We start from the raw sequence: 72,089 nt of genomic DNA, 5'->3' as shown, positions 1-72,089 counted from the left end.
TTTTTGTGAACTTTAAAGTGGTATCCTTTCCTGCCCTATATTTATCATCTTCTTCCAAACCCAGAAAAGCAGCTGATTACAACACCAAAGCAAAATTGCAGACTGATGGGGTAGCTTCATAGCTTCCCTGTTCTTTTATCCTAAAGGGTCAGTACTTCATCTCTTTAATATGTGACACTCTGCTATTCATTGTGAATAGAGCTTCTAATTGTGGTTCACCATAAGTTTGCATGAGAAGGAAACCAAGAAGTAGGGGTGATAGAGGAGAGGGTTTGTAAGAAGGGGTATGTGAGTACATCTTGCCACTTGTGAAAGCTTTATGACCCATCCCTTTAAACAAAAAGTAGCATAGGCAAACCTTTGATGCACATCATTAATTAAATTTCTAGTTTTCATGAGAACATCCTTCTCTCTACAATTTTCTTCAGGGCAACCTTAACATCTTTATTTCTGAGGCTGTAAATCAAGGGGTTCAGCATGGGGATCACTATGGTATAAAACACGGAAGACACTTTCCCCTGGTCCATGGAGTTGGTAGAAGGCTGAAGATACATGAATGCAGTTGAGCCAAAGAATAGGGAAACAGCCATGACATGGGAGCTGCAAGTTCTGAAGGCTTTAGACCTGCCTGCAGTGGACTGTATGTGAAGGATGCTTATGAGGATGAAAATATAAGAGCTAAGAATAGTTAGGGTTGGGACAAAAAGATTAAATGAACTAAAAACCAGAAGCACTATTTCATTGATATAAGTACTGGAGCAGGAGAGCTTCAGAAGGGGAAGAAGATCACAAAAGAAATTATTGACAATATTGTCCTTGCAAAAATATACTCTAAGCATGCAGCCCGTGTGAACTGTGGCACCAACTACAGCCAATGTACCCACCCCACCCACCAACCAGGAGCACAACTGATAAGACATGATGACATTATATAATAGAGGGCTACAGATGGCAACATAGCGGTCATATGCCATCACTGCCAACATATGACATTCCGCAATTATAAAAATGAGGAAGAAATAGAGCTGAGTCATGCACTCAGGGTAAGAGATGATATTCTTCTCTGACACAAAGTTCACAAGCATTTTGGGGGTGATGACCGTGGAATGACAGAGGTCAATGACAGATAGACAACTGAGGAAATAGTACATGGGGGTGTGAAGGTGGGAACTGAGCCCAATTAAGGTGATCATTCCCAGGTTCCCTACCATGGTGACTACATAGATCCCTAGGAACAGGAAGAAAAGTGGAACCTGGAGCTCTGGTTGGTCTGTTAAGCCTACAATGATAAACTCAGTCACTGCAGAGTGATTTTCCTTCTCTGGGTGATGGATCTGTGGGATTGAAAAGAAGAAAACATTAGAGAGGCTTTCTTCCCTCCCTCCCTCCCTCCACACACAAAGGATGTTTGCATGGACAATTCTAAATCCTGAAATCCTGGACTGTTTTGGTCTTGGGGGCATATGGTCCCTGTCCCTGGTCACCGTGTGAGAGTAGCATTTATTTTAGGTTTGCAAAATGGGACACGTGAACAATACTGTTGGAAAAGAGTCATACCCCACTTTTCCTTACTCTACGCAAGGGATGACTATATTCTTGATACAGCCATTTGAATCTGCTGACAACAAGGAGAGCTCAGGGATGAAAGAAAGTGATGACTTCCAGCTGTCTATTTGTCCAGTCATTGGGGTACTCATCTCTTTCGATTTTGTTTATATTTCTGAAATTCTTCACAAAAGCAAATTTTGTTGGATGTTAAAGATGACTGGTCTCCATCAGAATGGGAACCATGGCTTCAGTCATTTTTTCAGAGAAAAAACAGATTCTTGTGGAGAGTCAATTACCATCATTAGTCATTTAGTGAAAACACAAGAGCCTTCTCTGTTGAAGCAATTATCCAAGGGGGTATTGAAGCCTCTATGATTCCCAGCATCTCTGAATATTTCTCTCTTCCCCATAGATGCATTTCCAGCTCTATGCTTCTCAAGGTTGGCAATGGACCAGTAAATATAAAGAAGTGAGATTTCACCAAGAAATGAGCTCCCATAGTGATGAATTTGGTAGAAAGGATCAGGGCAGTTGAATTAAGGCACTCACCTTCCACTGCTGGATCGTCATTGAAAGAATCTCTGGAAAATGTAGCAATGAAGTCCGGAATGATAATCTTCATAGACCCTTTTGCTTCATTTAGTTCTGTTGCAATGGGAGCATGGTCTTTGATTTCTTAGCTGCCCTAAGAGTTCCAAGAGATGAAATTTTAATTATTTCTTTAGCTCAATGGTTCTCTCTTACTTTAGAATAGAAAATATCATCTCTGAATCTGACTGTTAGTACTATGAGTTTTATTACCAATGGAGAGTTTCCAGGGACCTTGTTAGAAACTCACAGAATTTGCCCAAGGTCTTATCTCATCAGGGATCCAGGCTCTTCTGGGAATAAATCATTGTTGTTTTCCACCATGTTGCATAGTCACCCTTCCTCTCACCACCCAACAGCTTACCCCTAACCAGGGAACTCTATTCGCTCTTTGGTTATTTAGTAGGTTTCCTTATGGAATAGTCTTTTTCTCATACTCTCTTAAGTTTTGGGGTGAGAATCAAACAGAACAGATACTCAACTACCAGACTGAGTTTATAAGTAGATGGTTCCAGAAATATTACATTTCTGTAGAGTTTGAAACAATGAGAATTTTTTAAAAAACCCAGTTTTCTTTTTTGAGGAAAATGAAAACATTTTCTATACTATTTTGTTTAAGCTCTTACAAATTTAAACAATATTAATTTCAATAAATAAATGATTCATTTATACTTTAGTTGCTCACAGTATTTACAATTTTCTTTACTATATCTTTGATTTCATTGGTATAAAAAGCTCTAACTAGGATAACAACCTTTATCTTAGAGCAAAGAAATTTTTCTACAGCCTTTCCAACCAGACCTCCAGTTCCTGACCCTATAGCTCATTAAATGGAGACAGCTCACTATACAGAACCAGCTTTATGCACTCAACCTCCCGTTTTCTTGCTATGCTGCAGAACAGAAGTGTCAAACATAAAGTTGCAACACTCCTTAGTGCACAGGAACTGTATGAAAATGTAATTGGGAAATATTTCTTGAAAAAAGTAAAAATATTTACAACAGAACATCAAAATATTAGCACATAGTTTTCTAAGTCAATATACGGCCCAACAGAGGTCCTTTTGTATGGTTTAGTGAGTTTTATTTCTATTTGAATATGATGCCACTGCTACAGAGGGCTACCACTCTTGACATGGCTCCTACCAAATGGACTTCCAGCTCTCACTTTGGGTTCATGCTGATTGATGATGTTTCATTGCATGTAGCTGACTCCCAATATCAGATAATACCATTTTCCTACCATGCTACTTGCCCATGAACACTCCCCCAAACCCTGCTTTCTAAATCCTATTCTGGGAACAGAAATCAAATCAATGTTACCATTGCTCCTCAAATGGGAGGATCATTTGAGCCCTCTGACTCCACTCACCATCCCTCTTATTTCCCAAGATGAAATTTCCTGCCCTGGGCACTACTCCCCTATATATATTGTATCACTGATTTGAATGTAGCTTCAGACCAGCTCTCCTTCCTTTATACCATGCTGTCAATTGTTCTTTGTACATTGATTTTTGAAGTAGTAATATCAAATGATGATTAAAAGTTGAAATGCAATAATTTAATGATAGAGCCATATATGGTTCATCTTCAAATGTTTTTTAAACAAATGGCACTGGAACTTTAAAGAATCTGGCTCTGTCAAGTGCTCACTGAAGCCTTCAGAAGACCTGGGTTACAATTACAAACAATTAAAATATTTGTAACTTTGGTCAAGTCTTCTAACCCTTCTGGGTCTCCTCAGAAAGACCTTTGTCTACCTCTATAGCCATGATCCTAAAATCCTCTGATCTTGGAATCTTTATTCTTATTTACTTGGGAGAAGCAAATGCACACTTGAGAAAAGATGATATTGCTAAGAACATGAAAGAAGAAAACAATAATGGATTTTTGTCTGCCCTTTACATTATCAAGTATGTATAGAAAAAAAAGCTGAGGGCAAAAAACCCCAAAAATATTTTAACGCATTTTTTTTGCAATCTACAAAGAAGGTACCCTTTCTAAGCATGTGAATAGGAAGTAGCTAACCTCATTGTGGGCAGGGACACAGAGAGAAAGAGGAGGAAAAGGTTAAGCATTTTACATACATAGCAGAGCAGGGAGCATGCTGCATACTGAAATTGATCATTTCTAGTGGATTGTGTAGAACATGTGCAGATTGCAACTGCTTGCTTCCAGTCTACATTGAAGATGAGAGGTTTAGTTCTGGTCATTCACATGGCCTTCCCATGAGAGGTGACAAAGAGAGATAACTACTGAACTGGAAGGGCTGATGACCTTCAAAAAGAAAACTTTGGTCTGAGGTTTCTTGATTGCATCTTTCTAGGTAATGGGATTCCAATGAAGAATGGAGAAGGTTGGTCCTTCTCTACCCTAAAATCATGATGACCTTGCTGTTGCTCACCATGTGAGGTGTGAACTCAATTAGACTGTCTTGTACACAAGATCCATGGTGGCCTTTGAATTTTTATGTTTGTTTTCTCCTGATCTTAGGCCAATGAGTACCCTAAGATGCACTTGTCTTGAAGTCTTGAGAGTTCAACAGATCTGGAGGTGCCATTAAATATTCCATTGACAGATCCAAATGGCTGTTATAATGGTGCCCACCATAGAAACTGTGGCTAATTGCAAGGGAGGCATATGCTTTGGAAAGAGAAGCCAATAACTTAGCTATTTGATCAAAGAGTGCCTAATGCAGAGGCAAAATCAACATACCTAGTAAGCAGTATTTTATAATTGTTGTATGATCCTATGGCTCCTTAAATAATGTCATCCTAACTGTAGCCAGAGTTATAAATTATTACTAATTTATGTTGTTACTATTAAGAATACTAATTAACAATGTGATTTTTCCATGGTTAGCATCTTTTCTCTCTGCATAGAATAAACAACCTTCCTATACCTGATTTATTTCATACATTGACTATCTTTTTTCCTTATGCTTTTTGAGTAATCCCTTAATCTCCTGAGTCATAGCCATTACTACAATTATCGTTTTTCTCCTGTGCTGTGGCTTAATGTCAGTGAATAATGTGTTAAAAGGGAAATTAATTATTTTACTTAGAGTTTTGAACTTAATTCCTTTACAGAGTTCCTATATTAATTAAGTCAGTGCAGAACTATATGACTTGGCTCATGACAGTGAAGGGCAAATATTTTAGTCCTATATTCACAGCAGTAATGCTCCCATGTTAAACATGGCCATATGGAAAGTGTAGCATTTATTAATGAACTTGCTAAGTAATAATTAAAATGACTTTTCCATATGGTTGCATCTACTCCAATATTCCCCCCATTTGTCTTTTTTATGATCATTAAGTAATAAATAAAGGAATATTTATTCATATTGAATTATGTGCTCAACAAAGAACTAAAAGAGACTGTACAAAAATATGCAATCTGGTCTCTGTCTAAGAGAAGAATAAAATCTATTAAAGAGATAAGGTGAATACATATCCAAGAAATAGCTGAGATGTATCAAAATACCACAATCCTATTTAAATGTTAAAAAGTTTAAGAACCCTACTGTAGGTAGGAGAATCCAAGGAAGACTTCATGGAGAAGGTAGAATTTGATCTGTGCCTTGAAGAGTAGGTAAAATGTGGACACTCAGAATGCAGAAATTAAGATAATCCTGATGATAGCAACAGAGTAAGCACTGGCAAGTAGTTATAAGCCACTGCTCATTCTGGAAGCTCAGAAATTAGTAATGTCCATTGCATGCACTAAAATGAGGTATACTGCTCAAGAGGAAGACCATTCCAGAGTAAGTGTTTACATTTGAAAGGAGTTTAAGGTTTGTGGTGAAAGAAACCACCTTATTGTCAGGACAGATGGGGTAGGTCATTCAAGTCAAAAGATCATTACAGTATGTCAATGTAATAGAATATCATTGTGTAAGATGATGAAATGCAGGATTTCAGAAAAACCTGAGAAATATGTAAAATGGTGCAATATCAAAAGAGAAGAATCATTACATATGTATACTATAATTTGTTCAGTCATTCCCCAATTGATAAGACTCCCTTGATTAACCTATTTTTTAATCAGTAGCACATTGTTTTGAGGATAACTGTGTAGAATAGTTTAAGATTAGGTATTGTTAAGTCTCCTTCTTTCCCACCTTTTAAATTATTGCCCTTGAAATTGTTTTATATCCTATACTAGTACAGAATGGGCCCCAACAAACCAGGTGCTGGCCTTAGGAATGACTGAATCAACAGCTTCCACAGCTTCTAGAGTTCCTAGCCCACAGGTGGTGAGGGGGTTAGACAACTGGTCAGAAAAAGATTATGGGGATTCATTTGTTGGCACTGGAGGCAGTGCCTATATTCTGATCTGGGCAGATTGGACAAATTCAGCTTGTGCAGCTAGGTAGCACAGAAGATAGAGTGCTGGGATTGGAGTCAAGAAGACTCATTTTGTGAGTTCAAATCTAGCCTCAGACACTTAGTAGTTGTGTGTGACCCTGGGTAAGTCAGTTAGTCCTATTTGCCTCTGTTTCCTCATTTGTAAAATGAGTTGAAGAAGAAAATGACAAACCCTTCCAGTATCATTGCCAAGAAAACCCAAAATGGGTTCATGAAGAGTGATACTCGATCAAAAAGTTTTTTATTTTGTTTTATTCATGTAAGCAATTAGTAATATAAAATTTCCCCTTAGAACTGCTTTGGATGCATCCCATACATTTTGGTATGTTGTTTCATTATTGTTCCTCTCTTAGATGAAATAGTTGATTGTTTCTATATGTTATTTGACCCACTCATTCTTTAGGATTAAATTATTTAGTCTCTAATTAGTTTTTAGTGTATTTTTCCATGACCTTTTACTACATTTAATTTTTATTATGTCATGATCTGAAAAGGATGCCTTTAATATTTCTGACTTTCTGAATTGGATTCTGAGGTTTTTATGCCCTGACACATGGTCAGTTTTTGTGTAGGTGCCATGTACTGCTGAGGAAAAGGTATGTTCCTTTCTATTCCAATTAAATTTTCTCCAGAGGTCTATCATAACTAACTTTTCTAAAATTCTATTCACCTCCTTAACTTCTTTCTTGTTTGTTTTGTGGTTAGATTTATCTAGTTCTGAGAGGAGGGTGGTTGTTGTTCCCCACCAGTATAATTTTACTGTCTATTTCTTACTGTAATTCACTTAATTTCTCCTCTAAGAATTTAGATGCTATACCACTTGGTGCATGTATGTTTAGTATTGATATTACTTCATGGTACTTTTAGCAAGATGTAGTTTCCTTCCTTATGTCTTTTAATTAGATCTATTTTTGTGTTTGCTTTGTGAGAGATCAGGATTGCTACCTCTGCTTTTTTTTAGCTTCAACTGAAGCATAATATATTCTGCTCCAGCCTTTTACCTTTACTCTGTGTGTATGTCTTTGCTTCAAAGGTGTTACTTATGTACAAAACCTTGTAGGATTCTGGTTTTTCATCCACTCTGCTATCAGCTTCTGTTTTATGGGAGAGTTCATCCCATTCACATTCATAGGTGTGTATAAATTACTGTGTATTTCCCATCATCCTATTTTCCCCCTTTTAATACTTTTCTCTCTTTTCATCCTGTTCTTCCTCACCAGTGTTTTGCTTCTGACCATTTTCCCCCAATATGCCCTCCATTCTTATCAACATCCCTCCCTTTTCTTTTTCTTTTCCCCTCTTACACAATACCCTGCCCTTTATCAGCCCCTCCTCTCCCGCTTTCACTTTCCCATCCTACTTTTCTATAGGGTAAGATAAATTTCTGTATTCAACTTAGTGTGTACATTATTCCCTCTTTTACACAAATATGATGAGAGTAAGGTTCAAACAATGCTCAGCCTCTCCCTTTTCCCCTCTACTGTAATGGGTCTTTTGCACCTCTTCATGTATTATATTTTGCCTACTCTGCCTCCCCCTTTCTTCTTCTCCCACTACTTTCCTTTTTCACCACTTAATTTTTTTATGTCATCACTTCAAATTAACTTATACCCACACCATCTCTCTGTGTAAATTCCTTCTAACTGCCCTATAGAGATACTGTTCTCAAGAGTTACAAGTATCATCTTCCCATGTAGATACATAAACAAGTTTAATCTTATTGAATAGCATGTTTTTTTCCTTTTCTTTTTACCTTCTTAAGTTTCTTTTGAGTCTTGTATTTGAAGATTGAATTTTCTGTTCAGCTCTGATCTTTTCATCAGGAAAGTTTAAAAATCTCTTATTTCATTGAATATCCATCTTTTCTCCTGATAAATTAAGCCCAATTTTGCTGGGTAGTTGATTCTTGATTGTAATCCAAGTTTTTTTGACTTCTGGAATATCATATTCCAAGTTCTCCAATCCTTTAATGTAGAAGCCACTAGATCCTATATAATCCTGACTGTGGCTCCTTGATATTTGAATTGTTTCTTTCTAGTTTCTTGCACTATTTTTTCTTTCACCTGATAATTATGGAATTTGACTACAATATTCCCTGGAGATTTCACAATCTCTTTCAGCATGTGATTGATGTATTCTTTTTTTTTAAATCATCTGATTCTAGTATTTCAGGGTAGCTTTCTTTGATAATTTCTTGAAAGATGCTGTCCAGACTCTTTTTTTTTAATCGTGGCTTTCAGATAATCCAATAATTTTAAAATTATCTTTCCTGGATCTGTTTTCCATAACAGTTGTTTTTCCAAAAATTCTACATTTCCTTCTATTTTTTCATTCTTTGATTTTGTTTGATTGATTTTTGACATCTCATAGAGGCATTAGCTTCCATTTGCCCAATTCTAAATTTTAAAGAATTATTTTCTTCATTTAGCTTTTGTACCTTCTTTTCCATTTGGCCAATCCTACTTTTCAAGGAGTTGTTTTCTTCAGTGGATTCCCTTTTGGTCAGTTGTGTTTTTAAGGAATTATTTTCTTCAATCAATTTTTGTTCTTCCTTTCCAGGCTGTTGACTCTCTCTTGCATAGCTCTTATTTTTTTTTTCCACAATTTTTCTTCTACCTCTCTTATTTGATTTTTAAAATCCTTTTTGAACTCTTTTAAGAAGGCTTTCTGGGCTTGAGGCCAATTCATCTCCTTTGAGGCTTTATGTGTAGGCATTTTGACGTTGTTGTCCTCTTCTGAATTTGTGTGCTCATTTTTCGTCTATTTTGTGACTTAAAGTTTAGCTATGTTCCTGTTGCACAGAGGGTACTCTCCCAAGGTTCTTGTGCTGGGGGCTTGTGACACAATCAACACAGCACACTTGAGGGTTGCTCCTGTGAATATTTATATATTTATATCTATCTATTTAAGGTCAAATAGCACAATATAATAAACACTCTATTTACTCAAAACTAAACTTTGAGCCATGAAACTAAAGCTTTCACAATTCATAACATAACTTATTACCAAGGTGGCCACATGGCCTTAAATAGACACAAAACTGTATAACATAACATAGCATAACCCCCACCTTATGCATTCTTTGTGGGTCAAAGTCTTTGGGGAGTGAGCAGCCATCTCCTCCTCATTCAGGTACTGTTTCAAAATACTTGTTTATACAAGTCCCAGGGTAGGGTCTTCCCTCAATACAGAACACCCTTAGAGGTACCAGAGAGCACAACACATTCCTCCCCTAGGTCACAGTAGGTTACAGACCTGTTAATTCCAACAGAATGTCCAAATAAAGTCCTTTTGGGGGTGTGTCCTTCTCCCCATGCTGTTGTTGTAGGCTTCCACCTGACACTCTCAGGTGCACATATACTCCAATGAGTCAAAGACTCCAAGTCCTAACACTGCTCCATTTCCTACTTCCAAGTCCTGAGGGGTGGCTGGGTGACAAAGGCAAAAGTGTGGGTTCCTGAGAATTAGGGCACTCCCCTCATCCTACCATAGACAACTTCACCCATTGGGTCCCAACTAATCCTAGGGGGATATAGCAGGAAAGCATCCTCACTGCTCCTGCTGTGCTGTAAAGTTTTCGTCTTGACCCAGGTCTGAGTCCTGAACTCCAGGGTTCCTCCTTCTTCAGGTACAGGGGCCAAACACTCTCTGTTCTGCCAGAGTCTGCACACAGGCAGCGCTCCTCTCCTGCTCAGTGTCTCCCCTCACAGGGGAAGGACTGCTCCATTCCAAGCTCTCCCTACTCCTGCCTGGGTCCAGGCACAACAGGCTCCAGGGGCTTCTGCCTCCGGCTTCTGTCTCTAGCCTCTCCCACCCCATCTCTGGGGCCACCTTGTCCTCCCCTACCTTCACATGGGGAGTGGCCATTCTGACCTGGGCTCTGGGCCCAGCAAAATAACACAATAACTGGAAAGTAACAGATAACTATCCCAGTCTCACTAAACCTCATACTTTCCTTTAGTACTTTATTCTAGTCCAGTGTTCCAGTGTTCTCACAAGGGTTGGTATCAGAAGTCTCCTCTTCTTATCATAGGTCTCCTCTCTCTACTGACATCATCCACTTATTCAGGGGAAAGTCCAGCACCCTGAAAGTGGAGAAAATACATCACCAGACTGAGAGAGCACCAACATCTGGGTTCATATTTGTAGCCTGTGGGGCCCTTTAACAATGGTTAAATGTTCTTTAATGAGTAAGCCCCAGGGCAGTATCTTACCTCAGAATATATGTGCACTTTTGACTAATAGGTTCAGAGTCATAAGGCACTAAAGCCTTACAAGAATTAGTACTTGATTGGCTCGAAAACCTATGTGACTTAGCACCTGATGTGTTAAAGCTATGAATTATTAGGGTTCAGAGGAGATTGATCTTTGAGATGTTTACCATTTAGTATGAACCTTGGAAACTGAGATTGTTATTGCCATGGATCCTGGAAACTAAAGTCTAAAAAAAAAAAAAAATTAAAAATCCCACTTTGCTTGCATTTACAGGTCTCAAGACCTGATTGCTGCCTTTTTGTGCTGGGATCTCAGGTACTGGTGGCATGCCCACTGCACTGGGGTTGAGTAACCTAGTTGCACCTGTTCTGCTGGGTTCTGTGTCTGGCAGTCTGCTTTCTGTGCTGGGGCTGGAGGACTCACACACAGCCTACTGAGTCAGGATGGAGAGGCCTTGCTTGCCTATTTGTAGCCTCCTACTGTGGCTTGCTCAAATGGCATCTATGCTGGGCTGCATTCCCCTTTTTACCAAAGTGAGACAGACCTTTCCTGAAGTCCTTCTAAGTTATATTAAGCTGGAAAGTAGTTTCACTCCACCTTTTTGTGGGTTTGGTTTGCTCCAGATCCCATTTAGTGTCTTGATTTAATATTGTTTCTGAGGGAAACTGAGGAGAGCTCAGGCAACTTCCTTGCTTCTCTCTTGCCATCTTGGCTCTACCACAAATATTACCATTTCCCCCTCAAGAATGCAGCGTAAACAAAAATTACAATTTTTTTTCTGTTTATCTTGGGTAAAGTATAAGAAAAGCTGCTGCTGAGATTTAGATGGTATGTTAAAAATATGAAAAGCTCTAAAGAGTGGGGAGATGGTCATTGTTTGGAACCTAACACTTCCTCCTGTTTGAGGTGAAATTTCTATGATGTAGTGAGGGGGATTATAGGTTTCTAATACTCATATCAGAACAAAACAATACTGGGGACAAGGGATTCTTTATATCTGAGTTCACATTAAAACCATTATAGGAATACAAGGAACACATTTAAGAACATAAGAAACTGGGTAGTCATTTCAATTGTTGGCCATTGATCTAAAACCTTGGTGTTGGAGCCTAGAAGTCAGAGAACTCAGAATCTTGCACAGGTTATGTAGGGGTAGAAGTCTTCTGCTATCACTGATAAGGGCAGTACTGAAATCAGTACTGAAAACAAGAGACATTTTCACTCTGATAAGGAGTTCAATGAGAACAGGGTGTGACTAAGGAAATAGAAATTGAAGAAGTAAATCAGAAGGGGGATGTTGAGCAAGGGACATTTTGATTTGGAATGTAGTTATAAGTGAATGAATGAAATGATAATGTACTGAAACAGTAACGTAAACAGTATTCATCATCTATTTTGGAAAGGCAATTGATAGACAAAAGAGGAGAAGTCTTGGCTACTTGAGGCATGGTGAAAAGTTTTTTGTTTTTTCTTTTCCTTGTTTGAAGGTAAGAAATCATAAGTGGAAAAGTAAAGCATCTAAAACTATAGCTTAAGTCAGTGTATCAGTAAGCACCCCGACATACACAGAGGGCCATGCTATTACATGTTCTTAGATCTGCATTTATTAAAGGAAAGGCAGCTTTTGAGGGCTTGACAATCACTTTAATTAGTTCAGTCAAAGGCTTCCTGACATGCCTTTTAATCTTTTCCATTTCCAAAGCTACCAAGCCTCCTATGTATTCCACTAACAGAAAATACAGAGAAATACAAACCAATAGATAGGGCGGTACTATCTGAATCAAAGCAGTATTGCTGTACACTTTACATACATCCCAGGATCAGGAGAGTCTTTACATTTGAGCAGTCGGGGGTCTGAACATATGGCCCCTCAGAGTCTCGACCACGTTATCACAAGAACTTTTTCATAAGCAAACCCCCCAAAGTTAAATACCAACCCTCAGTATATATAATGAAGATTCAGTTCCCGATTGACTCAGAGTCATTAGGCATGAAACCCACGTGACTCAGCACAGCTGCAAACCATCAGAGCTCAAAGGAGACTGATGCCTCACATGCTCACAATTTAGCCTGAGCCTGGGAAACATCTCCAAAAAGAAAACAAACAAATCCCACTTTGCTTGCTGTTACCGTCAGATAAATTAATATTATTCCAGAAATTTTTCCCTTGGAGGTCATGAGCTATTTGGATACCATGGGAGCAAGGAGTGACTACAAGCCCATGTAGTAACAGGTGGTTTTAACATTTTATACTAAAATGTTCATATATCACACACATAACTGAACCACAATTCTTCATGCCATCCAAAGAATAGAAAGACTGATCAATTCCCTTAATTTGCAATTTCTTCTTCTCAGATGATCTATTCTAATTCTAACTTGAATTTGTTTAAAATATGATATAATTTGAAATGTAATGAAGTTATTTGGAGATTTGTCCCTAATCAAAAGGTTCCTGAGGTATTATCTAGGCTATCCTGATTCAATAGGGCAAATAGGTATTGGAAATTGAAGCAAAAAAATTGAGATTAGAGGTGGGTTCTGCAATAGAAAGACATTGTGTTCAGTTTGGTTTGTGAACCAACAAAATTTACAGTATTGAATATAATGAGGTATGAATTTGAAGAATTAAATGGTCAATATATACTGAAGTTCCTGTTTTGAGAACATCAAAAAGTTCTAGAAATATTTGTGGACCACTAAAAATATGTGAGGTTCTTAACAGACATATTTGAGCTCTCAGCTTTTGCTTTAGGAAGTTTTTCCTTTCCTGTAAAAATTGAATACATACTTGTATATATATACAGATATATAATACATACATATATACATATATATATATATACACACACATACATGCATATATATATGTATAAAACTAGTTTGTTCACTATGGTGGGATAGATGAATGTAATCTCCAAAGAAAAAGTGTGGATATGGAATGTAGTGAATGTACTTTAAAAATATATACTTTTAAGAAAAGATGAGCTTAGTGATTTTAGAAAAATATGGAAAGACTTGCATGAAATAATGAAGGGCAAAATGAACACAACTAAGAGAACATTGTATACAGTAACAGCAATATTATTTTAAGAAAAACTTTGAGCAAATAAGTTATCTTGTCTATTATAAATACCTAAATTAACAATAAAGCACACAGGAAGAAAGATATTATTTTCATCCAGGAAAAGAACTGATAAATAGAAGTATGTGTAGAATAGTTTTACATATGCATCTATATATATGTATACATATACATACATATATATGCACACACATACACAGAAACATATATCTATTCAAGTTTAATGGCAGCCATCTCTAGGGTGGGGAGGGAAGAGAAAAAATTTACGTTATTTTTGTTGCATATTTGAAAGGAATAGCAAGTTGTGCATAATAGATTTGCAGTTTCATGTATAGTCACCTTTTTTGTTGTACTATTTTATGAATGTTTGTTTATTACATAAATTAAAAATAAAATTAGAAAAGATACAATTTGTATGCTCACTTCAATTATCAGAGGAACTTATACAACCATTGTTGAAAACACTTTCTTGTGTTTGTAATTTGCTTTTTTCCCCAGGAAAATTTCACTATAGTAGCTTCACAAATAACCACATCTTTCTCTCTCTCTCTCTCTCTCTCTCTCTCTCTCTCTCTCTCTCTCTCTCTCTCTCTCTTCTCTCTGTCTGTTTGTGGTTTTTTAAAGTTTTTTTTTCCATTAGCAGAGATAGAATTTATCTTTACAGTAATAACTTGCTACTTCAAACTTCATATAACACTTCTTTATTCTGTAATATTTATGTCTTCCGCTAGTCTGTAAGCTACATGAGGGCAGGGGCCTGGTCTTATCAAAACTTTCTGTGTGCTCTAATGCCAAATCTGAGTGTTTTACCTACAGTGGGAACTGAAGAAACATTTACTGAAATGAATCCAAAGGGCACTAGATTAAATGTGTTGAGGACCATGTTCTATCTTTGATTCTATCTTCCTGTGTGACTTTGAGCCAATCATCTAATTTTTCTTGTACTCCATTTTTCTCATTTGTAAAATAAGGAGTCTGGCTTTGATTATAAGTTTCATTTCACTTCTCAAATTATATAAGGGAAGACTTTAGAATTTTTGTCAGGTCACCAAACATGCATTAAGTGCTCATGATGTGCCAGATACTTTGCTGGTAACTCCTGATAGGATGGTTTCCTTACTATAAATGGGAACAGATCAGAAGAGGACAGAATAGTGGACTTTGCTGGAGGAAGTGAAGAACATTAATTTGGGCAGTGTGTAGGGCCTGAAAGGTTGGGGCAAAATTGGTAATGATAGAAGAGCACCTCACATTAGCATTATCTTCAGCCGTGTTCAAAGACATGGTAAAGGTAAAGGAGATGACTCCTGCGTTTGTCTTCTAGCTTGTCTCTGTGCCTCATGACCATTCTAGTTTAGTCTCTTAGCTGACTGGAAGGTATCTCCCTTTTGCTGAGCACTAGTGACAGGGCTGTCAAATTGTCAGTGCCCCAAATTAGATGATCTCATTAAATGTATGAATTCTGAAGAATACGTGTATTAGAGAAAATCACAAATGGAATAGTCAGAAATTCTAGATTTATTAGGTAAGAGTCTAAGAGCTTCATTAATCACCTGCTCTGCATACACGGAAAAAAGACCCTCTAAACATAGCCACTCACATACACATGAGCATTCATTCTTTTATGCTTTTATACCTTTGTATACATTATCCTTATTTAGCAGAAGCAAGCTCACATAGAAGGGATTTCTGGTAGAAATACTGGTGGCATCAAGGATACCTGGAAGAGTAACAGGGTCAGGAGCTTAGGAATTCAGACATGGGCAGGTTTTTCTCTCCACTTATTTTTTATACTGGTTCCATAAGGGTAGTTGCAAAGGTAAGTGGGTAAATTGATTGAAATTCTCCTGGTGGTTTTAGGCATGTCAGGAAGTAGGCAAGGGGCTTGTGTATGTGGTATTGCAATGTTTGAAATGTGGCTTTGGTACTGTGATTAAGGCAGGGTGAAAGGAGAGGCAGTGACTAAGACAACCATCACCATGAGTGCTTGTTTTAGGTATGCATTATGTTATGAAATTAGTGACAGGTGTGCATAAGTGCACAGGCTAGAAGACTTGGTTGTACTGAGGCTTACTTAACAGCCTCTTCTCATGTATGCTAATTGGGGTGGGCAGGTATGTGTGCAGGGGGTTGTATTTGCAGACTTGATGCTGATACCCTCTTTTGCCCAGTACATACTAGTTTGGAAGAAGTTTGGAAGACATGAATGATCTGCTTCAGAAAAGGCAGGTTGGTTATGCAGAGGATAGAGAATTAGACCTGGAGTCAGAAAGATCTGAGTCCAGATCCTGTCTTGGACTCTTAATAGCTGTGTGACCTGGCCAAGTCACTTAACTTCTCTCATCATCATTTTCCTCATCTGTAAAATAGGGGTACCAGTAGCATTTATCTCATTGTGTTACTTTGAAGATCAGATGAGTTAACACATGCAAAGTGCTTTGTAAACCCTAAAGACATATATAAATACTAGCTATAGCTGAATCATAGATAGATGACCTTAGCTCAGTGATTGTTGGCAGACAGGCTAACTGAAGTGGGCTGGTATTAACCAATTGAGACCGAAAGATATACTCAGAGTATTAAGGCTCTGAGACTTCAGAGAGGTGCTATATTTGTTGGAATTTATAAGGGACATTGATGTACTGAGTTTTGGATCCCTCTAAGGCCACTTAGTCTAGTTATTGCTTAGGATTAGTTATCCATTGACAATTTTTTTCTTAAGAAAGCTAGTTTATGATATTTCATGGTGTAAATTGCTTTCACCCACTACCATATTTGTTTATTTTTGCAGCTTCCATATGTGATTCAATGGCAGATTTTTTCAAATGCAAACTTACATGCAGGCCAGGCTAGTTCATTCAATTAACTGGTGTATCACTGTATTTTAAAATGTTTTTAAATTTTTGTTATTATATCTCTGAAGTAACATTGAACTAAAGTAGAACTAAAGTAATTTTGGTGAAGTTCAGCTATGTAGCCCTGTATAATTGTGTTGTGGAAGGGTCAGTGAGTTAACATGTTTACATAAAGAACTTTACATGTGTTATTGTTATTATCAAACTGTCAGAAATTACTGTAGTACCTGGCTGAATAGCCATCATGGGCTATTTAATTGTTGGAAATTTGGTGCACTCTAATCCTCATAAGGCAAGGCTGATAGATGGCTTGAGTTCATGAAATGAGTTGCAAAAGAGATTAAGCCTATTGGATGTTTATTCTAACACCTTCTCCTCACCAATAATATGGTGTTCCTCTGAGAGCAGAGGTCCATTAGGTAGCCTAAGGAAGGGTGAATTATCTCAAATTTGGATAAAATGGAACACTTTAAATATCCCATACCAATCAGCTCTAGAACAGGGCCACTGCACTTTCAGCCCAGGCTGGAAAAAAAAAAGCCCTACTGGAAGAACATGTTCAAAACAATGAAAACTTATGCAATACGAATCTCATTATATCCTTGGAACAGTAAAATGGAAGATTTTGGAAGTATCCAAAGAAAACACTGTACAATATTAATAAAAAGTAAGGATTATCACCCCAAGGCAGCTATAGAAAGATGAATACTTCCTCATCAAATAAAAGGAAAAAGATTAATAAATTTTTCTAAGTACGTGATAAACTGGTTAAAAACTTAAAGAAATGCTTTTGGAAAAAACCCGCACTAATATTAATGACTGACAATAATTACATGCTATTGGATTTGTGAAAAGGTATTGAAAGTAGTTTGCCTTTGGACAGAGTCTAAAAAACAGTTAAGATCAAAAATGGGACTTTAAAAACAATATCCACAGGAGCTCAATCAATAATACATTGATAAAGAAGAACTAAATGGTTGAGTTACACAATAATGTATAAATGATCATATAATCATATCATCAATAATGTATAAATGTATAAATGAACAGTTTTGAGAACTTCTATAAACTGATGAAGAATGAAATAAACAGAACCAAGAGAACAAATTATATAATTATAAGAGTGTAAGAACAACTTTGAAAGTTGTAAGAACAATGATAATTCATGATTTCAGACAGCCTATGATGAAATCATTACAGAGATATGACATCTTGAGAGCTCCAAATGAGACATACACTTTGTATACGTCCTTTGAAGATTTTTTGTTTGGCTGTATATATTTGTTATAAGAAATTTGTTTTTCTTTTCTTTTTCTCATTGAGGTGATAGAGAGAGAAAATAGATTCTGTTAATTAAAAAATAGAAATGGGGGGATGCTACAGATGTGAAATGTTGCAATGACTTTTCAGATGAGATCACTATATGTTTCTTAATTCTTTTCCTTCATTACAAGTGGAAATAATGTGTAAATTTTTGTAATGTAAAAGCAAAACATATCAACAAACCTTTTAAAGAAATGAGGAGGGGGCATGTGAAAGCACTCCAGGTCAGAGTTTATAACCACCAGAAATGACAGAAATGCTATCTTTAAGGGACAAGATTTATTGATTAATGCAGATTATGCAAGGAAATGGTAGAAACAGTTCAACATGTATCACTGTTGATTGCAAAAACTGAGCACTTAGAAAATACCTAGAAAGAAATGAACAGGTGGCCAGAATTATACACCAGAAGCTTATTATCCTTTGTGAAGTAAGAGATAACAAATCTTTTTACTCCAATTATCCACTCTCCTTGAGAATTTAAGAAATAAATTTAATGAGAACTGAAGCATTGTCACAGATACAATTGTGGCCCTTAGTCTCTTGCACATAACTTTGATTAATAAATATTTAAGAAGAATTGCTTTGATTGATATCACCATACTGAATATTTATTGAGTCCAAGCAATGTGGAATAAAAAGTTTTCCAAATATAGAAGTCTAGCAGAAGAAATTCATATTATGAGAGGTATATAACATTTCCATTATCCTATTTGCCGCTTGAGTTTTTCCCCTTCCCATGTCTTGGCCTTCCCTGATTGTATATCCTGATAAACTACCATATCCTACCCTATTTTTTAGCATAAAGCCATCACTGTTGAGATGGCCAAGGTGATAACATTTGGTAGACTTTCACTTAATCCACACTTGGGAGAAGGCCCACTGCCTGAGATGGTTAAATTCAGAATATTGGGTGGAATTTTGTTTACTCTGCACTTGTAGTTAGGCCCCCATCACTGTGCAAGATGGTCAGGAGGATGTCCTTGAAGAGTCCTATATCTTACTCAAATCTCTAGACAGTAAAACAATCGCTGATAGCCTTTTGGCAGCATTGTTGTCTCCTACCCTCTGCTGCTACCCAGGGATTGGCTTTTCCCTAGTATTACCTAACATTACCACTTTTCCATCCTTTGGTTTTGTTACTTGTGCCACTGGTTTTGGGATCTTGTTTGCATCCATCACTGAGCATTGGTAGTGGTAAGTGTCAGTATGTACTTTGCTTCTGAAATGACTCTGGGAGTTGTCCCTTCCTATTAGAATCTAACCGAACAAGCTGGATGGCTAATAAGCCAAGTGTAGGCCACAGGTAGCTCATGAACCATTGACCAAAGCAAAGACTATATTTCTTGGCAATCACACCTCTGCCAGAGTAAGGCATGCAGTGTCACTGCCACCTTCTGTTTTTTTCCCTAGAGAAAGTAAGGACCAGGTCACTGACCGTCATGCTTCAGTGTTAGACAGCTCTTTCCTGCTTAGCTCAATAAATCACTGACACAGACTAGGACTAGGACTTTCAGCAGCTATGCTTTTGTGGTCAGTATTTCTTGCCTTTCCTGAAGAGAACAAGACCTGAGGGTCTGAACCCCTCGCCTCAGGGACGGAATTCTCCAATCATGTCCCTTAGATCCACAAACTGCTGACCCAGGCTCCCTGTGCCCAGGTGGGAGGGAGTTCCTTCCCATATCATGGTAAAGGCAAAGGCTTCTTCTACTCATAAGAAAACAAATCATATAGTAATTTTATGACGTGCTGTCTTATAGGGGCTATGTTTATTAATCAGAACCTATGTTTTTAAGTATTTTCTGTGCAATGTCTGTTTTTGCACAGATATGTAATGATTGGCTTGCATCCATTTGCTCCTATACCTAGGCTTAACCTGCCATCTCTTTTTTCATTCAGCTTTCTGGTTAAGCAAATTATTCTTCCCATTTGAGGAATGGTCCGTCATCTTTAACCTGACTTTTCACCATCTCTTTGTAGCCAATGACCCAATGACTTGTTCTATTCCCACTAATTCCACTCCTCGGACTTTGTCTAGAGGAAATCTCATTAGCTTTTTGTCTTGATATTTTAGCTCCTAGGCACAATTTCCTTGTACTGAGCTTCCTGACTCAACAATTTGGGTTTCTCTTTTGCTTCGTCTCTTATTCTTATTCTTTAGGCTTTTCTAGTGGACTTACTACCCCAGCACATTCATTCTGGATCAGTTCACTTTCTGTCTTGTTTAGCTACACAGCTAGCTATTACCCAACTATTATTCATTTAGGCTCTTTATAGGTTTTTTAAATTTTGTTACATATAACAACTACAGGCAATTTTCCACATATAGTTTTCTTCTCTGACCATCTTTAATTCTTGAGGGTTTATTCTCAATTAATAGCATTACTGGATCAAAGGGTATGGCCATTTCTGAATCTTCTTGAGTACTTGCCCAAGCAGTCTCCAGAAAGATGGCACTAGTTCATAATACCATCAGAAATGCGTTAGTGTAGCTGTTCCTTCATAGCAATGTCAAAATTAAGTTATTTATTTTTGAAAATGAGATGAGTATGAGGTGATAATTTATCCTTCAACACTTCACGGAGCTATAATTTATTGGCAGGAGTACTCCTTCCATTGATGCAGATTTGCAATCCTATTATAACTTAGTAGATGCTCTTCAAAAGTTGTGTGGCCAGAAAATCAATCATTTTTCATACAGCCTGTTGACGAGCTTCCTGGGAATTGGCTAAGTTAGTCCTTGGACAACTGATATATAGCTCGTTATAGGCTCTACATTCAATGACTTTTCAACTTGGTGGGACCTGCCAGAGCCTTTACTTACTGGCATAACCCATGGACAATCAGTTTCACTTCTACAGCTACGATGAAACACTGGTGTAGAGCTTTCGTGGTGAGATATGAAGTGTTTCTTTTATTTTGAATTTCTTGATTATTAGTGTGGCTGAACATTCATTTATATTTAATATCTTGTGATTGCCTATTCATACCCTTTGACTATTTGTCAAGTAGAATTTGCAATCTGCCTTATAAATGTATATCAGTTTCACATAAATTATAAATGTAATTTTTTTCCTGATTTGTCCTTCATGAAAATTGATGGCATAGGACGATCACTTGAAGAAACTAGTGATGTTAACTTGGATAAAAGAAAACTGATAGGGGTCACAATGACTATTTACCTAAGTACTTGAAGAATCATGATATAAAAAAAGTAACTAAGGTTTTTCTGGTTTGCAACACAGAAAGAGATTGAGAAATTATGGTAGAAAGTTGCAGAGAAGCTAAAGCTATCCAGAAGCAGAATGGGCAGATTCTAAGATAATAAATATAGATATGCCCTCCAAAGATAATCAATATCCCTTTACTGGAGGTTTTTAAGTAGAGCCTGGATGATGACTTTCCCGGGATGGTGATAGAGGGAATTCCTGTTACGTTATAAGTTGCTGAGCTCTAATCCAATTGTCACATTTATTGGTCTTAGATGACCTTCTCCCCAAATCTCTTTTCCCCCACAATTTTTGAGTTTTGTCTTATTGTGTAATGAAAGTAAATGACCCAGTAGTTTCTTTAATTTCTTGTTAAATAAGAATTGATTCCCTCCCTGCATTTGGGATAAATATACTATTCTTTTTCTTCTAACTTCTAAAAGGTTAACTTGTTGATACAGATGAAGCTGTGAAAAATGGTATCAGATACAGATCTAAATTTATTTTTTTTGCCATATTGCTACACAGTCTTCTTAACAGCATTGACTGAATAATGAATGATTCCTTTCCCTAAAGTTGAACATAAACAGGTATATAAAAAACATTAACCTTTTCTATATCTTTAGTTGTATTTATAGAATCACTTTTCTGTTCCGATGGTTGAATTTTTGCCTAGTACCAGATAGTTTTGATATCAGTGAGACTTGGTAATTGACTGGCTGTGAGTGGTGAAGTAGAGGAAAGAGTCACAAGTAATTCTAGGGGGTCAAAGTATAAAACTGTTGAGAGGATTTTTTTTGGGGAAGGGGCCTGTGTTTTCTTTCACAACATGACTAATATGGAAATATGTTTTGCATGACTGCACATGTATAACCTATATCAACTTGCTTACCGTCTCAGGGAGGAAGGTGGGGGAAGGAGTGAATTTGGAACTCAAAGTTAAAAAAAAGAATGCGAAAAATTGTTTTTACACGTAATTGGGAAAAAACCCATTATTTTTGAATAATATTTTAGGAGTCAGGGTGTAAATAAAACTGAAATTCGACTTGTTCTTTCTCCTCTTTTTTTTTTCCATAGCTGCCTCAGAGGTTTGCTAGTCATATTGCAATGAAAGTCAGATTCTAAGGAAAAGTCCCAAATTCCCTTTTAAAATTCTGCTTTTGAGAGATAATAATTTTATGCTACACTGGCTATATGGCTCATAATCAGAAAGAGAGATTCTCTGATAATGGACCAGGGACTGAAATTCTCAGACCTTAACTAGGAAGAAGGTTTGCAAGTCAATGTCTTTCTGTGGCTAAAACTATCAGAGCTACCACTGCAACCACTGACATCTATTAGCAAGAAAACTAGATGATTAAAAAAAATCCAATCACAACACGGCAAATAAAAGAATGAACTCAAAAACAGGTGCCAGGCACATCCAGCTGAAGAATGTTAAAATGATGGGGATAAACAAGTAAATTCTGCCATATTCCCGGCAAAATATTTGCATTTACAAGAGCTTTAGCCACATGGGCAAACTGAAAAAAATAAAAAGCAATCTTTCCACTGTTTGCATAATGCCATTGTTTATATGTCTCCTCTAGAACCTGAGAAGGTAAACCACTGGTGCTGGTACTACCACTGCCACAGGGGGAAAGAAGAGCCAGCTGCTTTTCCCTTTAACTTGCTTAGATTTAGCTTTTCCTTCGAGTTTCACCAAATCCTGTTTCCATCCCAAATCCATGTGACATTCCATGTGATATTTCCTTGGCAATGGGAAATGAGAGAAAAGTAAAAGCTTTAGAACCTATATGGCTCCAGGCTGATCTTCCTGCCTGTGGGGAAGGAGGAAATACACCCTTCCCCTTCAAGAAGGATACCATTAACAGCAAACAGCAAGCTTTAAAACAAGGAAAGATCATTGCAGCAGCAGAGTTCAGAGGAATTGAACACTTTGGCCAAAGCAAGCCTCCATTCTCTTTTCAGGAGGAGGGACCTCTGAGTGCAGAAGTGAGATGGGCTATATCCAGTTTATTCAAAACAAATCCTCCCATCAGGGGATTAATTGGTTCCCTTTAGGTCAGTAGCCATTATATAGCTCCTTCATATGTTTCCCCTCCCTTCTCTGACATATGAAATGTGAATAATTTGGTGTAGAGAAGTTAATATGCAAATAGCTTATTAAGGCAGCACAAAGAAGAACAGCTTTCTCTCAGTTATTCCTGATTATATTTATGAACCAATTCAGGCCAGATTGGTCCTTATCCTGATTATGTGGTTTCCTGAAGGCCACTGTCTGTCCCTGATTGGTTGATTCCACCTGTAATCAGCTGGCCTTCTAATTATCTGACTTATTCTCAATGAGTTCATCAACTAGTAATAACTTCTGTGGAAACTTAACTTTTTGCCATCTCTCACAAGTATATAAAGAGTATACACTATATGTCTTGTTTCATCCTTTTTCTCATATCTATAAGGGTGGTTGAGGGAAGGGAAGGGAAGGAAATGAGAAGAGAAGAGATGCTTTGCTCTCCTCCACACCGAGGACAATTTTATTCCCTTGGACTAAAGGGAGAATAGTTGATAATCACATTCCTGACATTGTCTTCAAAGCTTACAGTATTCTGTAGCTATTAAGTATAGTAAAACCTATGCATCCAGGGGAGCTAATAAGGGAAAACTGTTATTAGATTAATGAAAGAAATTGAGACATTGAGTAAAGAGGCTTCCTAAATAAGAGTTAAAGGAAAGAGACTGCACCTCTGATTTCTCTGGTATAGGGAATTCCAAGGTCAGGAAACTCCTATTATTTTAGTTTGGCGCTTTATTTGCAACTTAAAGCTTTAGAGGGTTGACTAGACAACTGAGAGGCTGAGTGGCTTTCTAAGGATGTCTAGGTGGTGCAATTAGTAGAATGCTGGACCTGGAGTGAGGAAGACCTGAGTTCAAATTGAAATCAGACACTTATTAACTGAGGGGCCCTGGGCAAGTCACTTAATCTCTGCCTCAGTTCCCTCAACTATAAAATAGGGGTCATAATAGCATCTATCTCCCAAAGTTGTTGTGAGTATCAAATACTGTAGTATTTGTAAAGTATTTAACAGTGCCTGTACATAATAGGTGCTTAATAAATGCTACCACACCTACCCCCACCCCCATAGGCAATATTTGTCAGAGGTGTAACTTTAATCCAGGCCTTCTTGGTTTTAAGGCCAGCTCTGTAGCCATTATACCATGCTGACTTGACATCCCTTAAAAGTGCATTAAGGCTAATACCAAATATTGGTGCAAATGAAATTCAACAAGGGTAGACTAAGCCATGTGTTCTCAAAGTAAGAGAGCAAATTGCAAATCTGATAATGCAGGTATCTAATGACTGCCTCAGTTAGCCAAGAGACCTTGAAATGAAGGTGAGATTTCGTTTCTGTGAATAAAGTACAAAGAACAGAACAGGGTAGGTGAGGAAAGAAGGCAATTGGTTATAGGGCTGGTTACATCGTGGGATTGAGGACAACATGATTGGTTATATACTGAGGTGATGAGGAATAATATGATGGGTTGGAAGTTGGGAATGAAAGGTTAACCACAACCTCCTTCTTCCATCCTGTGACTAAGAGATGTTCATTGTTTGAGTCCACCTCCAAGATTAGAGATAGTAGACAAGACTTCTTTGGACAGCAAATCAGAGATGCTTGAAAGACAGCTTGGTGGTATAAAGATGCTAGACCAGACTCCATGGTATCTACCCACACCCCCCCAAGGATAACAGGCTTAGTCGAGACACGAATAGAATGATGATTAACAAGAGAACTGAATTTCTAAACTTAACTCATTACAGGTCAGTTGAGTTCCTGAACTAAGTTCTGAGTCAAAGCACCTTGACTTAAGAAGTTACAGGACAAAATTAATTAAGAGAAAGTAGGATCAACAAGAAATTATAGAGAATTAATTTAAATCTCTTAATTTATATATTTACAATTAGACTGACTATTGTATTAAAATGATTATGGGAAGAACTTCGTAGGAGAAAACAAACTAGGAAGTTATAGGTTCAGATTCTGTAGTATTGGTGGTTATAGCTAATGGGTTTCATTATCTTCAAACAATTATTTTCAAATCCTTGCTCTTAGCTTTCTTTTTATTCTCCATACTTCATGACCTAAGTGGTTATTGAGATCTTTTCCACCCACATCTTACACTGGTTACAGTGATTTCAACAAGTATCTACCTCTTTCCAAATGACACCCAAATGTTTATTTCTCCCTGTGACTTTTACCTTGAGTTCCAGATGAGTAATCTCTACAATAACGGGACGCTAGGTTTTCTTCAGAAGCCTCAGTGTCAAAGTCTCTGCAGAAATGGGTAAAAAAGGAACAGTAATCTCTGTTCAAGCACTTAGTTTATAGCATATATAGCATATATTCCAAGTAACAGTGTAAAGTCAGTACAGAAGAGCTTTTATTTCACTCATTTGGAAGAATGCAAAAAAAATCCCACAAAACAAACCTCACAGGAGGTTTATGTTTTATGCTTTATGTTACAAGCAGGATATTTAAGCTTTAGATAAAGAATCTCCCAACAATTAGAACAATTCAAAATGCAGCAGGTTGCCTAATTAAGTGAATTATCAATAGCTGGAAGTATTCAAACATAAATTGCTTTGGCTGCTTTTCAGAGATATCTTGTAGAATGGGACAGGAATAGATGACCTCTGAGATCTTTTTTGATACTAGAATACTACTATACTTTTTCACCTCTCCAACATATCTTGCATCTGTCCCCTTCCTTTCTTCTATTCTAATGGCCAACATAGGCCATTACCACCCCTTGCTTGAACTATCACAAAAGTCTCCTAATTGTTTTCTCTGATTCTCTAGTTTTCCATCATTTCAATTAATCTTCCACAAATATCAAAGTGATTTTTCTAAATCATAGTTCTGATCATGGCATTCCCTTATCCAGTAAACTACAGCGAATCCCTATTATTTTTAGGTTGCAATGAAAACTCCTCTAGTCTTTAAAACCTTTCCCTACCCTGCTTCTTACATTTCCAACTTCATTGTATAGTATTCCTTTTTCTGTCCTCTGCAGTCCAGAGAGATTGGCTTCTTGCTGTACCTTCATAAATCCTTCTTCCAAGTTCTTCCTTTTCTACGCCTTTGTACTGATCATCTCCCCTTGCTGAATGAACTTCTAAATCTCATATTTCCTTCAAATTTCAACTCAGGTGTCACTTTCCATGTGAAACATTTCATGATTTTCCCTCCTTAGCCACTGATGTCCTCTGTCCCAGAAATATCTTGTGTTTATTATAATTATACATGAATACATATACATGCTGTTTTTTGAATAAAATATAAGTTCCTTAAGCAGAAGTATTGTTTCACTTTTGTCTTTGTATCTGCATTGCTTAGTATAGTATCTGAGAGTAATAAGCACTTTCTGATTGGTTTATGAAGAAAATTAGAGAGAAGCAAGTGCTGTTCCATTCTTCTGTGCATTAGAGGACATGAAATCCCTATTGAGAAGTCAAAGTTTGCTTAGACTGAGTGCTCAAGCAACCAATGTGCACTTAATGATCTCAAGTAAAAACACAAATCCCATTGCTTCTCCCTGACCTCTCAGATTAATCCTAGGAGGCCAACACCCAGAATAAAACACCCCGTTTCCTGTCATTAGGTGATTTCAGTGACATTTGTTAGGTATTATTTCTTCCCCTAGCCAAAGGGTTCTTGGGATAAAGCCATGAGCAAAAGCTAGTATCCCTTGCTCAAAAGAACTCTAATGATAACTTAGTAACTGTAGCCTGGGTTCTGACTTGCCTCTCCCATAAAGAGAGGTGCAAAATCTGTCAACACTGAAGTTCTAGGACTAGAAGAGTGACCAAACAGTAAGACCCCATCCTGAGAGTTCAAGTCTGAAAGGTGAGCAAATTACCTCTTTTTCTTCCTGATTTTTCCTTTCAAATCCACAACCATGAGGTTCCAGGGTTCATGGAAGTGCTACTTCCTTGTGGAACTGAGTTAGATTGAGTTCATGAGAGTGCATTGGACAATGAGAAGAGACAAGGGACCTCCAGTTATACCCAGTGCTTCAGCTCCTGAGGACTCTCCAAAAACAGGGCATGCACTTTTCATTTCTTGCACCTGGAAATTTTTCTTTATGAACCCTGGGAGTGACTGAATCTCTCAGAGGAATTTTTTGTCTTTCTCTGAAATGATTGCCATCCTAGAAGAATCCAGTAAAGCAGGAGGACTTAATATTTTTTGTGTAATGGATGTGTTTGAGTTTGATGAAACATACAGACCCCTTTTCAGAATGTTTTTACATGCATAAAATAAAATATATAGGATTATAAAGGAAGCCAATTTTCTTCATATTATATGTCATTAAAAAGTTTATAGATCCAAGTTAAGAACATCTGCAGTAAAGAATTGTTGAGGACTAATGAGCAGAGCCTCTAAATCCATCTTCTGTTCATGTTTTTTGTCTCTACATGTGATTATGCAGGCAGAGTCAGAAGGAACTCATTGAAATGCTTCACTTAATAAAGAATATTTTGAGGCTCTGAGATTTCTTGTAGCAACAAGAGGAGGGGGAAGAAAAGAGAGCAAGTATTTGTTAAATACTGACCATGTGCCAGATACTGTGCTAAGTACTTTACAAATATCTCATTTGATCATCACCAGAATCCACTGAGGTAGGTGCCATTATTGTCTCCATTTTACAACTGAGGAAACTGAGGCAGACAGTGGTTAAGCAACTTGCCTGGAGTCCCACAGCTAACAAACAGCTAACAAATGTTTAAGACAAGATTTAAACTTGGGTCTTCTTGACACTCATCCCAGGTCCAGGGGCCTACTAGAGGACTAGACTTAGCCTCCCAACTATCGTTTTACCTTAGGATCATTAAGTCAAGTATTTAAGTTCTCATTATATTCTAGTTGCTATGCTAATCTCTGGGGATACTAAAAATATCAGAGTTCCTCTCTTAAGAAAGGGAAGATGTACATATGAATAGGAAGAGTTTCCCATTTAGAAGCTGGAGACACAGAGGACATTAGGTACATGGGAAATAAAGAGCAGCTGGTGATGGGGATTGGGAAGCAGATAAATTGTTGTTGTTTGAATTGAGCCTTGGAGGAAGTCAGGGATTCTGTGAAGGAAGGAAGAAGGAGGACATTTCAGACGTAGGGGATAGTCTGTGCAAAGGCCTAGATGTGACAGTTGGAAAATTTACTGTGTGAAAGACATTAAGTGAGCCATTATGTCTGGATCATAACATTCAGAAGAATGTGGAGGAAAATGTGAAAGATAGGAATGGACCAGGTGATGAAGAGCCTTGAATGTTAAACAGGGCATCTAATACTGGACCTCAGTTAAATTTTTTTTCCTTCTGTTCCCACAGATCACTTCCACAGGAGAATGGTCACAGGAAATCACTCCCTTGTATCTGCATTTATTCTGGTGGGCTTAACAGATCAACCAGAGCTCCAGCTCCCTCTCTTCTTCCTTTTCCTAGGAATGTATATTCTCACTGTTGTGGGGAACCTGGGTTTAATCATTTTGATTGGACTGAATCCTCACCTTCACACCCCCATGTACTATTTCCTCTTTAATCTGTCCCTTATAGATCTCTGTTATTCTACTGTTATTACTCCCAAAATGCTGGTGAACTTTGTCTCGGAGAAAAACATCATCTCCTATTCTGGCTGCATGACTCAGCTTTATTTATTTTTTTTTTTTGTGGTTTCTGAGTCCTTTATTCTTTCAGCTATGGCTTATGATCGTTATGTTGCTATCTGTAATCCTCTGCTCTATAATGTAACCATGTCCTACCAAGTGTGTTCTCTGCTATTGTTGGGGGTGTATGTAATGGGATTTTCTGGAGCCATGGCCCATACAGGTTTCATGCTAAGATTAGTCTTCTGTGATGTCAACATTATTAATCACTACATGTGTGATGTACTCCCCCTCCTAGAACTCTCATGCACCAGTACCCATGTTAACGAGTTAGTGGTTTTCGTTGTTGTGGGCATTGACATTGGAGTCCCCACTGTTACCATCTTTATCTCTTATGCTTTAATCCTCTCTAGCATCCTCCACATCAACTCCACAGAGGGCAGGTCCAAAGCTTTCAGCACCTGCAGCTCCCATATAATGGCCATTTCTCTTTTTTTTGGATCAGGAGCATTTATGTATCTGAAACCTTCCTCTCTTCTATCCCTGACCCAAGGAAAAGTGTCTTCTTTATTCTACACCATTGTGGTGCCTATGTTGAATCCTATTATTTACAGCCTGAGGAACAAGGATGTCAAACTGGCTCTGAGGAAAACTCTGAGTAAAAGAATATTCTGAATAGGCCAGGAGAATCACAAAATAGAAAGTTCTATGTGTTTTATTGGAGTTTTTAAAAATTCTTCCTGATTTGAATGCTTTTCTGTATTGGAGAAGCAAATCTTTGATTGTTGTCCTCATACAGAATAATCTCTACCCTATACATGAATTCTTGTCTTCACACACACACACACACACACACACACACACACACACACACACAAAAGTCTCTTTAGTAAAATTCCTAATGCATCAAATTCATTAACATTATACATAGCTTTTTAAAAATAACTTTTGTATGGGAAAAACCCTATAACTTTCAAGGAAGTCAGTGGGGCTAGCAAGACCAATAAGTTTGACATATGCAATTTTAGATACCATAGAGGTATCTTTCATTCAAGTTTATCTTGAATTCCTTCTAATTGCCCAATGCCATACAGTGAGTTGGAGCAGACTTTCCTTCGCCAAGTGCTATGAGAAAAGAGTTTCAGATTGGGGTCATAATTGTGAATTCATTGTCATAATTGGGAGAAGAATTAATATTCTGGGTTACTCCAGGGTTTGGGGGAGATTCTGTGTATTAAGGATCAGAAAGAAGTGTTGGAGTGTGGTATAAGATTAAGAGGGACAGGAAACAGGAAACTTTCCCTAGGCGTGACATGTTGGAATAAATAGAAGGATGATGTTGAAATCAAGAAGTTCTGTGTTCAGTTCCTCTTCTGACACATATTCTGACCCAGACACATCACATAGCCTCTTTGTATCTCAATTTTCTTAAAAGTCCTTGAAGTTCTACCTCTATGATTCTATGACCCTTTCTGTTTGTGTACTCTGGCAAAGTCATTTAATCTCAGTGCTTCAATAAATTCCTTAGGGCAATAAGTTGTGGAGCAGTTATTGAGGAAGAACAGCAGCCCTGGGAGAAGAAACTTACTCCCTGGTCTTCTTTATGCCAATGAAATCCTTGCTTTATTTAATAAGCAGAATATAGCATTGTGTAGAGATATCTTATTGCTCTCACTTCTTCTACATTACCAGTCCTTTCTGCTTATATGGTTAGTTTTGTATTTTGCCTTCCCCTATCTGTGGTTCCTGGTTTGGCAGATCACATACTCATAGATTTAGATTATTATTATTTGCTGGAAGGGACCTCAAAAGCCATCTTGTCTGACTGTTTCAATTTAGAGATGCTGAGAATTGAAGGGATTTCCCAAGAATCAAAGAGTTTTATGTTTCAGAGGAAGGATTTAAATCTGGGTTCTCATACACCTGAACCAATGTTCTCAGGCAGTTTTCTTTCTCTTCCTTCCCTTTTTCATTTAAAACCCTCTTAATTAGATTTCTGAGACTGTTAGAAAATGTATCATAGAATCTGTGAATCTTAGAGATAGCAGGGATCTCAGAAGTTGAATTTAATCCCTACATAGAGGATATCAGAGGTTGAATTTAATCCCTACATAGAGGATGAATGCCTTCTGCTGTGCTTGACAGATGGTAGTTAAGTACTTATTGTGAATTTATGAGAAAGATTGATTTCAGTTTTTTTCTACCGTGGTAGCTCATGTACAAGACAAATTTTGAAAAATGGAAAATCAGTAGATTAACATGAAGGGATTATTACTGTTTTGTCTTCTCTTTGGTTAGTCCTTCTTAAATGAACTAAATTTCAAAAGTGTCTGAGAGCTGTCCAAGATTTTATAAATTCTATATTTTAAGTTATGGTAATGAAGTCCAAATCCTACTTATACATACCATCTTTGTTCACTTCCTAAATTTCCCCTTCTCTTCTAAAGTCCTTGCCCTCATTAGGCAGCAGAAGTGGTAAAATCACCAAGTGTGTCTTCAAGGTCTTCATTTTCTGCCATGAGATTTAATGATCTCTAGTAATTTTTTACAAGTTCCTTTTTGACAGTACTATTTGTCTCCATAGGAGACATCATTGTTGGTTAGTGTTTTATCAGGCCTGACACACTTTGGGCCATCCTCCTTCACATTCTGTGTTCATTGTATGGAAAGGAGCATGCTTCTTTACTGCTCATGTTGAATCAATAATTCAGTCAGCAAGAGTTGCTAAGCACCAGTTCTCCTTTTGTCTTCTTTTGACTGTGGCATCTTTTCTGATGGCAACAGTGGCAACATCCTCACCACTTGGAGCTCAAAAAGGTACTTTCTCTGAAGGTTCAGCTCTTTTCTCTATGGGAAGAACCTCTTATTATTTAGTTCTAAGTGTTCAGTAGTCCTTATTTTCTTCTTCCTCTGGGTCACTTTCTGCCCTGAACCATATGATTCTTGTTAGTAAAATGTGAGTAAGTAGGTGGGACCTACCCTGATCTCCTGGGCCTTGGGTCACTTCTGGAAAGACTGATTCAGTGTTCTATTTTAATGCTAAAGGACTTGTGTTTTGGAATGATGAAGTGATCCTTTTAGTCTGTATAATGGGGAATGTGTGAGTGGGAAAGGAAGATAAGGCTGTGCCAAAGACCACTGAATGCTAAATAGGTAGAGTTGCCCATGGAGCCTTACTGGAAAAAACAACTCTAATTGCTGTTCTCTTCTCATCTGTCAAGAATGTTGGGACTCCTCAAGTTTTCCCTTATATTTCCAGTGGAGGGGAGAGGATGAAAGGTTGGTGCTCCCCTTTCCTGAAAGTAATGGTATCAGTGACTGCTACTCATGACAATAAGCACATGTCTAGGTGAAACTGAAACTGGACCTTAAGTATTTCACTACTTTTTATGATTTGTGTTTTTTTCCTTGAGTACAGGTGACAAAAGTATAATTATGAAATAAATCTTTATAGTCTTGGTGACAACTTCCTGAGTTTGAGAATGGGATAGTTTGGGTCTGGGTGCTGGTTACCTAGCAGGAAGTGACTTCTGAAACAACTTCATGGAGGAGATGGCTATTTTCAAAATGATGATTCCTGCATTTCTAGAAAATATGGAGTTAGTTGCTCAGATAGTGAAGAGCAGCAGTAAAGGTGAAATGTCTTTATAGCAAGCCACCTCTCCTAGTAATTGAAGTGATAAGCTATTTCATCGTGCTTTAGGTATTTGTCAATGTGTGCTCAAGAGTCTTTTGTGTTACAAACATTTTTTTTTTGTGATAGAGAAAGTAAATAGCTGTCTTATAGCTGATCATCCTTGTATATTGAGGAGCATTCTGGAAGGGATGCACTAATCTCTTTTGAAGAGATCCTATATATAAGCCAAACCTAAGCTTGAAGAGATAGGTGCTTACTGAACCAAAGGATAAAAGAAAAGCCTGACCTCTCACTTTGAGGCCAGGCTCCCCCATAGTATGAACCCAATACATGTTAAGAACTGAGTTCTTTAGTGGCAGATAAGTCCAACATCATCAGTCAATGCATATTGTATTAGAATCACTCTCTGCTACTTTAGTTTGTTTTTCTTCTTTCTTTTCTCCTAGAAGCACTTCTATTTTTTCAAGAAATTATGGACACTCACAGTGAAAAGAGTATACATCTTTTAAAATACTAAGACCCTTAGCATTTTATGTTTTACTAAGAGCTTTCCTGTCTCTACTCCTCAATACTGTCGTATTTGATACTAACCACAATTCTTTGATTTGGGAAATATATAAAAACTAAATGAGTGAAAGCCACAGATGGTGCTGTAGGGTTTCAGACAAAGGCTGATCTTTCAAGAGGCAATATTTCATGGTGGATATGGGGCTTGAAATTCTCCTTGAAAGAGAAATTGAATGTGGGGCTTGAAATTCTCTACCTTAGCTCATTGCTGACAAGTGGTTATCTGGGCCCCTCTAGAAACTCCCAGTGGTGGAGAAGCTACTATTTCCTGTGCAAGCTCATTTAACTCTTTGACACCTTCAGAAGTGTTTTTTTATAAGTTGAGCTAAAATCACCTTTTTGCAAATTCCATTGCTCCTAATTCTACTCTCTGGGACGGGGCAGAACATATTTGATCTCAATACCACAGTTCCTTTAAATATTTGAAGACAATGTGAATGATGTCTTGGATTTGGTGAGCAATGCTAACAAGTAGCAAGTGGTTTTTCTTTCCTGTGTTCTGAGGTGGGATTGGAACATAAAGTTTACAACGTAAGGTCATGTAGTCTTCTTGCCCCGCTGGTCTGAGAGGAGAGTTTCTGAATGTGAATGTTCCCAGATCATGAGATGGTGTCAAGTGGGGAAACTGCAAAATATGAAGAATTCCTGAAGAAGCCCATTATGGAAACAGATATGCCCTTGAACACATAACCCCAAAGAGGCATTCAAAACAATGTTCTGAATCCCAACATTCCTATGTAGAGATAGAGGTCCTAGATTTTCTGGGCAGAATAATCCCAGCATTTAGTCTTCTAGTAGAGAAGAAAAATTTCTTGGTTATTGCCAGTTGAGAATAAATCCAAGCATAAGACTTCATAAATTACATTGACACAGAGAGAGATGCATTGTTTTCCTACCTCTAGAAGAAAGATGAAGATCACCCGGGTGGCCGTTGTCATTGGAGGATGGAAATTCCTGAGCAGTTAAGGGAACAAAGTCATGACATGGGAGAGGAAAAAGAAAATTGGACCTTGATACCCTCACTATTATAGTATTTGCAAGTTAATGCAAGTCTAGTGGAAAGAGACGTTTATTTTGTAGCCACAATGTGAGTTTGCTTTTCAGAGAGGAGGCCAAATCAATGAGAGACGCTATAGATCTGGGAGCTACTTTAAAAGAGAAGATTTAACTGGACTATCAAGGTGTTGTCCCCAAGGCAACATCTGTAGGTTCAGTTTTCTTCGAAGGGAATCTTGAGGCTTACTGTGCATGTTTTCTGTATCTCTTTATAAGCTTTAGTTGTTCCATCAAGACTTCTGCTTTTTCTGAAATAAAGGCTTTCTTTTCTTAGACCTATATTCTCTGTTACCTTGAGTGTTTGTGAAGTGGAGATCCAATTAACCTTCTTTATGGAAACTTATACATGAAGCATTTGAAGATTTTCCATAGTAAATCCTGCAAATGGGGCAGTGGGTGATATGATGGTTTTTGGTCAGCCCCCAAAACCAGACCTGATTTGTGTTAGTCTAGAGTTTGATGAGTCTCAAGACCACAGGATCTGAAATAATCAGATTTGCCCTAAAAGCATATTACCTTCCTATTTACTTTGCATCTGTTTTGTAATAACTTATCTCAGCACATATTTTTCACCAGCAGCATGTAACTTATTTGAGGGCAGAGACTATTTTTGTTTTTATTTTTTAACCTTAGTACGAGACCTAGTTTGTAATAGACACTTAAATATTTGTTGATTTATTGAATGAATAATTCTCTGATTCATTCAATTGTTCACTTAACACTTAAATGGCTAGAGAAGGAATCAAATAGATGATAAGCTCTGTGATCTGGAAAAGGAAATGTCAAGTTACTCCAGTATCTTTGCAAAGACACCCTCAAAGGGGGTCATGAAGAGGCCATCATGACTGAAAAATGACTGAACAACAATAATAGAGATTAAAAACAACAACTGAATTCATAGTAGTAACATGTGCCCATGAATGGATGAATAAAAGTACCGTTAAGTATTACATGCATTTATGTGTATATACACAGATATACACAGGAAGGGAATGCCCCTAAGTTAGGGAAGAAGAGTACAAAGATGGGGTGGAATAGATATGGGGAAGATTTTTGATCAGCAGTTTCTCACTTTAACTGTGTCTCTGGATGCAACTGATCTCCAACCAAAGCTTCCTTTGAACTGTACCAAAGGAGAAAGAGGTAATTCTTTAATCTTTTCTCTCCTCTGATCTCCTCATCCTTAGAATCATAACCTCATCACACCTGTCATTCACCAGCTCATCAGAAAATATGATCACTGTAATGAGGATTCAGTATTAGGCTGTTAAGTATTTTAAGAAAAACTCAGCCACACAAATACAAAAAGCTTCTTGTTAATGCCTCCAGACAGCTTTCTGGTGGGTTGGATGAACTTCTTTTCTTCTTTGTGGTCCCGTACCTTTATATAGTCACTTTGTAGAGGTAAAGTTCTTCCTTTCTTGGTTTTAAAATGTGGTGAGTAATTAAAGTCCTTACTAGTATCCAGCTGAAATACCTAGTTTGGAGGTTTCTGAAATTCCCAGGGCTATAGCATAGGTATCTTGGTTTTCATACTACTCTTGCTTTCTATGTGTAGATACATGAAGCAGAGTTTGTTTCCAAGGTTGGGAAGAAGATTGTTCCCATAATCTCTGGATACTTGACTTCAGACACTGTTAGGAAGTAACAGTAGCATTTCTTGGGAATAAGGGAATCATAGAATTTAATGAGTCTCTTGTGGCATGGAGTATGGATTCTGGATCCTTTGCAAACTGAAACAATTCCACAAACATTTATTAAGCTTTTAATGTTTAGAAGATATTGTGCTAGATATCAGGGAAGAAAAATGTCCTGATATGTAGGGAAGAAGGGAGGCAATAAAATATTTAAGTAAGTAAGTGTAAGGTAACTTTAGGAAGGACCGAGATAGCTTTGGGGAAGAATACTTAGGAGGTGGCCCTTGAGTTGAGTATTTGAAAGAAGCTCAAGATTTCAAGAGGCCATGATGAGGAGGGAGGGCAATCAAGCACAGAGAGTAGCCCATTCAAAAAATTTACAATACATTTTAGAGTTTATCTAATAGACTTGATAAGGCCCCCTGACTCCAGTTTTAGTGTCTTTTCCATTTCATCATGGTGTAGCAAACTCTGAAGCTTATGTGTCTTAACAGAGGTCTACATCATCCTCAAGATTCTCCCATAGATAATGAGAATAATTCTGATTCTGTGACAATGGTGTCCTTTTGCTTGTGGATTCTCTAAATTAAAGACTAGAAACACATATTATTTTTTAAAATTAGAGAATACTCAGTTATTACACCAGAGATTGATGTCCAGGTTTTCCCATAATGGTGCTGGATTAAATGTTTTTGATTGCTTGTTTTTTCCCTTATCGCCTGTATCCATGACGATTTGTTCCTTTTCTTCATAAAAATATTAGCTGAGCTTCACAAATATTGCATAACTGTTACATATTTCATATAAGGAAGAGGATTTGCTATGTGCAAAGAAGAGAAGAAAACCACATGTTGATACTCTGTGAACTGTATACTATTGGATTCAGACTGTAAAGTACACAGAGTTCTTGAATAGTTATGCTGGATCTAGTCTTTTTTAATCATAGTAAATCCTGAAAGGAATTTCACTGCAATATTTTAAATTCATACAATATGTCTAAATACACATATGACCTTATCTACTACAATATACACTACCTTATATTTTATATATATGTATATATGTGTTTATGTGTATATTTATTTACACATGTGTGAATATGTGTATATAGCATATATAGTACCTTGTATAGCACACATTTGATAGGTGAGAAAATGGATACCCAGAGGGGGCTATATGAAAATTATACAGATAACTTGTTGAAGAATTAGAGCAACACCTCTGATCTCCTGCTTCTGAAGACACTGCTCTTTTTATTGTGCCATAAGTCTTCTAAAGACAAAGGAGGGAGAAGATGAGTTTGGGCCTCTTTCCAAATCCCCTAGGTATGTGAGTTTGACATTCCCAGGAAAGAATGAGAAACACTATATGGCAGCTCCCTGGAAGGTAGCCTGTGATAAATAGGAGGACACACATTGATATAAGGAAGAAAGAATATGCCTATGTTCTTTAGAGGATAGAGCAAAAGGAATTTAAAAAAAGAAGTTAAGAATGTCACAATATCAGACATTGAGTAGACTTGCGTTTTAGACTGTGAGCTCCTTGAGAGTATGGAGTAGTTATCAAAGTAGTCTAAGAGAAAAAGTTTCTAATTTATCCCCATTTTACACATAACCATGCCTCTTGGTTTTAGATAGTCACTAACATATTACGGATACGTAGAGTCATTAAGGGAAGACTAGTTCCTTTGGTGTGAGGGCTACTTCCTACCTTTAGTGTCTACAGGATTCACCCAACTGTTTCCTGTGGCTCTAAGAAGCTGTAACATGTGCAGCAGCCACACCCCAGTAAAACTTTGGCTGACGGGATAAACCAGGTTGAGGGTAAGAAGAGTCCAGCAAAAATAATATTCTGATTGTTGTAGTTGGGGCAGTTCTTAAGCCTCTCCTATGTATTTGGGCTAGTTTTTTTTCTTAATAGATATTGAGACTATCTCAGCACTTGATTGGCTCAGAGGACTGAGGGGTTGGTTAGCTGACATGATGTCTAAGTCATTTGAGTAAAAACAGCCAAAGGACTTCAACTCTGAGGTGTAACTGATAGAGTTTTGTGGACAACTCAGAAGTAGGGGCAATTTGTTTAGTTGAAGGAAGTAATGGTGTATTTGATAGATATCCTAATTGGACATCCTTCCCCTTCTATGGCTAAGCAAACTACTTTTGTTAACTGTTGAAAGGTCTATGACCACCTGAGAAATGGAGTGAGTCAGATCTAGCCTAGAACAATTGGCATAGTTCTTCAGGACTGGAATGAAATGATCTTATCTTGTTGAAGATGGGAGTAAAAGGTAGTGCAGAGGAAGGGGGCCTGAACTGGCCTCTATGTTTTTGATGGTTATTTCTGTGAGGCCTCTAGGGATGTTGGTTGCTTTAACATGAGATGTTACCTCCCTCAAATCTGTCGGTTTTGAGAATGTCTGTGGCCATTCAGCAAGGGGACACTGACGTAAATATGCTTCGTGTCATTGAGAACTGTATCCTGAAGAAACCTGAGGCAAATTGTTGTTTGAATTTGTATCATTTCTTGTATTTGGGAATGCTAGTATTTCCAGACCCATTCACTGTTAGGCCTTGTCCTTAGTCTGTCAGGGACTACCTCCCCAGGGCCTCAGACAGCAATTTTGGGGTAGTCTGGGAAGTTGCACTGAAACAACTGCTTGAGACTTCTTGTGTGATACTTGGGAGGTCAGTTGTGCCCTTTTTTGGGAGATACTTGAAAGCTTGATTGCTTGATTGTTTCTGGGGGCCAAGAATCCTTTCTGAAATTGGAGGTGTGAACAAATTGTAGCCCAGTTAATTTGTTAAGGACAGGGGATACTGTACCAACTTAAGAAATTCGAAAAGATTCATAGCTTCCACTCTCACTCCCAAACTGTGAACTGCTAATGCTAACTCTTTCTGAGACTTCTTGTGAGGGCCTCTGTAGAGCTCAGGTCTCAGGCACTCACCCCAAGACTGGCAGAAATAGCTGCTGCTTGCATATGGAAAATGGATTGCATGTGCTGGCATAGAGAAGTCTCTGATATTGTGGTGGTTGCTTTTACTTTGTGTTGCCCTAGCATAAAAGTAGGGTCAGGTGCCCATAGTGGCACTGTCAAATGGCTTATCAGAAACAAAATTTTTATTATTGGAAATAACATTAAATAGGATAATTTCCCACTGTATCCTAAGAACCAAAAGGCCTTGTGGTTCCTTGAGTATAAGCAAAGCATCTTATTTAATATCATTTCCACTAATAAAAATGCTGTTTCTGATGATGAACCATTTGACAGTGCCCAGAACTTTGAGTTTCTTTTCAGATGTTCCGTAACTATGGCTGCTGAAGATAGAGGGGCTATAACACCTATAAAGAAACAACTGGCAGGTTGCATTTCCACAAGGATTGCTGTCCTAGACTCTGGCTCTGGGGACTAGGTTGGAGTGAGGGGTGGTGGTCTGGGCTGTGCAGCTTGCTGTTCCTAGGACTCTTGGGCTACTCTTTGGTAGCACTTGCTTGACCATTAGTGTTGGGGATGGAGGCACTTTCCATATGAGAGTTATATCTTTCCATGATGGTTTACAGGACTCAGCTGGAAGCAGGGGTGGTGTTCTGGGAAGGTATTAACAGTTTTTGGGGCACTGAAAATAGCAATTAGAACTATCCAAAATCATGATGAATTGTTTTAAGAAATCATAAGGTGGATAATTACAACATATCATTGAAAATGATATTTTCAATATCAGGGATATTGAAAAAGCCATCCTTTTGGGAGGATTACATGAATTCTCAGGTCTGTTATAATTCCATCAATCTGTGAATAATTATTTTGAAAGGGAAGAGTTATAATGTGGAGCTAAAAGTAAAGTACTTTGAGAAATCTCAGGAGAGACACATCATTTTTACCTGGATAGATATAGGAAAGCTATAAGGAAGAGGTAACATTTAAAGATCATTCCAGTCATGGGGTATGGTACTGAGATTGAAAAGTACAGGATAAAAACAGAATGGGAAGAGTAATACAGTTGGATTAGAATATAAAGCATATGAAGGAGAGTAATGTGAGATAGGACTGAAAATTAAGGTTGCAGACATATTGTAGAAAGCCTTAAAATCTAGGATAAGATTTCCATCTTTCTACAAATTCTCCCCAACGCTAAAACAGCCTTCTCTTCACCGTTTATTTCATCCAGCTACTCCTAGTCTTCAAATCCCAACTTTCCCTAAAGTAATCTATACCCAATGCCTCCAACATTTTTTGCCATAGACACTTGCATTTTCATTTCTTCTCCTCTCCATTTTTGGTAAAATAAGCTAACAGCTCTTGAGCTGTCTAGGTCATTAGTTCATTAATTCAGCAAGTATTTAATTGCTTTCTAAAATGGTTGTATTAATTTACAGAATTACTAATAATGCACTAGTTCTTCTGTCTTACTACAACTCCTCCAACATAGACTCATTTTTTTTTTTGGTCATCTTTGCCAATTTACTAGGTATGAAGTGAAACCTGTGTTGTTTTGATTTGCATTTCACTTATTTGTGATCTAGAGCATTCTTTCATATAATTGTTTGCAGTTCTTTTGAGAAGTCCCTGTTCACATCCTTTGACAACTTACGTATTGTAGAGTGGCTTTTGGTTGTCTACATTTCTGTTAGGTTTCTAAACATCTGGGAAACCAAAACCTTATCTGAGCAATTTCATACATTTTCCCCATTTGTCTATTTACATTTCTATCTTAGAATTTTATTTAAATATCTATTTTTTTTTGTTCCAAAACTTGTTGATTTAGTGTGATCCAAATCATCTATTTGATCTACTGTAATTATCTTTATCCCTTATTTGGTTAAGAATAAATCTCCTGCTCATGGTTGTGGATGGTATATGATAACCTTCCATTTAACTTTTTGATGACATTATTTTTAATATTCAGGTTGTGCATTCATTTTATATTTGTTACAGAACATGGTGTAAATTGTTGGCCTCAAGCCTAATTTCTACTATATTGCTTTCCAGATTTTCCAAATAGTTCTTATCACCCAGGGAGTTCACTGTTATGTTTTTGGCCTTATAGAACACTGTGTTATTGGGTTTGATTATTTCTGATTCTCCTTTGCCTAGTTTATTCCATGGATCTACTCTATTTTTTTTAACCCAAACTGAAATGATTTTGTTGATTTTTAGTTTATAATACAATTTGAGGTTTGGAAATCATACCAGTGTTTAATAGAATAGAACTGGAGGGTACCTCAAAGGCCATAGAATGCAATCTCTTCCACAGTATTCCCTCTAGCTGGTCATCCAGCCTCCACTTGAAGACCTTAAGTGATGGTGAGCTAGCTACATCAGTCCATTACAAGTACAGACAGCTCTAATTTTTCAGAGTTTTTCCTTACAGAGTGATTTTTATGTATTTAAATGACCTATAGTATGGGCAAGTCAGAGAGATTTTAGCATGGAATGGGGAATATGAAGAGAGTTTCATGATCATGACCTAGGAAAACTGGGTCTTTCCCTTAGACTTACCCTACTTTCCATTGGAGATAGTACTTGTGAAAGGGTTAATGTAACCTCAGGAAGCACATTCTTGCTTGGATCTTTCTGAATCAAATCCCTGTGGCAATGTAATTAGAATTAAGAACAACTCAGAGGAACTTTTCTTGAGTTTTGAAATGCTCAGATAAGAGCCTTTCATGACTCCCCCAGCAAATCCAAGTTTTAATTAATCACCAAGGTCCTCATCTCCAACAGGATCTCAGGAGATCTTGTCTTATGGGACAGGATACCAATAAAGAGGTTGGTTTCTCTTTGCATTATTTACACAAAGGATTAAAAGCAAGAATTGGATTTGATTGTTAGTTAACTTTGAAGTAGCAGAATCTTCAGTTTTGAAGATTGAAGTAGGGTCTTTGCTGCTCATCAAATGAAATGCTCCTGCAATTTTATATCTATTTTGGAAGCATAAGTCATAAACCTCACAACCCCTGTGAGGTTTAAATATGCACCATGGAATGACAGTAGTGTGCTGTTGTCCCACAATCTGACATGCCTTCTCTCAAATTCAAGATGGGGGCTTCCTAATCATGCCTACCCATATTTATAATCCTGGGCACTTAAAAACATCATATTATGTTGCTTTGTTTGAAGAACTAAGGGTAAGCATAGTATTATAGAAAGGGCCTTGGACTGAGAGTCGAGATGGCCTGTATTTGTATCTTGCCTCTGCCACTAAACTCTGTGTGTGAATTTGGAGAAGTCACTTTAATTTTTTGGGCCTCAGATTCTTTATAAATGAAAGAAAATGTTTGGTCTACCTGAAGGCCAAGTTGTTTTAAGTTATAACATTATGTACCATCTACATGCAAACCTCAAATACTTTTCACTCAAAGATGCCTCTTTAAAGCAGGGCCATCTCTAGCATATGCAGGACTCAGGTAAATATATTTTTTATGAGACTGCTGTTTATGCTAATGATTAAAATGTATTACAAATTCCATGTGAGTCATACTGATTTATCAATGGAGATTTAGAATAATTAGCTTATGACCTTTTCATAGGAAATGTTGTGATTTAAAACACCAAACCTTATAGAGTAGAAATGACTGTCGAAATCTGGATTGCTATTTTAGGCCACTTGCTCACTAATTTTACAGTTCTTTGCAACTAACTGCTCAGAAATGTAACAACCACTGAGGGTTTAACAATGAATTCCCCTCATCCAACACTATTTTCTCTTTCTCTCTGCATACACATACACATATACATACATACATACATATATGCATGTATTATATATGTTATATATAAATATATAAAATAAAATTAAAACTAAATAAATATATAAATTTATATTTAAATATCTATATCTATATATATCTAATTAAAAGTATATAAATATATGCAACCAGGAAGATGGTTTATAATGTAAAAGATCACCTCAATCAAACACTGTCTGCAGTATCCTAGCATGCCACAAATATCAGAGAAATAATGACATAGCTTGTACTTGGCTTTGTTTTGTTTGAGGGAGGGCTATGCAGGTCACCAGCCTCACTTCTCCTCCAGAGCCATCTGGGTTCAGTGACCAGATATTCATCAGGATGACTGGAGATGACTCAGAATGAGGCAATTGGGGTTAAGTAATTTGCCCAAGGTCACACAGCTAGTGAGTGTCAAGTGTCTGAGGGGAATTATTCTACTTAAAATAGGGAAAGAGCTACCCAGCAGGAGGTAAAGGAGAGACAGCCATCAAATAAAGGACCCAGATGATCTCCCAACTGGATTAATTTGGTAAATCCCAATGATTAAGGGCAGGTCTAGAGTTAAGCTAATCAACTTTAGAAAGGACCATAAACAGTCATATAACTTGTTTTCCTGCAATTGTGGTCTAATTCCTTGGAATAAACTTTAGGAAGGAAATTGCCCCTGGCATTCCCTGAAACAAAGAAAAATATAACATGGTCCTCTACTGCTGCAGTGAATGTGGCAAAAAGGTAGAAAAGGAAAGACTTCTTTGACAGTCTATAAATATTAATTGCTAGTACTCCAAAGCTGAGAAAGATCCTTATCTAATGACCAAGAGATTGAACATTCAATCTGGGAGTCAAGTAGACCTCAAATCCCTCACTTCCTAGCTGGTGATGACAGGAAAGTCACTGAACCATCTTGAGCTTCAGTTTCCTCATCTATTAAATGGGATTACAATAATTCTTATAGTACCTTATTATTATTAATACACAAACTATCCAATGTGTATACATGTAACAGAAGGCACTACCCTATACTACACAATATGATAAAGTTGTGGGGATATGCACTTTTATGACAATTCTTAATATGCCCTTTCTTTAGATAGAAGATTTTTAAATTTAATTTTCATTGCCCCAGTTGTAACATTAATGATTATGATGTATTTTTAAAACAAATTTGAAGAATAGTAGTCTATTTGTGAATTATTTAGAATTTAGGTAAAGTACTTACAATTTTTAAGCAGTTTTTGATGAGATATTTTAGAATTTCTAAGAATCAAATAAAGGACAGCAAAAGTGATTAAGTGATTAGAATGTATTATGCTATTAACATTCAATGGTTAAAAAAATCAATATTTTAGTGAGTAAAATTATTTTTGCATAATTAATAATATTTTAACATTATTTCATTTTTCTTTTTAATGTTGATTTTTGTGTATTTCATCAGGTACAGTATATACATATAGTTTATAAAAAACCATAATATTTTACTGAAAGGGTGCCCTATCAAAATAGTCTTGAGAACCCTGACCTATCTAGGACACTGAGAATTTAAGTGATTTGTCCATGACCATACAGCAAGCCGGTGTCTGGGGCTGACATGCTCTAAGTCAGGTTGCCTGTCAACAGCTCCTTATATTAACTTGCAGTCTGTCTTCTTGTGTATTATATCCACTATTTCTTGTACAATCATCCCACCCCCCAGCAACAGAGAATGTTTTCAGATCCAAATTTATTTGGTTTCAAAGATAGTGACTGAGATATCTAGTCTGGGTGATATAGTAAAGAGAGGCATGCATTCCAAGTGAGGTGGGATGTTTTGAAGTGGGGTAGGGTCCAGCTCAGGTAAAGGGCTCTAGGGCAATACCAGGGTTCCCCTTTCCCCTTTCCTACACAAGTCTTGAAGTTCTGGAGGTGGCAGCGATGGCTTCACAATAGGGGAAATCAAGCTCACTTGGTTGAACCCCACTTGCTCATTCTGGAGTTGACAATAGTGACTGCGCTAAGTTTGCCCCATGCACAGATTTGGCAACCAACCACTTAAGCTCCAAATTGGAGATCTTTTCCACCTCTCTTCTCCACTGTCACATTCCATCACAAGTCATGGCATTCACACTTCTGCCACCTTCACATTGGCTTAATTTAGATATATTCAGATATTCCCAAATGCCATGCAATATATCCCATAAAACAGGGTAACATTTGCTTGGTTGGGCAGATCATTAATAATTATTTTGTTTTTTTCTACACATTGATTATTCTCTTAATTTTTTTGTACTGATGATGAATGTGATCCTCCAAAGGGTGGTCCCCCCTCCCTTATCCTGGGCAGTTGTGGTCCAGGTAGGGGGCTTGGCTTGCCTACATCTAAGTGTAGTACTACTTTAAAACAAACTTTAATAAGAACATTAGAATTATAAAATATAAATATTTATCTTTACTCTCTAATTTTTGACTGTTCTTATCATTCTATTTGTATCTCCCCTCCCCCATTCCATCTTCCCTGATTTATAGAGAGAGTTTTTGAACTTGACTCTGAGGTCAGCATGTTGTCAGGCAGCTCTTGCAATGAATATTGGCCCTTAGGGAATCATTTCTGTGACATTCAGTTCTTCAGGGTTTCCAGGTGTCTTTCCATGTTGCATGCTTCTTCCAAAAGGAAGGAAAGAGAAAGACACAATGTCTTTTAAGTTACCTTTGTGGTTTTTATATTTTTTTTGAAATAAAGTCATTCCTGACAATTTCCTTCTACTGAAATATTTTGCTTTTTATTTTATATTGTTACTCTCTTACAGTATGTGAGAGACAAGCTTGACACTAATAAGATATCAAGGAAAAATTATTGCTGCTGTGTTCAGAAGTGAACACTTTGGCCAAAGCAGGCCCCCGTCCTCTTTTCAGGAGGAGAGAGCCTTGAGTGCAAAAGTGAGATGAGCTATATACAGTTAATTCAAAACAAATTCATCAGAGGATGAATTGGTCCATTCCCCTTTAGGTCAATACCTTCTTTACACACCCATTATATACCTTCTTCATATGTTTCTCCTCTCTTTTCTGATATATGAAATATGTTCAGTTCTGTGCTTTTTCTCCCCCCTGGGCAGAGAAGTTAACATACAAGTAGTTATTAAGAAAGTCAAAGAAGAAAGGCTTTCTCCTGATTATTCCTGGTCATATTTCTGAACAAGTTTGGGCCAGATCAGCACCTATACTGATTCTGTGGTTTCCTGAAGGCCACTGTCTGTCCCCTGATTGGTTGAGTCCACCTGCAATCGGCTAGCCTTCTTTTTTTTTTACAATTTTTAATTAATTAATTAATTTTTTCCTCTTCCCTACCCCCAGTGAACAACAAAAAAGAAAAATAAAACCCTTGTAACAAATCTACAATCAAGAAAAACAAGTTTTTATTATGGCTCTGTCCAAAAATTGTATCATTCTGCGTCCTGAATCTGTTGCCTTTCTATCAGAAAGTGGAGAGCAGGCTTCATTCTTGGTCCTCTGGATCATGGTTGGTCATTATAGTGATCAGAATTTTCAAGTCTTTCAAAACTTTTTTTAAAAAAATTTATTTATTTTAAGTTTTCAACATTCATTTCCACAAAATTTTGAGTTCCAAATTTTCTCCCTATCTCTCACCTCCCCCACCCCAAAGTGCTGAGCATTCTAATTACCCCTACCACCAATTTGCCCTCCCTTCTAACATCCCACCCTTCCCTTATCCCCATCTTCTCTTTTGTCCTGTAGGGCAAGATAAATTTCTCTACCCCATTACCTGTATTTCTTGTTTCCCAGTTGCATGCAAGAACAATACTCAACAGTTGTTCCTAAAACTTTGAGTTCCAACTTCTCCTCCTTCCTCCCTCCCCACCCATCCCCACTGAGAAGGCAAGCAATTCAATATAGGCTATATATGTATAGTTTTGCAAATGACTTCCATAATAGTCAAGTTGTATAAGACTAACTGTATTTCCCTCCATCCTATCCTGCCCCCCATTTCCTCTATTCTCTCTTTTAACCTTGTCCCTCCCCAAGAGTGTTGGCTTCTAATTACTCCCTCCTTCCATTGCCCTCACTTCCATCATACCATCCATCATACCTACCTATCCCCTTCTCCCCCACTATCCTGTATTGTAAGATAGGTTTTCATACCAAAATGAGTGTACATTTTATTCCTTCCTTGAGTCAAATGTGATGAGAGTAAGCTTCACATTTTCCCTTTCATCTCTCCCCTTTTCCCCTCTCTCTTTTATGAGAGATAATTTGCCCCATTCCATTTCTTCTCCCAATATATTCCTCTCTCACCCCTTAATTTCATTTTGTTAGATATGATCTCCTCCTGTTCAACTCACCCTGTGCTCTCTGTTGGTCTCTCTGTGTGTCTATAATCCCACCAACTACCCAGATACTGAAAAAAGTTTCAAGAGTTACAAATATTGTCTTTCCATGCACTTTAGTAAGTTCCTTATGATTTCTCTTTCCTGTTTACCTTTTCATGCTTCTCTTTATTCTTGTGTTTGAAAGTCAAATTTTCCTTTCAGCTCTGGTCTTTTCATCTATTTCATTGAAAGACCATTTCTCCCCCTGAAGTATTATACTCAGTTTTGCTGGGGAGGTGATTCTTGGTTTTAGTCCTAGTTCCTTTGACTTCTGGAATTCTATGTCCTCTGATCCCTTAATGTAGAAGGTGCTATATCTTGTGCTATTCTGATTGCATTTCCACAATGCTCAGATTGTTTCTTTCTGGCTGCTTGCAATATTTCCTCCTTGACCTAGTAAGAGGAGTTTCTCTTTTTGGATCTCTTTCAGGAGGTGATCTGTGGATTCTTTCAATATTTATTTTGCCCTCTGCTTCTAGAATCTCAGGGCAGTTTTCCTTGATAATTTCATGAAAGATGATGTCTAGGCTCTTTTTTTGTCAAGGCTTTCAGGTAGTCTCATAATTTTTCAATTGTCTCTCTTGGATCTATTTTCCAGGTCAGTTGTTTTTCCAATGAGATATTTCACATTATCTTCCATTTTTTCATTCTTTTCATTTTGTTTTGTGATTTCTTGATTTCTCATAAAGTCATTAGCCTCCATCTGTTCCATTTTCATTTTTAAAGAACTATTTTCTTCAGTGAGCTTTTGAAGCTCCTTTTTAGTTTGGCTAATTCTACTTTGTAAAACATTCTTCTCCCCATTGGCTTTTTGAACCTTTTTTTGCCAATTGAGTTAGCCTAATTTTAAAGGTGTTATTTTCTTCAGCATTTTTTTGGGTCTCCTTTAGCAAGTTATTGACTCTCTTTTCATGATTTTCTTTCAACTCTTTCATTTCTTTTCCCAATTTTTCCTCCACCTCTCTTACTTGATTTTTAAAATTGTTTTTGAGCTCTTCCGTGGCCTGAGACCATTGAATATTTATTTTGGATGTTTGGGATACAGAAACCTTGACTTTTATGTCTTTCCCTGATGGTAAGCATTGTTCTTCCTCATCTGAAAGGATGGGAGAAGATATCTATTCACCAAGAAAGTAACCTTCTATAGTCTTATATTTTTTTCCCCTTTTTAGTCATTTTCCCAACCAATTACTTGACTTTTGTGTCCTTTGTCAAGTGGAGAGTATACTCTGGGGATGTGTAAGATCTCAATTTCTCCAAGGTGGCACAGTCAGGCATGTACACTGGTTCAGCAGCAACAAGAAACTTTTGTGCCCAGAAAGTGTGAGTAGTAGAGTTTCCTCTCCACAATCACCTGGCCTCCAGTTCCACCAAACCAACACTGAAGGCTGAGATTCAGATAAACTGCTCAATTCCCCCCAGACACTTTCAGCAAGGGCAGGGCCGCCATTCAGTGTGAGATAAAGATCAGCTGCTCAATTCCTCCAGGAGCATTAGGTGGGAGCAGGGCCTCCACACAGGATGGAGGTAATGATCAGCTGCTAAGGTCCCCCAGGGGTTTTGCGATCCAACAATGGATGCAGGCTGTTGTGGTAGATGCTGCAGCCCAATGCAGCCTCTGCTGCTGTCACCTGAGTCCTGAACTATGGGAAGACCCTGCTCCCTTCTTGGGCAGCAGAAAAAACCCTCTCACTGACCTTTGAAACCTGTGGGTTGGGGGATCTGCAAACCATTGCTACTGCTGCTGGAGATTCCTTCCCCCAGGCCTGCTTGTGTCCTCCTTCAGGTGCAGTGCTGCAAGGCCAAGCCTGAACTGGGCTCTGCTCTGCATCAGTTGTGACCGACCTTTCCTGTCGGCATTTTAGGTCACCTTGGGCTGGAAATCTCCTCCACTCCATTGTTCTGTAGCTTCAGCTGTTCTAGAATTTGTTGAAAATCTTTCTTTACAGCTATTTTATGGGCTGTGGGGGAAGAGCGAGTGTGTGTGTGTGTGTGTGTGTGTGTGTGTGTGTGTGTGTGTGTGTCTTTCTACTCCACCATCTTGGCTCTGCCTGCTACCCTTCTTATTATCTGACTTATTCTCACTAGCTTCACCAACTAATAATAACTTCTGTGGAAACTTAAATTTTTGTCGTTTCTCACAATCCCTCCCTTTTCTTTCAATATGGGTTATGTTTTCATACTTTCTCCCTAATACTTTCTTCAAACCTTTGTAAATATCAGTTAACATTCCTTATCTGATGGAGAGTTTTCTGTAGTTCTTTCCACTAAGATCATAACATATCCTTCCTTCAAATTTTGTTTCCACATTTTTGGTGTTCTCTTACTCTCTTATATGAAATATTCCCTTCCTCTATCTCTCCTTTAAGTAAGAAGGTGGAGAGTAGGAAGGTGATTGACACATTGACAACTTACAGGGGGGAAATTCCCTTCATAAGTACAGAAACAGAGACCCAAAAGCAAAAGGTGAATCAATGAATTGTCCATTTAGAAGTTTCATCCCACACAGCAATGGAGTGGGTGGCATCATCATCTGTTACAGCTTTCAGATCTAGATGTCTGTTCAAGTCATTTTCAGCAGAGCAGAGTATCTTTTTGCCATCTTTTGTAGAAGTCTTCTTTCCTGTGTCCATTCTCCTACAAAATTAATCCTGACACATTTATGAATTACCATTCCTAAGTCTTATACCCCTAAAATCTGAACTTTGTCCAGTTGCCTATTATTCATTCCCCCATCAAGAGGGTGAGACTTCACTAAGAAATTAACAACAGCTTCCAATAACTACTTAAATACAAGAAGGGATCAATTTTTAATACAGAACACATCACATCATTTAACCTCTGGTCATGCTATTCTTCTTTAAAACATTTACAAGGTAGACTACAAATCATTCTTCCTTAACGTTAACCAACTGAGACAAGAATAATATTTACTAAGTATGCTAACTTTACAAGCCCTCAGTCTGTTTCCATGCTATTACTAAGAATTAAAGGACTCTAATTTATTATTGTTAGTCTAACATCCTAAGCTTAATAGCCTAAACTTAGACTTATAACTTAACCTCAGATGTTCCCTTTCCAACCTATTATTTAGTAGATCTGGTATTACGCTTACAAAACTTTTGATTATAGGAATTTGCTATTAAGAGTGGGGACAAGGGAACATTTCCTTAACTTCACATCACTTCAGGAAGAAGTTGTGTAGATTGTCAACTGACCCTTAAGTCTGTCAGGTATCAGTGGCGAAATTGAGTCAGGAGAATCCTACCTCAGCTCAGGCAGAAAAATCATTCTCCCAATCTTCCCATGAGATAACCTTTTTTCGAAATTCATACCAGCATCTCACAGGTTCATTGGCATCATTGTTCAGTGGCTCAGACAGTCTTTTCTTATATCCACATCTGGAGTTAGACTCAGAAAAACAGTCAATTAATAATCCCATAAAATCTTAAAATAGCAACCTGCAATAGTCAGTCTCAGGAATGGCTATCATTTCACATTGGCTGAGGAACATCTAAAGCAAATCTTAAGTAGTTTGTATGCCATTCTATACTTGTTCTAGCTCCCCCCAAAATAACAATTAAAATCAAATTTACCATTAAATCATGTTATTACTCTAATAGATTTACATCTGCTTCCCAAGCTTCTCTATCCCTTTCTAACCATGCTCAGTCTAAAGAATGACTTATACGTATGATAAGTTCAAATACTAGCTTCAACCTATGTTTAGGTCATGGAATGAATTCAAATCAAAACATTTAATTTTTCTGTCAATGCAAAACATTACCAGAGATTACCTGCTGCTAAGAAACTTACACTGAAATTTTTCCCTCTAAACTGAAGATGTCTCTGATTTAGTCTCAGTAATTAATTCAGTCAACAGTATTAAATCCCAATTGCTCTTGCATCATTTTGTAACATGTAAAAACCTTGTTCCATACAGATTTACTTTTATTACCATTAACTTTAAATACTAGCCTTAGTTTATAATGATTCAACATTGTCCTTGTACCTTTGTTTCCTTTCCTTTATCCTATTGTTCCTGTATCATTTAGAAAGAATTTTCTTATTCCAGTCAATTTATCCTTTGCAAAATTATACAAGAGTATCAATTCACACAATTATTGGACTGAAAACATCAAAATTCCACATGCATGCATTGTGCTCATTTCAGAAAATATGCCATAAAAGGGAAAAGCAAGGTTGTGAGTAGATAATCAGACTCAGGAATAATGCTCACATTATGTCTTTCTCCAAGTAGCTAATGGAATCCCCCCAGATAGTGATTCAATGCAGACAACTATATCCGAATTCAAACTTAAAACAAAATTGATTATAGTCCCAAGAACTCAAACAGCAAGTTTCACCAATCACAGCTTAGAGCCAAAAACAGTAATTTTATTTTCATGGAGTTGCAATAAGCAATAAAGATTTACCAGGACTCACATACACAAGGGATTCCATTTAGCATCTTTCCTTCTCAAATTTACGTTTGTCCAGGTGTGAAAGCCAATTGTTAAAAAAATCATTTCCTTGTTTAGGAACTATATTACCCAAACAAGTTCTTTTCCTGGGGCTGATGACCTTGCCCAAGCAGATGGTTTTACCAGGGGCCTTGGCAATTTTGCAAAATAAGGGGAATTGTCACAGACTCTAGGAAGAGGGGCTGATACTAGTTCCCCTGCCCACTGACTCTCCATACCTACAGGAGGACTTTTCTGAATGGGCAGAACCAATAAAAATAAAGTTTTCACCCAATCCTCTCTTTTCCATACACAGTAATCAATGAAAAATTTTAGGTTTTAGCATTAAAACTGTAATCTCAAATAACTTAGTTAACAATCTGATGAATTTCATAAATGATAGCAAAACAATTTTGACAAAAAATCTTCTCACTTAAAGCAAAAATAAACCTTTAATCACTGGAATATATTAAAACCACGTTAAGTCTTATTTATTCCTAAATTATTGCAGAATTAATGTAGTAAAGCATAAACTTCCAGATTAACCCCAGATTAACATACTCAAATACATCCTTAGATGAAACAGGCTTAACAGTCGCTCTTATTTTCTTTCAAGGATTCTCATTTTCTCAATAGAAAATTTATAGTACAGCAACTTTTACACAGAATTCATAAGAACTTCCCCTTATTTAACAGCTTCTTAACGCATTCATCATTCATGTCACAAGGCAATTCCTGACATACCAACATTTAGATCAATTACTATCATATATTTAAAACTTGATGCAGCCCATTATCCATTCAACTGAATGTATTCCACCATCTCCTTGCACAGAAATTTGTCTCCTCATCACCACGTGGACACACATTATTACCTGATAATCATTTACTATAACTTCTTGATTATAGATATTTTCTAGGCTGTGTCAGCCTACGGTCCATGTCAATTGGTTTTGTAATAACTTAGACAACTATCCCTGTAATCAGAACTTAAAACAATGGCAAATTGCAGTCCCATAGAGACCTAAATAGTAAATAAATATTGGCTGGTATCCTTCAAAACTATCTCAGATTTGATTGTGCTATTAATTATCAAATCAAGTAACATAATATTTCTCTCCTCTTAAAATACATCCTCAGACCCTCACAACATTGTTAAGACAGCTGAAACTGACACAAAGTTATCCAGAACAACTATGTAGGGACAGGAGGGGTTTGAATTATCCCTGTTTGTTCCCACACCTTATCTACCTTCCATATTTTCAATCAAACCTTATTCATCTTTCCAAGTCTCCCAATCCCATTACTCAGATTATCCAGCTTTCCTTTATATTTTAACCATAAGACAAGATAGCTCATAAGTTATTCCTTTTCATTAACATGACTGTTTGTACTGGAATCCCTGAAAACTTAATAATTAATTGAATTGTAACAAATGCCAATCACAATAATCAATATCTTCATCTTAGTCAGTAGCCATTTGTAAATTTAATAAAATTTTCTATAACTTTGTCTGTCACTTTTCCAATCAAGTTATGAATTTTCATTTCCTCTGTACTCTTTCAACATTCACAAATCTTCCGAAATAATATAGGGAAGGGAGTGACTGAAAGCACATGGGCCCATTTTTCTTTATACCATTCCTTTTTCTTTTCTACCTTTACTTAGACTACCTTTGTTTTCTTTTATTTTCCAAATAAAAGTAAAATACCTAACAATTTTGTCCTACCCCAAACCTTAAAAACTATGAGTTAAATGTCTAACAACTTACATTACAAGAAAGTTACATTTCTTCCCCTCCCCCTCTGCAATAAAACCCTTTCCCTTATCCAAAAGTGATCACTTTTCAAAAACAGAAAAACCTCTTACATTTTTTCTGCCACTTTACACACATTGTCTGACATCAGGTGAATTGATTTAATTTGAGCATAAATTACCAACTTTAGCTTCAAGACCTAGTTAAAGCTAAATTCAAAACTCTCAAACCTTCTTCTAAGTTGCCTGCTTGAGATTTTTTTTTACTTGCTAATCTTCCACTGACTTCCACAACAGTTTAATAAATTCTAATCTATCTTTAACATTAAATTAAAAGTGACACATTTCACCTTTTCACAATTCCAAATACGACCAGAATGACTTTAGTAACATTTTGTTGTATCCCGTTACACAAAATTTCTTCTTTGGGTGAGGCAGGAAATGGTTAAATGCTGGTCAACACCCATTATATACCTCCTTCATATGTTTTCCCTCCCTTCTCTGATATTTGAAATGTGTCCAATTTTGTGCTTTTTCTTCCCCCTGGGTAGAGAAGTTAATATGCATGTCACTTATCAAGCAAGCACAAAGAAGAAAATCTTTCTCCTGGTTATTCCCAGTTATATTTCTGAACCAATTCAGGCCAGATCAACACATTCTGATTCTGTGGTTTCCTGAAGGCCACTGTCTGTATTCTAATTGGTTGAGTCCACTTGTAATCTGCTAGGCTTATCTGACTTATTCTCAATGATTTCATCAACTAATAATGTCTGTGGAAACTTAACTTTTTGCCATCTCTCACAAGTATATAAAGAGTACATACCATATGTCTTGTTTCACCCTTTTTCTCATATCTATAAGGGTGGTTGAGGGAAGGGAAGAAAATGAAAAGAGATGAGATGCTTTTCTCTCCTCCACACCCAGGACAATTTTATTCCCTTGGACTAATGGGAGAATAGATTTTGATAATCATATTCCTGACATTGTCTTCAAAGCTTACAGTATTCTGTAGCTATTCAGTATAGTAAAACCTATGCTTCCAGGGGAGTAAATAAGGGCAAACTCTTTATTATTAGCTTAATGAAAGGAAAAAATGAGACACTGAGTAAAGAGGCTTCCTAAATAGGAGTTAAAGGAAAGTGACTGCACCTCTGATTTCTTTGGTATAGGGAATTCATAGGTCAGGAAACTCCTTCTATTATTACAAATTGGCACTTTATTTGCAACTTAAAGCTTTAGAGGGCTGCCTGGATAACTGAGAAGCTGAATGGCTTTCTAAGGATGTCTAGGTGGTGCAATTAATAGAATGCTGGGCCTGGAGTGAGGAAGACCTGAGTTCAAATTGAAATCAGACACTTATTAACTGAGGGGCCCTGGGCAAGCCACTTAATCTCTGCCTCAGTTCCCTCAACTATAAAATAGGGGTCATAATAGCATCTATCTCCCAAGGTTGTTGTGAGTATCAAATATTGTAGTATTTGTAAAGCATTTAGTACAGTGCCTGTACATAATAGGTGCTTAATAAATGCTATCACACCTACTCCCACCCCCATAGGCAATATTTGTCAAGGGTGTAACTTTAATTCAGGCCTTCTTGGTTTTAAGGCCAGCTCTGTAGCCATTATACCATGCTGACTTGACATCCCTTAAAAGTCATTAAGGCTAATACCAAATATTGGTACAAATGAAATTCAACAATGGTAGACTAAGCCATGTATTCTCAGAGTAAGTGAGCAATTTATTGGCAGGGTGCAAATCTGATAATACAGGTATCTGATGACTGCCTCAGTTAGGCAAGACACCCTGAAATGAAGGTGCAATTTTGTTTCTATGAATAAAGTACAAAGAGCAGAACAGGGTAGGTGAGGAAAGAATACAGTTGGTTATAGGGTTGGTTACATCATGGAGTTGAGGACAACATGATTGGTTATACAGCTGAGGTGATGGGGAACAATATGGTGCACTGGAAGATGGGAATGAGGGGTTAGCCACAACCCCCTTCTTCCCTCCTGTTAGTAAGAGATGTTCATTGTTTGAGTCCACCTGCAAGATTAGAGATAGAGGACACGATTTCTTTGGACAGCAAATCAGAGATCATTGAAAGACAGCTTGGTGGTGTAAAGATACTGGACCAGACCCCATGGTATCTACTCACATCCCCCCAAGGATAACACATTTACTTGAGACAAGAATAGAATGATGGTTAACAGGAGAATTTAATTTCTTTTTCTTTTCTTTTCTTTTTTTTGGATAAGACAGTTTTTTAATAGTATTTTACTTTTTCCAATTATATGTGAAGACAATTTTCAACATTCACTTTTTGAAAAATTTTGAGTTCCAGATTTTTTTCCCTTCTTCCCTTCCCCCCTCTCCAGGATGGCAAATAATTTGACAGAGGTTATACATGTGCAAAAATATAAAACATGTGCCATATTAGTCATGTAAAAGACATAGAATCAAAGGAGAAAGAACCACCAACCCTCCCCCCAAAAGTGAACCTCTTTTGCCAATTGAGTTAGCCTATTTTTCAAGGTGTTATTTTCTTCAGCATTTTTTTGGGTCTCCTTTAGCAGGGTGTTTAATTCTTTTTCATGCTTTGCTTGCATGTCTCTCATTTGTCTTTCCAGTTTTTCCTCCACCTCTCTAACTTGATTTTCAAAATCCTTTTTGAGCTCTTCCATGGCCTGAGCCCATTGATTGGGCTGGGATACAGAAGCCTTGACTTCTGTGTCTTTCCTTGATGGTAAGCATTGTTCTTCCTCATCAGAAAGGAAGGGAGGAAATACCTGTTCACCAAGAAAGTAACCTTCTATAGTCTTATTTTTTTTCCCTTTTCTGGGCATTTTCCCAGCCAGTGACTTGACTTCTGAATATTCTCTTCACACCCACTTTGCCTCCAGATCCGCCCAGCCAGTGCTTGGGGTCTGAGATTCAAATGCTGCTTCCCAGCCTCAGGGCTTTGGGCGGGGGTGGGGCTGCTATTCAGTGTGAGATTAAGTTCAGGTGCTCAGGTGGGGGCAGGGCCACCTCATGGGGCTCAGTTCCCTCAGGGGGTTTATGCAGAGACCTTCAACAATGGATCCTGGCTCCTGCCTGCTTTGGGAGCCCTTGTCCACTGGTGCCTCCACTGCTGTCTCCTGAGGTGGCCTGAGTTATTGGGACACCCCACTCCCTTCTTAGCCAGCCAAAAAGACCCTCTCACTGACCTTTAGAGCCCATGGGTGGAGGGACCTGCGCTTTGGCTAGAGATTCCTTCCCTGAAGCCTGCTTGGATCTGCTCCTCTCAGCGCTACATGGTCAAGGCAGGGCTGGGCTCTGCTCCGGGTCCAGTGCTCGAAGGACCCTTCGTGTCGGTTTTTCAGGTCTCTCTGGAACAGAAATCTCCTCCACTCTGTTGTTCTGTGGCTTCTGCTGCTCCAGAATTTGTTGGGAGTTCTTCTTTACAGGTATTTTATGGGCTGTGGGTTAGGAGCTAGCATATGTGTATCTTTCTATTCCACCATCTTGCCTCCTCCCCCGAGAATTTAGTTTCTAAACTTAACTCATTATAGGTCAGTTGAGTTCCTAAACTAAGTACAGAGACCAAGCACCTTGACTTAAGCAGTTACAGAACAAAATTAATTAAGAGAAAGTAGGATCAACAAGAAATTATAGAGAATTAATTTAAACCTCTTAATTTATGTATTTATAAGACTGACAATTGTGTTAAAATGATTATGAGAAGAAATTTGTAGGAAAAAACCAATTAGGAAGTTATAGAATCAGATTCTGTAGTACTCGTGGTTATAGCTAATGGGTTTCATTATCTTTAAACAATTATTTTCATGTCCTTGCTCTCAGTTTTCTTTTTATTCTGCATACTTCATGATCTAAGTGATTATTGACATCTTTTTCACCCACATCTTACCCATTACAATGACTTCAACAATTATCAGCTCTTTCCAAATGACACCCAAATGTATTTTTCTACCTGACTTGTAGCTTGAGTTCCAGATGAGTAATCTCTACAGTAATGGGCTACTAAGTTTCCTTCAGAAGCCTCAGTGTCAAAGTCTCTATAGAACTGAGTAAAAAAGGAACCCTAATCTTTGTTTTAGCACTTATTTTATAGCATAGAATATGTAACAGTGTAAAGCCAATACAGAAGAGCTTTTCTTTCCGTCAATTGGAAGAATGCAAAAAACCCCCACAAAAAAAACCTCACAGGATGTCATCATGAGGCCTGCTTTATGTTACAAGCAGGATATTTAAGCTTCAGGTAAAGAATCTCCTAACAATTAGAACAATTCAAAATACAGCAGGTTGCCCAATTAAGTGAATTCTCAGTAGCTGGAAGTATTCAAACATAAATTGTTTTGGCTTCTTTTCAAAGATACGTTGTTGAATGCGACAGGAATAGATGACCTCTGAGATCTTTTTTGATACTAGAATACTACTGTACTTTTTCACCTCTCCAACATATCTTGCATCTGTTCCCTTCCTTTCTTCTATTCTAATGGCCAACATTGGCTGTTACCACCTCTTGCTTGAGCTATCACAAAAGTCTCCTAATTGTTTTCTCTGACTCTCTAGTTTTCCATCATTTCAATTAATCTTCCACAAATATCAAAGTGATTTTTCTAAATCATAAGAGTGATCATGGCACTCCCTTACCCAATAACCTACAGGGGATCCCTGTTACCTCTATGTTGCAATACAAACTCTCTAGTCTTTAAAACCTTTCCCAACCCTGCTTCTTACATTTCTAACTTTATTGTATAGTATTCCTTTTTCTGTCCTATGTAGTCCAGAGAGATTGGCTTTTTGCTGTACCTCCATAAATGGCAATCCTTCTTCCTTTTCTATGCCTTTGCATTGACTGTCTCCCCTTGCTGAATGAACTTCTACATCTCATATTTCCTTCAATATTCAACTCAGGTGTCATTTTCCTTACAAAATATTTCATGATCTTTCCTCCCTAGCCACTGATCCCCTCCATCCCCAAAATACCTTGTATTTATTATAATTATACATGAATACATATACATCCTGTTTTTCTGAATAGAATATAAAATCCTTGAGCCGAAGTATTGTTTCACATTTGTCTTTGTATCTGCATTGCCTAGTATAGTATCTAAGCACTTTCTGCTTGATTTATGAAGAAAATTAGAGAAAAGCAAGTGCTTTACCATTCTTCTGTGCATTAGAGAATATGAAATCCCTACTGGGAAGTCAAAGTTTGCCTAGAGTGAGTGCTCAAGCAGCCAATGTGCACTTCCTGATCTCATGTGAAAACAGAAAGCCCACTGCTTTTCCCTGACCTCTCAAATTAATCCTAGGAGGCCAACACCCAGAATAAAACACCCTGTTTCTTACATTAGGTGATTCCAGTGACATTTGTTAGGTATTATTTCTTCCCGCAGACAAAGGATCCTTGGGATAAAGCCATTGTAGAAACTAGCATTCCTCACTCAAAACAACTCTGATGATAATTTAGTAACTGTAGCCTGGGCTCTGACTTCTCTCTACTATAAAGAGACCTGCAAAATCTGTCAACACTGAAGGTCTAGGACTGGGAGAGTGACCAAACAATAAGACCCCATTCTGAGAATTCAAAGCTGAAGAATGAGTGAATGATCTTTTTTTCCTCCTGATTTTTCCTTTCAAATCTGTAGCCATGAGGTGCCAGGGTTCATGGAAATACTTCATGGAAATACTCAGTTTCTTGTGGAACTGAGTTAGATTGAGCTCATAAGAGTCCATTGGACAATGAGAAGAGACAAGGCGCTTCCAGTTATACCTAGAGCATCAGCTGCTGAGGACTCTCCAAAAACAGGGGATGCACTTTTCATTTCTTGCTCCTGGAATTTTCCTTTGTGAACCCTGGGAGTGACTGAATCTCTCAGAGGAATTTTTTTTTCTTTCTCTGAAATGATTGCCATCCTAGAAGAATCCAGTAAAGCAGGAGGACTTAATATTTTTTGTGTTATGGACATGTTTGAGTTTGGTTATAAAGGAAGTCAATTTTCTTGGTATTATATATCATTAAAAAGTTTGTAGATCCAAGTTAAGAACTTCTGCAGTAAAGAATTGTTGAGGACTAATGAATAGAGCTTCTAAATCCATCTTCTGTTCATGTTGTTTGTACCTACATGTGACTATAGAGGCAGAGTCAGAAAGAACTCATTGAAATGTTTCACTTAATAAAGGATATTTTGAGGCTCTGAGATTTCTTATAGCAACAAGAGAAGGGGGAAGAAAAGAGAACAAGCATTTGTTCAATATTGGCCCTGTGCCAGGTACTGTGCTAAGTACTCTACAAATATCTCATTTGATCATCACCAGAATCCGCTGAGGTAGGTGCCATTATTATCTCCATTTTACATCTGAGAAAACTGAGGCAGACAGTGGTTAAGCAATTTGCCTAGAGTCCCACAGCTAACAAAGAGCTAACAAATGTCTAAGACTAGATTTAAACTTGAGTCTTCTTGACACTCATCCCAGAGCCAAGGGCCTAGTAGAGGAGTAGATTTAGCTTCCCAACTATCGTTTTACCTTAGGATTATTAGGTCATGTATTTAAGTCCTCATTATGTTCTAGTGACTATGCTAAACTCTGGGGATACTAAAGATATACTAAAAAAATTCTCTTAAGAAAAGGAAGACATACACATGAATAGGGAGAGTTTCCCATTTAGAAAGTGGAGACACAGAGGACAACAGGTACATGGGAAATAAAGAGCAGCTGGTGATGGGGATGGGGTAGAAGATAAATTATTGTTGGTTGAGTTGAGCCTTCAGGAAGCCAGGGATTCAGAGAAGGAACAAAGAGGGAGGACATTTCAGGCATAGGGGACAGTCTGTGCAAAGGCCTAGATGTGGCAGTTGGAGAATTTACTGTGTGAAAGATGTCAAGTGAGCCATTATGTCTAGATATCATGGCATTCAGAAGAATGTGGAGAAAAATGTGAAAGATAGGAATGGACCAGGTGGTGAAGAGCCTTGAATGTTAAATGGGGCATATAATGCTGACCCTCAGTGAAATTTTTATTTTCCTTGTGTTCTGACAGATCACTTCCAGAAGAGAATGGTCATAGGAAATCACTCCATTGTATCTGCATTTATTCTTGTGGGCTTAACAGATCAACCAGAGCTCCAGCTCCCTCTCTTCTTCCTTTTCCTAGGAATGTATATTCTTACTGTTGTGGGGAACCTGGGCTTAATCACTTTGATTGGACTGAATCCTCACCTTCACACCCCCATGTACTATTTCCTCTTTAATCTGTCCCTTATAGATCTCTGTTACTCTACTGTTATTACTCCCAAAATGCTGGTGAACTTTGTCTCGGAGAAAAACATCATCTCCTATTCTGGCTGCATGACTCAGCTTTATTTCTTTCTTTTTTTGGTGGTTTCTGAGTCCTTTATTCTTTCAGCTATGGCTTATGATCGTTATGTTGCTATCTGTAATCCTCTGCTCTATAATGTAACCATGTCCTACCAATTGTGTTCTCTGCTATTGTTGGGCGTATATGTAATGGGGTTTTCTGGAGCCATGGCCCATACAGGTTTCATGCTAAGATTAGTCTTCTGTGATGTCAACATTATTAATCACTACATGTGTGATATACTCCCCCTCCTAGAACTGTCATGCACCAGTACCCATGTTAATGAGTTAGTGGTTTTCATTGTTGTGGGCATTGACATTGGAGTCCCCACTGTTACCATCTTTATCTCTTATGCTTTAATCCTCTCTAGCATTCTCCACATCAACTCCACAGAGGGCAGGTCCAAAGCTTTCAGCACCTGCAGCTCCCATATAATGGCTGTTTCTCTTTTCTTTGGGTCAGGAGCATTTATGTATCTGAAACCTTCCTCTCTTCTATCCCTGACCCAAGGAAAAGTGTCTTCTTTATTCTACACTATTGTTGTGCCTATGCTAAATCCCATTATCTACAGCCTGAGGAACAAGGATGTCAAATTGGCTCTGAGGAAAACTCTGAGTAAAAGAATATTCTGATTAGGACCAGACCAATAAGAATATGCAATGTTCTGTGTGTTTTATTGGAGTTTTTTCAAATTCATCCTGATTTGAATGCTTTTTCTCTATTGGAGAAGCAAATTTTTAATTGTTGTCTTCATACAGAACAATCTCTACCCTATACATGAATTCTTGTCTTCTCACACACAGTCAAAAGTCTCTTTGGTGATATTCCTAGTGCTTTAAATTCATTAACATTATACATACCTTTTCAAAAATAACTTTTGTATGGGAAAAATCATATAGCTTTCAAGGAAGCAGGTGGGGCTACCAAGTCCAACAGGTTTGACATATAGAATTTTAGTTCTGAAAGACACCTTAGAGGTATCTTTCATTCATGTGTATCACGAATTCCTTCTAATTGCCCAATGACATACAATGAGTTGGAGCAGGCTCTCCTTGACCCAGTGCTATGAGAAACTACTGAAGAGTTTTATAATTGGGTGGGAATTGTAAACTTTTTGTCGTAATGGTGAGAAGAATTAATATTCTGGGTTACTCCAAGGTTTGGGGGAGATTCTGTGTGTTGAGGATCAGAAAGAAATATTGGAGTGTGGTATAAGATTAAGAGGGAGAAGAAACAGGGAACTTTTCCTGTGGTTGACATGGTGGAGCAAATAGAAAAATGATCTTGAAGTCAAGAAGCTCTGGCTTCAGTTCCTCTTCTGACACATATTGGTTGTGTGACCCAGGCACATCATATAGTCTATTTATATCTTAATTTTCTTAAAGGTCCTTGAAGCTCTAACTGTATGATTCTATGACCCTTTCTATTTGTGTACTCTGGCAAAGTCACTTAATCTCAGTGCTTCAATAAATTCCTTAGGGCAATAAGTTGTGGAGCAGTTATTGAGGAAGAACAGCAGCCCTGGGAGAAGAAACTTACTCCCTGGTCTTCTTTATGCCAATGAAATCCTTGCTCTATTTAATAAGCAGAATATAGCATTGTGTAGAGATATCTTATTGCTCTCACTTCTTCTACAGTACCAGTGCTTTCTGCTTGTATGGTTATTTTTGTGTTTTGCCTTCTGCTATCTGTGGTACCTGATTCAGCAGATCACATACTCATAGATTTAGATTATTATTATTTGCTGGAAGGGACCTCAAAAGCCATCTTGTCTATTTCAATTTAGAGATGTTGGAAACTGAAGGGATTTCCCAAGAATCAAAGAGTTTTAAGTTTCAGAGGATCGATTTCAATCTGGATCCCCATGCACCTGCACCAGTGTTCTCAGGCAGCTTTCTTTGTCCTCCTTCCCCTTCACAGTGAAAAAAAATATACATCTTTTAAAATCCAAAGCACTTATCATTTTATGTTTTGCTAAGAACTTTCCTGTCTCTACTCCTCATATATCATTGTATTTGATAGTAACCACAATTCTTTGATTTGGGAGATGTATAAAAACTAAATGAGTGAAAGCCACAGATGGTACTGTATGATTTCAGACAAAGGCTGATCTTTCAAGAGGCAATATTTCATGGAGGATATGGAACTTGAAATTCTCCTTGACAGAGAAATTGAATGTGGGGCTTGAAATTCTCTGCTTTAGCTCATTGCTGACAAGTGGTTATCTGGGCCCCTCTGGAAAACTCCCAGTGGTGGAGAAGCTGCTATTTCCTGTGCAAGCTCATTTAAGTCTTTGACATCTTCAGAAGTTTTTTTTTTTTAATAAGTTGAGCTAAAATCATCTCTTTGCAAATTCTATCCATTGCTCTTAATTCTACTCTCTGGGACGGGGCAGAACATATTTGATCTCAATACCATAATTCCTTTAAATACTTGAAGACAATATGAATGATGTCTAGGATTTGGTGAGCAATGCCCACGAACAGTGAGTGATTTTTCTTTTCTGTGTTCTGAGGTCGGATTGGAGCATAAAGTTTATAACTTAAGGTCATATAACTGTCTTGCCCCGCTGGTCTGAGAGGAGAGTTCCTGAATGTGAATGTTCCCAGATCATGAGATGGTGTCAAGTGAGGAAACTGCAGAGTATCAAGAATTCCTGAAGAAGCCCATTACAGAAACAGATATGCCCTTGAACACATAACCCAAAAGAGACATTCCGAACAGTGTTCTGAATCCCAACATTCCTGTGTAGAGAAAGAGGTCATAGATTTTCTGGGCAGAATAATCCCAGCATTTAGTCTTCTAGCAGAGAAGAAAACTTTCTTGGTTATTGCCAGTTGAGAATAAATCCAAGTGTAAGACTTCATAAAATTACTTTGACACACAGAGAGATGCATTGTTTTCATACCTCTAGAAGAAAGATGAAGATCACCCAGGTGGCCATTGCCATTGGAGGATGGAAATTTCTGAGCAGTTAAGGGAACAAAGTCATGACATGGGAGAGCAAAATGAAAATTTGATCTTGATGCTCTCACTATTGTTATTTGGATAAAGTATGTCTAGTGGCAAGGGGTATGTGTATTTTGTAACCACAATGTGAGTTTTCTTTCCAGAGAGGAGGCCAAATCACTGTGAGATGCTAGAAATCTGAAAGTTACTTTAAAAGAGAAGATTGAACTTGACTATGAAGATGTTTTCCCCAAGGCAACATTTGTAGGTTCAGTTTTCTTGGAAGCGAATCTTGGAGCTTACTGTGCATGTTTTCTGCATCTGTTCGTAAGCTTTTCTTCGTCCTTCAAGACTTCTGTTTTTTTCTGAAATAAAAGCTGTCCTTAGACCTATATTCTCTGTTACTTGGAGTGTTTATGAAGTGGAGATCCCTTTTATGGAAACTTAGATGTGAAGATTTTGAAGATTTTCCATAGTAAATCCTGCAAATGAGGAAATGGGTGATATGATGTTTTTTGGTCAGCCCCTAACACCAGACCTGTTTTGTGTTAGATGTTTTGTGTTTGATGAACCTCAAGACCACAGGATCTGAAATAATCAGATTTGTCCTAAAAGCATATTACCTCCCTATTTCCTTTGCATCTGTTTTGTAGTAACTTATCTCAGCACATATTTTTCACCAGCAGAATGCAACTTATTTGAGGGCAGAGACTATTTTTGTTTTTATTTTTGTAGCCTTAGCACATGATACCTAGCATATAATAGACACTTAAATATTTGTTGAGTTATTGAATGAATAATTCTCTGATTCATTCAATTGTTCACTTAACACTTAAATGGCTAGAGTAGGCATCAAATAGATGATAAGCTCTGTCATCTGGAAAAGGAAATGGGAAACTACTCCAGTATCTTTGCCAAGACACCCCCAAATGCGATCAAGGAGAGTCTGTCATGAGTGAAAAGTGACTGAACACAATAATAGAGATTAAAAACAGGGACTGAATTTGTTGTAGTAATATGGTGCCCATGAATGGATGAATAAAAGTATCTTTGCATTTTACATGTGTTTATGTGTGTGTGTGTGTGTGTATATATATATATATATATATATATATATATATATATATATATATATATATATAATGTGTATATATGTACATATATACACACATATTCATACACAGACACACACAGGAAGGGAATGTCCCTAAGTTAGGGAACAAGAATTCAAAGATGGGGTGGAATAGATATGGGGAAGATTTTTGATCAGCATTTTCTCACTTTAACTGTGTCTCTAGATGCAACTGATCTCCAGCAAAAGCTTCCTTTGAACTGTACCAAAGGAGAAAGAGTTACTTCTTTAATCTTTTCTCTCCTCTGCTCTCCTCATCCTTAGAATCATAACCTCATCACACCTGTCATTCACCAGCTCATCAGAAAATATGATCACTGTAATGAGGATTCAGTGTTAGGCGTTTTGACATTTTAAGAAAAGCTCAGCCATACAAATCCAAAAAAGCTTCTTGTTAATGCCTCCAGACAGCTTTCTGGTGGGTTGGATGAATTTCTTTTCTTCTTTTTGGTCTTGTACCTTTATACAGTCACTTTGTAGAGGTAAAGTTCTTCCTTTCTTGGTTTTAAAATATGGTGAGTAATTAAAGTCCTTGTTAGCATCCACCTGATATACCTAATTTGGAGGATTCTGGAATTCCCAGGGCTGTAGCACAGGTATCTTGGTTTTCATACTACTCCTGCTTTTTATGTGTAGATACATGAAGCAGAGTTTGTTTCCAAGACTGGGAAGAAGATTGGTCCTATGATCCCTAGATACTTGACTTCAGACACTGTTAGGAAGTAACAGTAGTATTTCTTGGGAATAAGGGAATCATAGAATTTAATGAGTCTCTTGTGGCATGAAGTATGGATTCTGGATCCTTTGTGAACTGAAACTATTCCACAAACATTTATTAAGCTTTTAATGTTTAGAAGACATTGTACTAGATATCAGGGAAAAAATGTCCTGATATGTAGGGAAGAAGGGAGGCAATAAAATATTTAAATAAGTAAGTGTAAGGTAACTTTAGGAAGGACCCAGATAACTATGGGGAAGAACACTTATGAAGTGGCCCTTGAGTTGAGTGTCTGAAAGAAGCTCAAGATTTTAAGAGACCATAATGAAGAGGGAGGGTAATCAAGGCACAGAGAACAGCCCATTTGAAAAATTGACAGTACATTTTAGAATTTGTCTAGTAGACTTCATAAATCCCCCTGACTCCAGTTTTAGTGTCTTATCCATTTCATCATGGTGTTGCAAAGTCTGAGGCTTATGTATCTTAACAGAAGTCTACAGCATCTTCATTCTCAGTGATGCAATACTTTTTTCCCATAGGAGAATGATAATAATTCTGATTCTGAGATATTGGTGTCCTTTTGCTTGTGGATTCTCTAAATTAAAAACTAGAAATATTTGTTATTTTTTTAGAATTAGAGAATACTCAGTTATTACACCACAGATTGATGTCCAGGTTTTCCCATAATGGTGCTGGATTAAATATTTTTGATTGTTTGTTTTTTCCCTTTCCACTTGTATCCATGACAAGTTGTTTCTTTTCTTCATAAAAAAATTAGGTGAACTTCACAAACGCTGCACAACAGTTATATATTTCATATAAGGAAGAGGATTTGCTATGTGCAAAGAAAAGAAGCAAACCACATGTTGATACCCTGTGGACTGTATACTACTGGATTCAGACCTGTAAAGTACACAGAGACCATGAACAATTTTGCTGGACCTAGTCTTTTTTAATCACAGTAAATCCCGAAAGGAATTTTACTCCAATATTTTTAATTCATACAATATGGCTAAATACACGTATGACCATATCTACTATAATCTACACTCCCTTACATTTTATATATACATATATATGTTTATGTGTGTCTCTATTTGTATATGTGTATGTGAATATATGCACATAGCATATATAGTACCTTGTATAGCATTCATTTGACAGATGAGAAAATGGATACCCAGAGGGGGCTATGTAAAAATTATCCAGATAACTTCTTGAAGAATTGGAGCTACAGCATCTGGTCTCCTGAAGACACTGCTCTTTTTTATTGTGTCATAAATCCTCTCAAGAGAAAGGAGGGAGAAGATGAATTTGGGCCTCTTTCCAAATCCCCTAGTTATGTGAGTTTGACATTCCCAGGAAAGAATGAGAAATTCTACATGGCAGCTCCCTGGGAGCTAACCTATGAGAAATAGCAAGACACACATAAGGGATAAACAATGTGCTTATGTTCTTTACAGGATAGAGTAAAAGAAATTTAAAAAAAGAAATTAGAATGTTACTATATCAGATATTGAGTAGACTTGCTTTTTAGACTGTGAGCTCCTTGAGAGTGTGAACTAGTTATTGAAGCAGTCTTAGACAAAAGCTTATGGTTTATCACCATTTTACACACAATCATGCCTCTTGGTTTTATATAGTTATTAACACAGTAAGAATGTGTAGAGTTGTTCAGGGAAGACTACTTCCTCTGGTATCAGGGCTGCTTTCTGCCTTTGGTGTCTACAGGATTCACCTGTTATCTATTTCTCCCAGAAGCTGTAACATGTGCAGCAGCCACACCCTAGTAAACCTTTTTGGCAGATGGGGTGAACCAGGTTGAGGGTAACTGTGAAGTCTCAGATCCATTGGTGAGTTAAGGTAATATCTCTCCCAAGCACATGAATACTTTCCCTTGCAGAATGGGCACCTGAAGCTGGTGCTGTGGAGCATGTAGAGCATCATCAAACATCAGACACTAAGGTCATCCTGATCCGTTACTAATTCTTTTGACTTTTATCTTACCATTGAACTTCAGTGACTAGAAGTGAGAATGAGGTCAATGATTTTGTGCAACTCTTCCTCACTTAAATCTAATTTATGCATGAGTCAAAAGGCAACACCCATCGTATTTTACCAGTTTTACCTACCTCAAAGTCCTGTGGTAATCGGAAAGTGATGAAACAGCAGGTCTGTGTACACTGGGAGCTGTAGTCACAACTGTGCAGACAGGTGGCCCAGGCCATAGGGCCATCTTCTCATGGACTAAGCAGCAGTGGGATGGCAGCCCCTTGGGTGTCTGAGCAGCCTTTATGAAGGACTGTACAGCTTACTTCCTAGCATGAAGAAGGGGCTTTAAAAGGTATCCTAAAAATTGTCTGCTTCACAACACCTCACTGTGGCTTGCTTATTGTTGCAGGCTGGGACCTATCCTGTGATCAAAATGCAAAAAAAAAAATACAAAACCTTTGTGAAGATGATCCCACTCAATATTGATACATGGAATGTGCACACACTCGTGGACAACATGAAATCCAGTAGACCTCAAAGATGAACCGCTCAGGTTGCAAGAGAACTCAGCAGGTTTTTCATCCAAATAGCAGCCCTCAGTGAAACAAGGCTGGCACATGAAGGTCTCCTTATTGAAGTTGGAACTGGATTCATGTTATTCTAGGGTGACTACAGTGATGGGGAACACCATGAAGTTGGCGTAGGTTTCCCAATCAAATCTAATCTGGTCAGCAAGTTTGTATGCCTCTCAAAAGGAGTAAATGACAGCTCAAGACAGTGAAGTTGCCACTTGTGGAAGAGCACCATGTATTATGCTGCCACCAAATCTTAATGAGGTCAAAGAAAAATTTAGGAAGATTTGGAGACCTTCATTGTCAACATACTGGAAGACGACAAGCTGGGTGACTCTAATGCCAAGGTAGGCACAGATTATCAGACATGGAAGGGAGTTGTCAAGAGGAATGGAGTCAGAAACAATGACAATGTTCATTTACTACTAAAGACATTTATAATTTCCTTTTTAAGAGATTTCATTAAAAATAATATATTATAAATATTAAAAGAGGAAGAGGAATAAGATCAGCACAAGTTCAATAAATTAAGAAAATCTCAAAATATGTACAATGTGCTACATTTGTGGATCTCTCACCTCTGCAAAGAGGTGGCATAACTGTGTCTTCTCATATCACTTTTCTTAGGCCATGCTAGTTTTTATAACTTTGTAACATCATCATCATAATAGTAATAGCTCCCATTTATATGGTGTTTATTATGTGTTAGGCACTTTCCTAAGAGCTTTATAATTTTATTTCAACTTTTCTCACAATAATTCTGGGAAGAAGTTGCTATTATTATCCCCATTTTCCAGATGAGGAAAATGAGACAAAGAGATTAAGTGACTTGCCCAGGCTTACATAGCTAGCAAATGTCTGAGTCTGGATTTGAACTCAGATCTTCCTGATGCCAGTTGTGCCATATAGCTGCCCCTAAACATTCATTTTTGGTTTCTTTTAAAGATTATTATTTCTGTTTGTGTTATTGTGATCATTATGGAAATTTTTTTCCTGGCTCTGATTGCTTCTTTCTGCATCAGTTCATCTGTACTCTTTTTATTCCCTGTTTGTTACAGCATATTAATATTCTAATTCATTCATATACCATTATTTGCTTACTCATTCTCAAGTGGATGGCCTTCTATCTTGTTTCCAAGTCTTTGTAATCACAGAAAGTGCTGTTATAAATATTTTGGTGAATATGGGGACTTTCTTCTTGTCAGTTACCTCCTTGGGATTATAAGACTAAGTAATGATGTGTCTTGGTGAAAAGTCATAGATATTTTGGTCTCTTTCTTTTCATAACCCTACTTTTGCAAAAGAATTCTACTAACAATTTGCCAGTTTGCCAACCTTCCTACAACACTTACAACATTGATTTTCATTATCTTTTCTAATATTTTGCAGTTTTCTAAGTGTAAGGTGAAATCTCAGGGTTGTTTTGATGATATGCATTTCTGTTATTGTTAGTGATTTCAAACATTCTTTTATGTTGCTGTTAATGTGTAATGATTTTTCTTTTGAAAAGTATTTTTTCTACATCCTTAGACCAGTTAATGGGTTTTTGTTTTATACGCATGCATATTATTATATATTCTTATATATAGATACATATACTTGTATATATATGCATATATGAATATACAGTAACACATACCTATTCACTAATTGTTTATACGTATAATACCAAGATTTTATCCTATTTAGCTATTTCCCCTATTAGACTAGGGACTTTAATTTTGTTTGTGCAGATACTTTTCTGTTTTTGGAAATTAAAATTATCTATTTTACTTCTGTAATAGCCTCTCTCTAAGATGAATATATCTCCTACCCATACCTCTGAGAGATATATGATCTGCTCCTTTTTATTTTTTATATTAGGTTCTATTTTTAGTATGGTAATATTATATATTCATTTAGAATGTATTATGGAATATGTTTCAACGTTCTGTTCTAAGATTCATTTCTGCCAGGCTACTTTCTAGTTTTCCCAGAAATTTTAATCACATAAAGATTTATTTGCAAGTCATTTATGTTTTCAAGTTTATAAGACACTTGGTTATTGAGTTCCATTGTGTCTGATTCTGCTAGATGGATAAGTGTATAGAGTGTTGGGCCTGGAGTCAGGAAGACCAGGGTTCAAATTCAATCTCAGACATTTTTTAGCTGTGTGACCTTGGGTAAACCACTTAACTTCTGTGTGCCTCAGTTTTCTTATCTGTAAAATAGGGAAAACAACAGCATTTATTTTGCAGGGTTGTTATGAGGATTAAATGGGATAATATCTGTAAGACCCTTAACACAATGTCTTGTGTGTACTAGGCACTTGATAAATGTTTGTCTCTTCCTTTCCTTTATTAGACTGTTCCATTTACTTACCTTTCTATCTTTTAACCAATAGCAGACGGTTTTGATTATTGGTTTTCTATAGCATAGTTTGAGACCTGAAAGTGCTGCTCCTGTACCTCTTTTCATCATTTTGCTTGACATTCTAGTATTTTATTTTTCCAAATGAATTTTGTTATTTTTCATCAAGCTCCATTGCTTTTATAATTTGATCAGCATAACATTTGAAGTATTAATTAAATCTGGCAGTATTCTCATTTTTACTTTATTTGCACAAGTCCATCCATGACCACCAAAATATTCTTCCAGATATTTAAGTTGTTTTTGGTTTGTTTGAGGAAGATTTTATAATTGATACATACGGGGCTTTCTGTGCTTTGAGTGATTGATTCTCAAATATGCTCTTTTCTTTGTTCTTTGTTATCTTCATTTCTTACCTTTTTTTAGATTTTTCCTCTTTGATTCATATCCTTCATATTCATTTAGTCCTTTTTCTTTCTATTCCTTGTGGAATTAAAGATTCTGAAGTACATATTTTATTGTTTTTCAATTATTTCTGTCATGCCAACTCTTTGTGACCCCATTTGAGGTTTTCTTGGCAAAGGTATTGAAGTGGTTTGCCATTTTCTTTTCCAGTTCATTTTACAGATGAGGAAACTGCAGGCCACACAGGGTTAAGTGAGTTTCCCAGGATCACATAACTAGTAAGCGTCTGAGGCCAGATTTTAATTCAGGTCTTCCTGACTCTAGGTCGAGTGTTCTATCCACTGTTCCACTTAGCGGCACTACCTATTTTGGGTTCCTTTTTCTAAATAGTTTCATGTCATTGTATTGCAGACCTTGACTCCAGTGAACTTTTGTATTGTGCCTCATTATTTGAAATATTGACTCCTGAAGATCAAAACAAGTATGTCTATCCTCAAGGAAGAGAGTGGGGTGGAGGGTGGGAGAACTGCTTTCATTTTTTTTTGCTTTGGAATCTGAGCAGCTTCAACAGTTACTTTGCTGGGGAACTCAAGAAGAGTTTTCTGCAACTCTTCTGTTCATGGAGGCACAGCAGTTCCATGAAAATGGAAGATTAAAAGCAGATCCTGCATGGCACAGTGGTGATCCTTTTCAGAGGCTTATGCTATTGCTCTATTGTGGTAATTTTTCAGTCTGCGTTCCCTGAGTTCCCCAGAAGTATCTTGTGAACATGAGGTCCATAAGACTGTGGGAAAAGTCAGATAGACTGAAAAGAAAATAAATTTATTAGTGTATTAAGGAAGATTTCTTGGGTTAGGAGTGACTTTAGCTTTTTAGGGTACAGATTCATTTTTTATAGTCTTTTAGATACACAGAGTACACAGTTTCATTATATGGCAGAATGAAAATAGGAGACATATGCAAGCCTTAGTGTCACAAGAGTTGCTAAATGTCAGATTTGTTTCTATAGGAAGTACATTTCTCTGTAATTAGCTTCACCGGAATTTCCTGTATTAGCAGAAGATCTCTAAGATGGTGGAGACTCCTTTAAAAATCATTCTTGTTGATCCATTTGTTGCCATTAAGAGGGCAATGAGACACAAAATCCGCAGTTCTGTTTCCTTGATCTCAGAAATTTTTTTACTTGGGGAGCAGATGTTTTCCCCAAACTCACAGTACACAGGCTGATCTACCTTCTCCATAATTTCTCAGTTCGACATTTCCTCAGAAGTATAATCAAATCTGGTCTATTCAAAAAACATGTTTGCCATACAACAAAACAATTATATGTGCAGCAAACTAGGAATTTTATTCCAAGGAAAGTTATGGCAGCAATGAAGCAAAAACATGTGGGTAACAAATCATACAACATCCAAAACATTCTTTTAAAGATTAAATAGGAAGAATCAATTAATCAATATATTATACCACAATCAATCTGTGAAATCTTAAGGATTCTTGAAAAAAAATTTCTGAGCAAAACTGCAGTTGTA

At 37.3% G+C, this 72,089-nt stretch overlaps 3 protein-coding genes across 3 annotated transcripts; 2 read left to right on the top strand and 1 right to left on the bottom strand.

Annotated features, from left to right (window-relative positions):
• Positions 1-392: 392 nt before the first annotated feature.
• Positions 393-1,316, bottom strand: LOC140509038 (olfactory receptor 8G50-like). The gene has a single exon (XM_072616949.1). It carries the CDS (start codon positions 1,209-1,211, stop codon positions 393-395), a length of 819 nt encoding a protein of 272 aa, XP_072473050.1. The 5' UTR covers positions 1,212-1,316.
• Positions 1,317-28,599: 27,283 nt separating this feature from the next.
• On the top strand, positions 28,600-29,535 carry LOC140509037 (olfactory receptor 8B8-like). Its single transcript, XM_072616948.1, has one exon. It carries the CDS (start codon positions 28,603-28,605, stop codon positions 29,533-29,535), a length of 933 nt encoding a protein of 310 aa, XP_072473049.1. The 5' UTR covers positions 28,600-28,602.
• Positions 29,536-60,106: 30,571 nt separating this feature from the next.
• LOC140509036 (olfactory receptor 8B8-like) lies at positions 60,107-61,072 on the top strand. Its single transcript, XM_072616947.1, has one exon. The coding sequence runs from the start codon at positions 60,140-60,142 to the stop codon at positions 61,070-61,072; it is 933 nt and encodes a 310-aa protein (XP_072473048.1). The 5' UTR covers positions 60,107-60,139.
• The last annotated feature ends 11,017 nt before the right edge of the window (positions 61,073-72,089 follow it).

This window comes from Notamacropus eugenii, chromosome 5, assembly GCF_028372415.1.
Source record: "Notamacropus eugenii isolate mMacEug1 chromosome 5, mMacEug1.pri_v2, whole genome shotgun sequence".
Taxonomy (NCBI): domain Eukaryota; kingdom Metazoa; phylum Chordata; class Mammalia; order Diprotodontia; family Macropodidae; genus Notamacropus; species Notamacropus eugenii.
Note: the sequence above shows the minus strand (reverse complement) of the source record. Positions and strands in the feature narration are given on the sequence as shown.

Coding starts and splice junctions, on each gene's coding strand:
- LOC140509038 (XM_072616949.1), bottom strand. CDS start 1,211: ATGGTAGGGAACCTGGGAATGATCACCTTAATTGGGCTCAGTTCCCAC.
- LOC140509037 (XM_072616948.1), top strand. CDS start 28,603: ATGGTCACAGGAAATCACTCCCTTGTATCTGCATTTATTCTGGTGGGC.
- LOC140509036 (XM_072616947.1), top strand. CDS start 60,140: ATGGTCATAGGAAATCACTCCATTGTATCTGCATTTATTCTTGTGGGC.